The sequence below is a fragment of the Chenopodium quinoa genome, unplaced genomic scaffold, assembly GCF_001683475.1.
Source record: "Chenopodium quinoa cultivar QQ74 unplaced genomic scaffold, ASM168347v1, whole genome shotgun sequence".
Taxonomy (NCBI): domain Eukaryota; kingdom Viridiplantae; phylum Streptophyta; class Magnoliopsida; order Caryophyllales; family Amaranthaceae; genus Chenopodium; species Chenopodium quinoa.
This window is the reverse complement of record NW_018743987.1, coordinates 811,905-883,993: the sequence shown is the minus strand read 5'-3', so window position 1 is coordinate 883,993 and position 72,089 is coordinate 811,905. Positions and strand designations below refer to the sequence as shown.

Genomic DNA, 72,089 nt, shown 5'->3' with positions numbered 1-72,089 from the left:
ATAACCTATTTTCCACTTTTCGTATCCACTGAGAGAAACTGATTTTATGGCTATACAATTTTGATCCAATTACTATTTTGTTGGATAAGCCTTTGAATAAGCTTTCCAACCATATATCATAAGCCCAATTCCGAGCTATAACGAAAAAGATAGGAGCAAAACACTAAACTCGGCCTAAAACCGACACCCTTTTACTAAAACGACCATATCTTAAAATCTACATATCATTTTGACTTGATTCTAATTGGGTTGGAAATTAAACTTGATAAGATTTCTAATTATATATTATATTCCTTATTCTGAGTTACGGATCAAAAGTTATGATGGTTTTAAAAACGGGTAAAAACCTGGAATCACCGCGCACAGTGCAATTCCACCGTGTCACGGGAAATTGCACCGTCTGACGGTGGGAATCCCCGTGACACGGTGCCCTTGCTGTGACGCGGGGCTATTCCGTGTCCTATTTGCGTTCTTCGTACCTAAACAACTCCCGCGTCACGGCATTTTCCACCGTGTCACGGGAATTTACACCGTCTGACGGTGGGATTCCCCGTGACACGGAGCTGTTTTCGTGTAATTTCCGCGTCTCCCATACCGTGACACGGTGTACTGTACCATGTCACGGTGGATACTGCCGTGTCACGGTACCTGTGCCGTGTCACGGGACATTCCGTGTCTTTTCCGCGTAAACCCTTAACGCGTTTTCTTTCCCGTTTTCTGAAAATTTCCTGCGTCACACTAAAAATGTACCGTGTTGCGGGAAATTTTGTCGTCTGACGGTAGGACTTCCCGTTTCACGGTACAATTTTCCGTTTCACGGGATACTTTTTTAGGGTTTTTATCATTTTAGGGTTTCGTGTGCTCCCTCAACACATTTTCTTTATAAATACCTCCTCATTTCTGATGTACGGGGCACCAATAATCATTCTCTCTCACCTTACACATAAATCATTCTCTTCTCCCTCTTTATCTTAATTTCTAGCCTCATTTTTCATCATAATAATTCCCCTAAGCACTCCAAGGAGTCTATACTTAACCCGAGGTTCCGTCCTTAAACCAAGGCGTGAAAGGTACAAATAACTGAGGGTTTGGACCAAATTAACTCTACTTTTTATTTAATTTAATTTAATAACTTTAATTTGATTTATATTTTTATTGAAGTTACTAACAGTTTATTCATGATGTAGCAAATTAAAGGAACGCGCGGAATGTGAGTAATTAATTAATTTAATTACTCTTATTTTATTTTAATATTGCTAGCATCATGATTAGGTTATTTTATATTTGATTTGACTTACAATATTATTGTTAAATTGCTTCCAATATTAATGGTAATTCTATTATTTTTATGATCACCATATTGCATGTTAAAGGGAATATGTAACTGAAAATCACACCTAATAAGATAATTTGGACGACCGGTTTAGGTTCCTTTTTAATCTTGTTATTAATTCAAGTGATCACTAATATTTTAGAATTTATATTGCATTAATATTCAACCAATTTAGCTTAATAATAGTTTGGAACGAATTGAATATTTTGTTTGTATGCCTTTGAGATCGCAGGAATCACTTTTCACTATAAGAATCGAGTAGAGGCCAATACGGGCGAATGTGACTCCATGACTCACTTCGTACCATCATCCCCGATCCTCCTTTTGTGGTTCCGAACCATATGGAGTTAGTAATCTCATGGATTATGAATGGGGTGTAACCTTCACGGGTCAATCGTTGTTGCCTTCGTTGTCCCTTTATCGTGGTTGCCTTTTATGATCCGTGAACGGTTTACAAGTTCCTTAGAAACTTGTTGGCGGCTCCCTACTTTCCTTGTCCCTAATCGTATTATGTCAATTCCCACTTCCTATGAGTGTCAAGCATATTCACAACATGCTTTTACGTAGGCGCACTTCGAGCGACGCCTACAATTTGGCGACTCCACTGGGGCGGATTCTTGATTATTTATCGATTTGAGTGATCGGTATTTAATTAAGATGAGTGGATGAGACTTGAAAGATTCTTGAAAAAATATTCCTGTTATTAATTTGGCATTTTTGCATCTACATAGACGTTTTAACGTCGCATTTAGGTCTGTCCCGTAGGAAAAATTGGATAACTTGGTTGCGCACGAAGGAAAACAGGGCACCAGTCAGATCTTCTGACTGCCGTGCCACGGAAAAGTCTGCTGTGTCACGGTACAGTGCACCGTCTGACGGTGCACAGTACCGTGGCACGGAAATTTCTGCCGTGTCACGGCAGTCCTAAAATCAGTTCGGTGGCTTATTTTCTCTTCGCACAGTCAACTTCCTTCGATTTTTTTGAAAAAACGTATGTGTTTTACATGCGTCTTAGCCCCGGGGAATTTAAGCTCTATCGACCCAAAAACGCTCATGGCAATAAGGGTTCATCCGAGTTATTAAATTCACCCAAACCATGGAGTCGAGTTCGATTTCATCACGAACTCGCGGAGCCGCCCGTTGGCATAAACCCTCAAGGGAGGCTGCCTTGCTAACGCGTCCAAACTCTTAACCATGGTAAACTTTTGACACCCAAAGCTTGACCAATAGTTGAACATAGATCTTGACTCTAGGTTGCGAACTTTTTTTACATCATCGTGCCTAAATGCTATGTGGTTATTTGGTGCTAACCTTCATGTGTTTACTCTTTTGTTTAACCCATTACCGAGGGTTTTTATTCTCACATAGTAATTAGTACGGACCTAAAATCGGTTAAAATCTGGAAAAACCACAAAACTGACCTGGAACAGCGCACCGTGTCACGGCATGTTCTGCCGCGCCACGGTGAACAGTGTCGTGACACGGGGCTCACTACCGTCTGACGGTAGACTGCACCGTGTCACGACAGTCTGCACCGTGACACGGTGCCCAGGAAAAGTGTCCTGTCAGTCTTTTTTTTTATTCTTGTGCGTACGTATTTGGATGCTGTGTCTGATTTAGTGTCATGTCTAGCTGTACGGTCAAAACACGCGTCCATAACCTCACCTAATCACTCACATATCGTGTTCACACACTTTTTTCTTTAGTCGTGCACTACTTTTTGACCGTATTTTAGGGTAGTCTGGTTTTTTGTGTCGTTTTTTTTTCGGAGTAAGTCGGATGGTATCTTCCCTTTAAAAATAAACAAGTAGAATTTCAAAATTATAAATTTTTTTTTTAAAAAAAAAAGAAAGAAAATAAATAAATAAATAAATAAAAAATTCCCCGTGCCACGTCAGCATCCACCGTGGCACGGTGGAGTTTCCCGTGGCGCGGTAAACAGTCCCGTGCCACGGCACAGTCCACCGTGGCGCGGTGGACCTGCAGCAAAAAAAAAATCCCCGTGCCATGTCAGCATCCACCGTGGCACGGTGGAGTTTCCCGTTGCGCGGTAAACATTCCCGTGCCACGGCACAGTCCACCGTGGCGCGGTGGACCTGCAGCAAAAAAAAAAAAAAAAAACCACCGCGTCACGGCAGCTTGTCACGTGACACGGTACAGTTTTCCGTGTCACGGTGTCCTTGAAATAAGTCCAGTCAGCTTTTTTTAAGTCTTCCGTGTTAATTTGGTCCTCGCGTCAGTCATTTTGGTTATTGTTCACATGTCTAGCCATACGATCATACCACGAGTCTTATAACATCACTTAGTCACTCACGAGTCAAGTATTGTCCATACACTTTATGTTCCGACTCGAGTCGTGCACCAGGTCGTTTATGATCGTATATTAGGTTCATGCGCCTTTTTTTTGTCATAATAAAAAAATGAGTGGAGTTTTCTCACCTATTTTTAAATGTCTATTTTTTTTCCTTCCTTTCCTATCTTGAGAAATGAGTCAAACAATTATGTGAATTATTTTATTTCATAGTACTTGGTCAAGGAACAGGGATAGATCAATACGGTTCGAGTCATTACCGCAACAATCTCTCAGATCTAATAGGCGTTCAAAGAGAACTTTTCCATCTCCGTTACTCATCACCTTTCAATGGCCACTAAAGAAGACATTGAGAACATCAACAAATCCATTGAGGCACTGTCTTCCATGATGCAAACCCTTACCACTAGGGTCGCTACCATGGAACAAAACAAGGTCACTGTTTCCACCCTTGACAAACTGAAGGAACAAATGAGTAAGATCTCTGAGGATTTCACTTATGTGGAACGGCCTCCCACTCCTTTGGATGTGAAGGATAAACTCCCTGAAAAGTTCTCCACTGCTGATATTCCAAAGTTCAAGCCTACTGACAATCCAATATTCCATTTGAAGGCGTTCTCTGCTACCATGGCTCTTAAGGGATTGGACGTAACACTCTTCCCTACGGTGTTCCCTCTCTCCTTAGAACATGCTTGCCAACAATGGTTTTATTCCTTAGATTCCAAGCATACTGTGACTTGGAAAGATGTCACCGAAAGTTTCATGAATCGTTACAAGTGTAACATTCAAACTAAAACTTCTGAACGTGAACTCTCCATTCTCAAACATAAAGAGAATGAAGGCTTCACCGCTTACCTGAACAGGTGGAGGGAAACACCTTCACTCTTGGTAGATCCCCCCAAAGAAAGAGAGATGGTTCACCTCTTTATTCAAAATCTGACTCATAAATATAGGGAACATCTCAAATTTCTTCCACTGAACACTTTCGAAGCTGTATACGACATCGGCATCAATATCGAGGATGAGCTAATAAAGACTGCTGGTAGTAACAATAATAACACTTTGAAAAACAATAAGAACGACCATCCTTCTTCTTCGTCTTCTAAGCACAAAAATACTACCAACAATATAAGCCAAGTTGATCTCAATGAAGTGTTAGCTCTTGATACTCCATTGCCCAAGAAGAAAAGAACTTACACTCCTTTAGGAATGACTTATGATGCGGCCTTTAATTGCCTTTACAGTCAAGGCTTGATCACACCTATTGGGCCATTTCCAGAGCCAAAACCTGAAGAAAGTAGTGCCAAATGGAATCCCAATGCCCATTGCAAGTACCATCAAGGAAGGGGCCACACTACGGAGCAATGTTGGAATTTGAAGGACATCATTCAAGACTTGATTGATGCAAACAAACTTCATGTCCCACTAGGCGGCAAGAAGTAATGAATACAAGGCACACATATCCTTCGTGCAAGATTTCATGATTTCTTTCTTTATCATTCTTCTCCATTCCCCCATTCATGTCTAGCATAGGTTTTCCACTTTGAATTTTTTTTATATGTTTCATGTGTTTCGTTCACCTTTTCCATTAATTAAATGAGCAATTTTCCTTTACATCTCGATCATATAATTTTTCATTCATTCATTCATTCTCAATAAAAAAAAAGAAAAAAGAAAAAATCAATTACTAAACTAAACCCAAGGTACACCAATGACTTGAGGCACCTTTGCAACCATGTCATTCCCTGTTAACCGTTCAATCACATTCCATTTCTTCATCAACCATTTTGAGCCTCGTCTAACGTTTGGCCTTCATTTCTTCAACCCACATTCACTTAACCCTGGGATTGGAAGATGTGTATTGTATAACAATAAAAAAAAAAAAAAAAAAAGAAAGCAGCAAAGCAACAATAAAACAATGTCTAAAGGCAAGTGTTCCAATGTCTTTGATATGAACACGTCTCAAATTGCGTCTCTCATCGAGTGCTTGATACCGTGCCTGAGAAACATGAATTCTAAGTGAGTGATGGACCGCATGATGTGAGATTGTCTACATTGATTCAAAAGAATAAAAAAAAGAGAGAAAAAAAGAAATTCAAAAAAAAAAGTTGAAAATAAACTTGCAAAATTCAAAATTTTCAAATTCAAAATTACACATCTTGGGGATTCTCTCGGGTCTTGAGCCTTTTACCCCTTTCTTCCTTAAACCATCAACTTAACCACATTACAACCCTTGAAAGACCTCTTTAAGGTGTACATACACTTGTGCAAAGTTCGGTTAGATCTACGTTCGGCCTGATTCCTAACGGATACGTAGGCAACCTCACATCGAGGTGCGGCCACATTCATATTCATATCCATGCATGATCAAGTCAAAGAATATCCAATTCTTATCCCTACCCATTTAGAGCTAGACTTGGGGGCTTGAACCCAAATCACATTAGCTTACCCAGCCTGAAAAGTCAACATCTTTAACTCTTCTCACATCTCTTTCCATCGCCATAACCCTTGCAGCCAGCAAAGGTATCACATTCACACACTTCACTCACACATCCATATCCATATCAATCATCCTTCCCTTTAAGAGCCCTTTATCATGAAATCTTGTTTCAACACTGTGCATGTTTCATCATATTTAAAGACAACATTCAGTAGAAGAAACATTGTATACTTGCTTAGCTTCCTGACCTGAGCAATGTTCATTGTTTCGCATAATGTGATAAGAAACATTTATATATCAATGATTTTTAATCATACAAAGCATATCGTGCTTAGCTCCTTGACCTAAGCAACGTTCATTATGCAATAATCACTATACGTGCTTAGCTTCCAGACCTAAGTGACGTTCAAAATCGCTTCTTTACACCATATATGATGCTTAGCTCCATGACTTAAGTTCATTCATCTATCGTGTCACAAGATGTAATTTTCCTTAGCCTCCTGGCCTAAGGACATGCATCATGCATACATTACTTTCAAGAAAAGCAATTCAATCCATGCGATTCATTTTGTCTTGCTCAACGAGGAAGCTCAAAACTTCTTTCCTTTTTTCGCGTCTTTTCTTTTGGAAGGAAGTTCGAAAATAAAAGTTCAGTTTTAACATCTTTCTTTTTCGGGAGAAAGTCGGTACCCTCCACTCATGACAAAAATTGACGGAAATTTTTTGCTTTTGCATCTTTGTTTGCTTGTGTCAGCACACACACATACACACACACACACACACTCTCACCAGTCATATACATGTCATGTCACATCAAGTCAAACTTGGCCAAGTTAGTGGTCAAGTCAATCACAGTATATACGAGTCCATTGGCAAATTTAATTTTGCAGGTCTTATCTACAGTCCACGTCCGGGGACAAACGGACCATTTACAGCCCACGTCCGGGGACAAGCGGACTGTTGGAGTTAATGATTTTGATGATGACACAACCTCACTTACTTACAAATTAATAAGTGCTTGATTGTTTAAGTGTGTACTCAGTTATAAAGACCAGGAGAATGAAGTGTCTTGTAAAAATACCATGAGGAACAAGAACGCCAGAAGCAGAGCTAGCCATATAGAAGAGTTCCCTCACAGGAACTGGCGCTTCAGAAATGAAGACTGGAGAAGAGAAGGTTCCCTTAGGGAACAGAAGCTTCAGAGAAGAAGCCTCATCAGAGAAAACAGAAGCCTCGGAGTAGAAGCTTCATCAGAGAACATGAAGACTAAATATATTTTTATATTTTAGGATTTATGTAAGTATAAGATATTAATTTGCACTCGAAAAATCTGTGTGGAATTGGTCTAAAAGATAAAATATGTGCATGCTAGTTTTTAGGAAAGTGGTTAAGTTTTTAAAGGTTATCTTTTTTAACCAAAAAGATTTTATTTTATTTCTAATTTTCGAAAATATCTTTAGAAAATAAAATCTCCCACGTTTTTCTAAAAACTTGCGGCCTACTCCTCCATGATCTTCTTTAAGTCATGGTCTTGCACATTAAGGAGTTCATGTTTCCTTAATTTTAGGAACATGATCTTCTTAGTGGGTTGGAGTATTGGCGTTGTGGATTTGCTGCACAAAGAATTTTTTCCTAAACGAATTTTGGTCTATAAATAGTTGTTGATTTCCGTTGGAAAAACTCACCCTTGCTCACATAAGTTTTCAAGCTTCAAACCGAGTTAAGAGTCAAATTCCACACAAGTTTATAAGAGTGTTCTTAATGTTCTTATACTAGAGTTTGTTTTCTTTCGAGTTGTAATTTTGGGAATGGGTAAGTTCAAGTGAACGTTTGTGTATGAGAAAGAGAAGTGAGGAAGAGAAGAGAAAGAGAAGAGAGAACAGAGAAGTGAGAAGAGAGAAAGAGAAGAGAAGAGTAACTAGTTGGGTGACTAGTTCCTCAGGGTCTCAAGTTCGTAGAGGAACTTGAGTTTGAGTCGTTAGCTTGTAATAGGTTCATTTTCCCTATTATAGTGAAGATTCATTTCTCAAAATCCCAAGTGGTCGTGGTTTTTCTCCTTGTTAGGGCCAAGGAGTTTTCCACGTAAAATCTCTCTTGCATTCTTTAGTTCCTTTAGTTAATCTTTCAGTTCCTTTAGCTAACTTAATTTTAATTCCGCAAAAAGTTTGGCTAAATTCTCATACTACAATTCAACCCCCCTTCTTGTTGTATTCTTTAAAACAACAATTGGTATCAGAGCCTAATTTCTAGGAAAATCAGGAAACCCTGAAGAAGAAACGTCTTGGAGAAAATGAATACTCATGAGAAGCTCGAGGAAGGATACTCAACACAGAGACCTCCTATGTTCAACGGCAAGTTCTATACTTACTGGAAGAACCACATGGAGATCTTTATCAAGGCAGAGAACTACCAAGTCTGGAGGGTCATCGAGGTTGGTGATTTCGAAGTCACCAAAACTAATGCTCAGAATGAGGTAATCCCTAAGCCTATGTCTGAATATGAAAAAAAGGACTTTGATAAAATGGAAATAAATGCTATAGCTGTGAAATTGCTCCACTGTGGACTTGGACCTCACGAACACAATCGTGTTATGGGGTGCAAGAACGCTAAGGAAATCTGGGATTTGCTGCAGATTACTCATGAAGGAACTAATGAGGTTAAGCGCTCAAAAATCGATCTACTTATGTGTAAGTATGAACGATTTGAAATGCAACCTAAGGAAACCATCCAAGAGATGCTAACCCGTTTTACTAACATCATAAATGAGTTGGTTTCCCTTGGTAGAAAGATTCCTACAGATGAACAGGTTAGGAAGGTTCTTAGAAGTCTTCCACAAGATGAGAGATGGAGAGCTAAGGTGACAGCCCTTCAGGAAACGAAGGACTTTACAAAGTTCAATATTGAATAACTAGCAGGTTCTCTCATGACTCATGAGCTACACCTTGGAGTCAACAATGAACCCATGAGGAACAAGGGATTGGCTCTTAAGGCTGATGAGGAGGAAGACTCAGAAGTGGACGAGGATGAGGCTGCCCTAATTGTGCGAAGATTCAAAAAGATGTTCAAGAAAGGCCGAACCTCAAGGAACTTCGGGAAAAAGACCTCAAATCCAAAGCCTGACTACAGCTGCCACAAGTGTGGATCCCCAGATCACTTTATCAGAATTGTCCCCTTTGGGAAAATGATAAAGGAAAAGGAAAGGCTAAGGAACAGGGAAGAGAAAAATTCAGCAAAGCAAACTATCAGAAGTTAGACATGAGGAAGGCCATGATAGCAGCCTGGGGAGACTCAGAAAGTGAAGAAGAAGATGATGACTAGCCAGAAGAGGAGACTGCCAATCTTTGTTTGATAGCCAAATCAGATGATGAAAAAGCTTACCTTGAGGAACTCCAGAAAGAGGTATTTCTTGATCCTAAACAGCTTAAAACTCTCTCTAAAGTTGTCTTAATAGATATATGTCTTGAAGAAGAAGAATTCTTTAGAGATACATGTGTAAAGTTGAACAAATGTGAAAAAGCTCTTAAGGTTTGCAAAGAACATGGTGCTTGGTTGGAAACAGCCTATGCCAAGTCTCAAAGCAAATTAAGAGAGCTTGATTTTAAATACAAACACATAACTAAGATAGCTGATAGGATTAAGAATGAAATTATTCTTCTGAATGTTGAATTAACTCAGTATAAGCTCATAAATTCTGATATCAGTTCTAGCAGTTCCTCAAGCGATCAGTTGCTTAAATTCAATGTTGAATTTGAAAATTTGAAAAATGAGCTTTCTACCTTAAAAACTTAAAAGGATCAACTTGAATCGGAACTGAATGCTAGAAAGGATAGAAGTATTGACCCAAAAGTCATACCTTAGTGGATAGCTGAAGCTCAAGGAAAAAGAACTGAAGGCCTTGGCTATATGACCAAGAGGAAAGGTAAGCAAAAGAAATATGTTGAGCTTCCTAGCATGAAGGTATGCACTTTTTGTGGTAAGTCTGGACATCTCTATGGACAATGTAGGATAAGAGAAGAAGCTGATAAAAGAAATGTAAAACAAGTTTGGGTCAAGAAAACTGATATTGCATCCACGTCTAAGGAACCCAAGGAAACCTGGGTTCCTGATCCTAATGCTTAGTTTTCTTGCAAGTCCTAGTGAGGGGGAACAACTCGTGGTATCTCGACAGCGGTTGTTCAAAGCATATGACAGGTGATAAATCAAAATTCCTCTCACTAGAAGACTACCCTGGAGGAACAGTAACCTTTGGGGATAATAAGAAGGGCGAGATCATTGGAAAAGGCATTGGTAGATCAAAATCTCATTCCATTGATAATTTGTTCCTGGTCGAGGGGCTTAATGCACAATTTTCTCAGTATATCACAATTCTGTGATAAAGGAAATTCTGTAAGTTTTACTTCTGACTCTTGCAACATCATCAACAACAAATCAGGAAAGGTTGTTCTAGAAGGAACTAGAAGAGGGAACACTTATACAGTTGACCTCAACTTAATCCCAAGGAACAACCTTACATGTCTGAGTGTTGTTGAAGATGATCCCCTGCTATGGCATAAACGTTTTGGACATGCTAGCATTTCATTACTGGACAAGCTAAGGTCAAGGAACTTTGTTGTGGGACTTCCTATTATCAAGTTCCTACAGAACAAAGTTTGTGATGCATGTGTGAAAGGCAAGCATGTTCGCTCATCTTTTAAATTGAAGAAAATGGTGAGCACTACAAAGCCTTTGGAACTAATCCATATGGATTTGTGTGGCCCATGAGAATTCAAAGCAAGAGTGGCAAGAAATATGTTTTGGTTATTGTTGATGATTATTCTAGATTCACTTGGGTTATTTTTCTTGCTAGTAAAGATGAAACTTATAACGAGTTTGTTGCCTTTGCCAAGAAAATACAGAAAATCAGTGGTCACTCCATAGTCCATCTCAGATCAGATCACGGAACTGAATTTGAGAACTCAAGATTCGATGAGTTTTGCAGGGAAAGTGGCATGAATCATAACTTCTCAGCTCCAAGGACTCCCTAATAGAATGGAGTTGTTGAAAGGAAGAATTGAACCCTTGAGGAAATGGCTAGAACGATGCTGATTGCAAGTGGATTGCCAAGGAACTTCTGGGTTGAAGTCGTGAATACAGCATGTTACATCCTTAACCGGGTAACAATCAGAAGTATCATCAACAAGACTCCCTATGAACTATTCAAGGGAAGGAAGCCAAACATCATCTTAGAGCCTTTGGTTGTAAGTGTTTTGTACATAACAATGGTAAGAAAAACCTAGGGAAATTTGATGAAAAAAGTGAAGAGGCCATATTTCTAGGATATGCCTCTGATAGCAAAGCTTATAGAGTTTACAATAAAAGCTCAATGTGTGTTGTGAAAAGCATTCATATAATCTTTGATGAAGTTAACCAGTTTGTGAGTGTGCAGGAACAAGAAGATGATAATGATTTTGAAATTGGATTGATAAGAGACAGGGATGAAGAAGAGACCCAAAAGTAAATCAAGGAAAAGCAGCCTTCTCCAGAAGAGGATCATCAAGAAAATGGAGAGGTTCCTCAACCAGATGAACAGGTGAATGAGGAACAAGCAGAAGAAGCAGAAGGAACAGAACCAGAAGCTCCTCAAATTGGAGTTCCAACAAGGGAATTTCAACCCAGGCCATTCAAGTATCAAGGTTCCCATCCTACTGATCTCATTATTAGTGATATAGGAAAAGGAACTCAAACAAGATCACAAATGAGGAACTACTGCGCATTCCATGCATTTTTGTCCATTCTAGAGCCAAGAAATCATCAAGAAGCCTTGGGAGATGCTAATTGGATAGTGTCCATGCAAGAGGAACTCAATGAGTTCGAAAGGAACAAAGTCTGGCACCTTGAGCCAAAGCCTAAGGGAAAGAAAGTAATTGGTCTCAAATGGGTGTTCAGGAACAAGCTTGATGAACATGGAACCATAGTAAGGAACAAGGCTAGATTGGTTGTAAAGGGCTACAACAAACAGGAAAGGTATTGATTTTGATGAAACCTTTGCTCCTGTAGCTAGATTAGAAGCTATTAGAATCCTAGTGGCTTTTGCTTCTTTTATGGGTTTCAAACTCTATCAAATGGATGTGAAGTGTGCTTTTCTAAATGGTTTCTTAAATGAGGAGGTGTTTATTGAACAACCTCCAGGTTTCGAAAATCCAAAATTTCCAAATCATGTTTTTCAGCTTGATAAAGCTCCCTATAGGCTCAAACAAGCTCCAAGAGCCTGGTATGAAAGGCTTTCAAAGTTCCTACTGAAAAATGATTTCAAAAGAGGAAAAGTAGACAAAACTCTTTTTCTTAAATCTCGAGGAACTGATTTCTTAATTGTACAGATCTATGTAGATGATATTATATTTGGTGCTACTAACAATGGTTTGTGCAAGTACTTTGCTGAGCTAATGGGTGGTGTATTTGAGATGAGCATGTTGGGTGAATTGAATTTCTTCCTTGGACTTCAAATAAAGCAAACAGCTGAAAGAATAATGATTCACCAATAGAATTATGCCAAGGAACTTCTGAAGAAGTACAACATGGAAAATGCCAAGACAAATCATACACCTATGGGAACAGCAACAAGACTTGATGAGGATCCACAAGGAACAAGTGTGGATCAAACCACTTACAGAGGTATGATTGGTTCATTGTTATATCTAACAGCCAGTAGGCCATACATTTCCTTTAGTGTTGGATTGTGTGCTAGATTTCAGTCTAATCCTAAAGAATCACATCTAACGGTTGTTAAGAGAATTTTGAGATACCTCAAAGGAACAGATGACCTATGTCTGTTCTATCCTAGAAGTGATGACTTTATGCTTAGAGGATTCACAGATGCTGACTATGCAGGTGACCTAGTCAATAGGAAAAGCACCTCAGGTATGGTTTAGTTCCTTAGCTCTTGTCTAGTTTCTTGGGGTTCCAAGAAACAAAATACTGTTGCATTATCTACTGCAGAGGCTGAGTATGTAGCAGCAGCTGCTTGTTGCTCTCAAGTCCTCTGGATAAAACAACAGTTACGTGACTTTGGTATTAAATTTAATTACATCACTATCTACTGTGATAATACTAGTGCAATTTGCATATCTAAAGATCCAGTCCATCATTCAAGAGTTAAGCATATTCATATAAGGCATCATTTCCTTAAGGATAATGTTAAAAAGGGTTTGATTAAATTAGATTTCTGCCAAACTGACAATCAAATTGCAGATATATTAACAAAACCCTTAAATAGAGAAAGGCATGAGAAGATGAGAATGGAACTTGGGATGATTAAGTTATACTGAGAAAAATGCATCAAGTTCCCTCAGGTATGAAACTCAAACTGACATGCTTAATCTGTTGTATACTATGCACAAGTTTTATATGTTCAATTACATAGTTAAGACAGGTTGTGAGCAGGAGTAATATTTACTAAAGGCATGTAAATTTGAGAGACATAGAATATGGAAAGTCCAAAATTGGTTGCATGAGCCTTGTTGATTTGTTCCGTGTATCAAGTTGTATTTGCAAGTGTTCTTCATTGATAAAATTCAAGAGATAAAATTGTTGTGTTTATCTATTTTTCAAAATTCCAGATTCTTTTTATCTAAACACAAAAATCGGATGAATGCATCTAAATTCAGCATTATCTTTTGTTCAAAAAGTAACCCACTTACATTACTCTCTTAAAACACGGTTTGCATTTCCCTAAGCAATAAATATGAGTGTCAAATCAACTAAATTCACTTCACCTCCTAAGCGACACCTCACTTCACCAATTTACCTCCACCATAAAAGATGTCAGCCTCACACAAATTTACACCACACAAAAATTACCTTCTCTCTCATCACTCCGATCAAAACTACTCTCCAATGTCTACCTCTCCAAAAATCCAAATTGAAGCCGACCTTAACACAAACCCAATTCCAGAAATTACCATGGAAATCCCACCAAAAATTAACCCCATTGATGACCAAGAGCCTCCAAAAGTGGATTCAACTACCGAATCCCAGTCTTCTCGAAAAAGGAAGTCCGATGACATGCAAGAAGAAGAAGAAAGCGCTCCGGAACTAGGGGTCAATTACCGAGACAAGCCTGCAGCCATGAAACGGCAAGAGAAGATCAGTGATCACTTTGTGACAGGTTTGGCTATTAATCTTCCTTGGTGTAAGTCTGTTAAATTGTATGAACTGCTTCATTTGATTGAAGCTCAAAATTGGGTAAATTTGTTGAGTGAATGCTTTAATCGGAGTATGTATGTTGATGCTATGAGGGATTTTTTGCAAAAGTTTCAAATACTCTAAAGGTGTTATTCGCTGCTGTGTGTATAAAAAAGAAATTGAGTTTGATGTGATGTATTTGGCTGAGTTGTTTGATGTTCCTAATACTGGATATGACTTGTATTTTAAGAGTGATGTGATAAGGAACCCTCTTCCTGATGCAAATATTAATGAGATAGTAGAGTTTCTAGGTGGAGACTCGGAGGAAACCTACATAAATCACAATGACCTAACCCCTCTTGATAAAATTCTGCTAAAATTCGTTTTCAATGATATTATCCCTCGAACCCAAAAGAGAGACAGTGGCAACAAGCTTGACTCTGTTCTCATCTACTGCCTAGCCAAAAAGATCCAAATTAACTTTCCCTCCATCATGATTCAACACCTTTCCCACTGTGTTCCAAAAGGATGGAAGGTGGGATATGGTAACCTTATCACCTATGTCTTTGAAAGCTTTGGCATTTCCTTTGTTGATAAAGAACCCCTGCCCCTCAAAAACACCGAGTACATGCAGCCCATTTTCCTTGAAAACCATAAGATGAAGGTTGTAGATGGATGTTTTGAGGTTGTGCTGGAAGAAAAAGATAAGAGGCCAAAGGAAGTAGGTGCTATAGCTGAGGGGGAAGAAGAGAGAGCTTCTGGGATCATAGAGGGAGTGGTGCAGGACATTCAGGAGGAGGAAGAGGAAAAGGTGGTTGAGGAAGTGATTGAGACAGGGGGAAGGAAGAAAAGGAAGAGCTTGAGGCTGCTGAAGAAAAAGGAGCCCTCTGTACCCATTTGCATTGATATGACTAGGGTGCAAGAGGAATTGCAGAAAGTCACGAGCTCTCATAGTCTGGGCAAGCATGCATCTGCAGGAACAGGTTTCGCAACTTTTAGTTCCCCATCAAAGGTTCCCAGCGAGGATGTCAAGGAGATGAAGGATATGCTCCTGAAGGTGCTGAAGGAACAAGAGGATTCAAAGCAGAACATGGAGGAACTGAAGAAGAGTGTGCTCACTCTAGATGCTGCCGTGAAGGAACTGGTCAAAAGCTCAGAACAGGGGAGACAGTCCACTGTCAAGGACATAGTGTCTCAAATCAGCAAGAAGCTGGAGGATCTTGTTGTTGATGATGACCAGAGCACTGCTTCCTAAACTATCCTACCTTGCAGCCTTTCTTTGTTGATGAAAATTATGTTTATTTGCTTTTGGAAATAATTTTTTTTGGGTCTGTAATATTTTGGGCACTTTTTAATTTCTTTTGGTAATCTTGCAAATTTGGTACAATTGGCCGATATTTTAAATCGGTTTTGGATGATGAATGTCTATGTTTCTTTTGCCTATATGCTTTGTGAATATTTTCTCTCTATGCATGCTTCTTGTCTTAACACTAAACCACTAGTTGGTGCTGTGTTATGGTATACTATACGTGTGTGTGTTAGTTTTTTATAATGCCAAAAGGGGGAAAAGGAAGCAAACTATCAAGGAAACTTAATCATTTTATGGTCTCTGTTCGAAATCTTCACAAGCTGCCTAATATCTACAAGCAGGTATAATGTATATACAAGTTTTTTCAAGTTTTTCAGTTTTTCCTTAAGTTATTCATTTATGCATTGTTTATTTCCTTAAACATTAGTTTCCATTCTGCATTGTATTTTGTTTTTGCATTTCCCTTCTTTAGGAATAAAATGGATTATCTCTGTTTGCTTGTAAGTAAGTTTGGTTTGTTTGTCATCATCAAAAAGGGGGAATATTGTTGGAGTTAATGATTTTGATGATGACACAACCTTACTTACTTACAAACTAATAAGTGCTTGATTGTTTAAGTGTGTACTCAGTTATAAAGACCAGGACAATTAAGTGTCTTGTAAAAATACCATGAGGAACAAGAAGGCCAGAAGCAGAGCTAGCCATATAGAAGAGTTCCCTCACAGGAACTGGCGCTTCAGAAATGAAGACTGGAAAAGAGAAGGTTCCCTCAGGGAACAGAAGCTTCAGAGAAGAAGCCTCATCAGAGAAGAGAAGTTCCTCCCAAGGAACAGAAGCCTCGGAGTAGAAGCTTCATCAGAGAACATGAAGACTAAATATATTTTTATATTTTAGGATTTATGTAAGTATAAGATATTAATTTGCACTCGAAAAATCTATGTGGAATTGGTCTAAAAGATAAAATATGTGCATGCTAGTTTTTAGGAAAGTGGTTAAGTTTTTAAATCTTATCTTTTTTAACCAAAAAGATTTTATTTTATTTCTGATTTTCGAAAATATCTTTAGAAAATAAAATCTCCCACGTTTTTCTAAAAACTTACGGCCTACTCCTCCATGATCTTCTTTAAGTCATGGTCTTGCACATTGAGGAGTTCATGTTTCCTTAATTTTAGGAACATGATCTTCTTAGTGGGTTGGAGTAGTGGCGTTGTGGATTTGCTGCACAAAGAAGTTTTTCCTAAACGAATTTTGGTCTATAAATAGCTGTTGATTTCCGTTGGAAAAACTCACCCTTGCTCACATAAGTTTTCAAGTTTCAAACCGAGTTAAGAGTCAAATTCCACACAAGTTTATAAGAGTGTTCTTAATGTTCTTATACTAGAGTTTGTTTTCTTTCGAGTTGTAATTTGGGGAATGGGTAAGTTCAAGTGAACGTTTGTGTATGAGAAATAGAAGTGAGGAAGATAAGAGAAAGAGAAGAGAAAGAGAAGAGAGAACAGAGAAGTGAGAAGAGAGAAATAGAAGAGAAGAGTAACTAGTTGGGTGACTAGTTCCTCAGGGTCTCAAGTTCGTAGAGGAACTTGAGTTTGAGTCGTTAGCTTGTAATAGGTTCATTTTCCCTATTATAGTGAAGATTCATTTCCCAAAATCCCAAGTGGTCGTGGTTTTTCTCCTTGTTAGGGCCAAGGAGTTTTCCACGTAAAATCTCTCTTGCATTCTTTAGTTCCTTTAGTTAATCTTTCAGTTCCTTTAGCTAACTTAATTTTAATTTCGCAAAAAGTTTGGCTAAATTCTCATACTACAATTCAACCCCCCTTCTTGTAGTATTCTTTAAAACAACACGGACCATCTACAGCCCACGTCCGGGGACAAGCAGACCATCTACAGCCCACGTCCAGGGACAAGCGGACCACCATCATGTCATGACGCAAGGTTCTCGATACACAGAGACTTGCAATCTCATCATCTTTCGACTTTCCTCAAGCATGGAAAGTATTATCCGGTGGATTTTTCTTCAAGTATAGAAAACCGCCAAATCTGCTTTCCTCAAGCATGGAAGGCATTATCAGTGGAATTCTTCAAGCATAGAATGACACCATATTCATCATTCGGCTTTCCTCAGGCTTGGAAAGCGTTATCGGTGGATTTTTCTTCAAGTATAGAAAACCGCCAAGTCGGCTTTCCTCAAGCATGGAAAGCATCATCGGTGGATTTCTTCAAGCATAGAATGACACCAAATTCAAACGTTGACTTTCCTCAAGCATGGAAAGTATTATCCGGTAGGTTTTCTTCAGGCTTAGAAAACTACCAAACTCCTTAGTCGGCTTTCCTCAGGCATGGAAATCATTTCAACAGACGTCATACGGTGGATTCCTTCAAGCATAGGAAGCTACCAAGCTCATTTGCCACCAATACACTGGTGTTAGATAAGCATTCTATCCCTTTACTCTTTTATCTGTAGAACTAACATTTTTCTGCAGGTATCGGCATATACAGAATTATTTAGGATCGCAGAACGTCTTTAATCATTCTCCATCCCTATCGGTTACTTTGACTGTCATTTTCGAAACTGGCGTTTCTACAAACTCAGTCAAAGTGGGGGCTTCTGTAGACACCTAAAAATGTCTCCCCAAAACCAAACTCGATCATGAACACCTTTCATTTCCATTATTGGTTGAGTTGAATATTTAATCTTTGGAGTGCTTAAATCCATGTTCTATCCAATATATTTCATGAACCAATCCAATTTCTAGCTCATTTCCCTAAACCATAACCTATTTTCCACTTTTCGTGTCCACTGAGAGAAAATGATTTTATGGCTATAAAATTTTGATCCAATTATTATTTTTTTGGATAGGCCTTTAAATAATCTTTCCAACCATATATCATAAGCCCAATTCCGAGCTATAACGAAAAAGATATGAGCAAAACACCAAACTCGACCTAAAACCGACACCCTTCTACTAAAACGGCCATATATTAAAATCTACATATCATTTTGACTTGATTCTAATTGGGTTGGAAAGTAGACTTGATAAGATTTCCAATGATATATTATATGCCTTATTCCGAGTTACGGATCAAAAGTTATGATGGTTTTAAAAACGGGTAAAAACCTGGAATCACCGCGCACAGTGCAATTCCACCGCGTCACGGGAAATTGCACCGTCTGACGGTGGAAATCCCCGTGAAACGGTGCCTTTTCTGTGACGCGGGGCTATTCCATGTCCTATTTTCATTATTCGTACCTAAACAACTCCCACGTCACGGCATTTTCCACCGTGTCACGGGAATTTACACCGTCTGACGGTGGGATTCCCCGTGACACGGAGCTGTTTCCGTGTAATTTCCGCGTCTCCCGTACCATGACACGGTGTACTGTACCGTGTCATGGTGGATACTGTCGTGTCACGGTACCTGTGCCGTGTCACGGGACATTCCGTGTCTTTTCCGCGTAAACCCTTAACGCGTTTTCTTTCCCGTTTTCTGAAAATTTCCCACGTCACACTAAAAATGTACCGTGTCGCGGGAAAGTTTGCCGTCTGACGGTGGTACTTCCCGTGTCACGGTACAGTTTTCCGTGTCACGGGATACTTTTTTAGGTTTTTTATCATTTTAGGGTTCTGTGTGCTCCCTCAGCACATTTTCTCTATAAATACCCCCTCAAATCTGATGTACGGGGCACCAATAATCATTCTCTCTCACCTTACACCAAAAATCATTCTCTTCTCCCTCTTTAACCTAATTTCTAGCCTCATCATTCTTCCATAATAATTCCCCTAAGCACTCCAAGGAGTCTATACTTAACCCGAGGTTCCGTCCTTAAACCAAGGCGTGAAAGATACAAATAACTGAGGGTTTGGACCAAATTAACTCTACTTTTTATTTAATTTAATTTAATAATTTTAATTTGATTTATATTTTTAATGAAGTTACTAACAGTTTATTCATGATGTAGCAAATTAAAGGAACGCGCGGAATGTGAGTAATTAATTAATTTAATTACACTTATTTTATTTTAATATTGCTAGCATCATGATTAGGTTATTTTATATTTGATTTTACTTACAATATTATTGTTAAATTGCTTCCAATATTAATGGTAATTCTATTATTTTTATGATCACCATATTGCATGTTAAAGGGAATATGTAATTGAAAATCACGCCTAATAAGATAATTTGGACGACCGATTTAGGTTCCTTTTTAATCTTGTTATTAATTCAAGTGATCACTAATATATTAGAATTTATGTTGCATTAATATTCAACCAATTTAGTTTAATAATAGTTTGGAACGAATTGAATATTTTGTTTGTATGCCTTTGAGATCGCAGGAATCACTTTTCACTATAAGAATCGAGTAGAGGCCAATACGGGCGAATGTGACTCCATGACTCACTTCGTACCATCATCCCCGATCCTCCTTTCGTGGTTCCGAACCATATGGAGTTAGTAATCTCATGGATTATGAATGGGGTGTAACCTTCACGGGTCAATCGTTGTTGCCTTCGTTGTCCCTTTATCGTGGTTGCCTTTTATGATCCGTGAACGGTTTACAAGTTCCTTAAAAACTTGTTGGCGGCTCCCTACTTTCCTTGTCCCTAATCGTATTATGTCAATTCCCACTTCATATGAGTGCCAAACATATTCACAACATGCTTTTACGTAGGCGCACTTCGAGCGACGCCTACACTCGTGAACGATTTACAAGTTCCTAAAACTTGTTGGCGACTCTTTTGCTCTATCTTCTTTCTCTTTGGACGCCACCGTACTTTAGTGTATGATCACAGTGGGGTTCAAGCTAGGGATAATGATTGAAATATTCCCTATAGTTTTTGGCGACTCTGCTGGGGAGGATTTCTATTTTAATTACTGAAATTTATTTTGACAATGATTTAGAATGAGTGGATGAGACTCGAAAAGTTCTAAGTATTTCATGTGCATAATTTTGATTAACATTATTGTCATATGCATAAAAAAGATCTCATTAGAAAGACCATCCGTAATAAGTTAAAAACATAGAATTTTTACACGTAGGAAATTTGAGGAATATCTTTCACAACTAGAATCGAAATAATGCTGCGTGAAACTAGAAAATTTATCGAGCACAGAAAGCTGCTGAGGCATGTAGGAACTAGCGTCAGGGAACAAAGTCTATCGCCAATTATTTGACGTTAGCGCCAGGCGACAACTTCTTTTGCAAGGCGCTAAAGCCAAATTGTGGCGCTGGCCTCTGTTTGCTGGCGCCAAGTTCTTCCAATACTGAGCCAGAAATATGCGTTCTAATTTTGACCAGTTTTTAGCACTGTTTGCTCGATCCTACTTCCTGATTGAGTTTTTCTCATTTTTCTAAAATCCATATGTGTTCTACATATGGACATAACCCTCTGGGAATTCATGTTCCATCTACTGATTGAACGCTCTGTGTAACAAAGGGTACATTCGATAATGTTGAATTCACCAAACCATTGAAGTGATTTTTCTTAACTCGCAGTGTCCCATCCACTCGCGCCAACCCTTCATGGTTAGGCTTCCGCGCGGTGCATCCGGATAATTAACCATGGACCCTCTTTGGCTAAACCATATCCCGAACTTTAGAGAACTAGAGCCATGGTTAGGTTGCAAACTCATTGCATCATGTTGAGACTATTTGACTACTTGTGCATTATTTGCTTGTGCATATTTACATGTGATTAAACTAATCGTTTGATTTGACTTGTAATTATGAATATGCTTAAATAAACTAACCAAAGACTAAAGGACTTTGTTTAATTAATTGATTAATTAATTTGAGCTAATAAATATGCCTTAAGTCGAGTCATAGTTCCTTTAAGTCAACCCGGATTTTTATTCCCGTATACTGCACAAGCGTCAACTTGTTTTGGTCATAGCTGGAGTTCTAGGAAGAACTACGAGTCGTATAATCTGTGGATCTGTAGCCCCGAGTTTTATCTTTAATTTGGCGTTGGTTTCATCCCAATCAGAGTCACAGATCAAAAGTTATGACTAAAATACCACAGCCTGTCCAGTTTAATACATATACGTGAAGTCTTAACTTAGTCTTTGCTTGAGTCTAGTCACATAGTCTAGCCACATGGTCATGACAAGAGTCTTAACATGTCACCTACACTCACTAGTCTTAGCACAAACTTTGTATATGTCACCATGACCATGTCTTAGGTTCATGCATGAGTCGGTTTTTTTTCCGTCATTTGAGTTGGGGGTACATTCTATTCCTAATTTTTTCATATCTCTCCATCTATATCATCTTTTCATTCTCTACATGCTTTCTCCATATCACAAACTTCATTCTTCCTACCTTCTTCCATTCATTGCATGTTGAATCGAGTTTGAGTCATGTGATTGACAAAAAAAAAAAAAAAAAAAAAAAAAAAAAAAAAAAAAGAGAGGGTAATGATGAAACAAATGCACAAGGCAAGCTTCTCACCAAGATTTCATGATTTCTTCTTCTTTTTTTCAAACCCTTTCCCCAATAAGTCTAGCATAGGCACCCATCATCTTTCTTGAATTTATTTCTTAGAGTTTGATTTTTACCCTTCACTTATTAAATAAAATGAGCATTTATTTCCTTGCATATGATCATTGTATTGCAAAAAAAAAAAAAAAAAAAAAAAAAAAAAAAAAAAAAAAATCCATATCAAACTAAGAACAAGGTATACCAATTATTTGAGGCACCCCTTGTAGCCACATCATATCATTTTCACCCTTCAAATATACAATCCTTTATTCATAAACCACTTTGAGCCTCGTCTAACGATAGACCTTTCAGTTTTCAACCTACATCTACCTAACCTTGGGATGGGATGGTGTGTAACTTATGCAATTTTCAACGAACAAAAGCTTGAGTGATTCAAAAGATTAAAATAGCAAAAAATAAAAATAAATAAAAGTGTACAAAAGGGCAAGTGTTCCAATGTCTTTGACATGAACATGTATTTGATATGAATACGTCTCAGATTGCGTCTCTTATCGAGTGCTCGGTACCGTGACTGAGAAACATGAATGCCAAGTGAGTGATAGACCGCTTGATTGGGATTGCCCACACTTATCAAAAAGGTTCAAAATTAAAAAAATGCAAAAGTAAAAAAAAAAGAGCTGAAAAAGAGTAGAAAGCCTCAAGTATAAAAATACAAATATTCAATAGCAAAGTTACTCACCTTGGGGGCTTATCTAGGGTCTTGAGCCTTTATCCCTTTCTTCTATAACCTTTAGCCTAATCACGTTACAACCCTTAAAAAGACCTTTTTGAGGTATACACACACTTGTGCGAGGTTCGGCTAGAGCTACGTTCGGCCTGATTCCTAACGGATACGTAGGCAACCTCACATCAAGGTGCGACCGTAATAAAAATTCATTCATATTCACATTCACACACTCACACCATGATCATATCAAGGGATCTCCTATGCTCATCCCTATCTACTTAGAGCTAGACTTGGGGTTTGATCCTTACATCATTAGCTTACCCACCCTAGGAGTCACCATTATTTGACTCTTCTAAAAATAATATCTTTCCACACACTTAGCTCTTGCGGCCTAACCTTAGTGTCACTTTCACACACCGTACAGATACATGACCAAATATACTTCCCTTAGGAACCCTTTGTCATGAAATCTTAACACAACGCTGAAGCATGCCTTGTCATATCACTCATCACTCATCATTGCATCACAAAGTATGAAATGATTAGCCTCCGTGCCTAAGTTACCCAAATACTTTCATCACTGAGTCAACAATTGAGATAGCCTAGGATGAATTAATCCTTGCACCTTGAGAGATAGTATCAAACAACATTTGACTAAGCTCATTCAGCATGCACCTTCAAAAACTTCGCTTTGATTATTTTTCGTGTGTTTCTTTTTCGGGAAAAAGTCGATACCCTCCACAAAAATGACGGAAATTTTTTTATTTTTTGCATTTTTGAGTCCCACGATCACAATACAATGCACACACGATTCATGTGCACATGTGTCATGTCGTAAGTCACATCGAGTCGAGTCGACCTCGAGTCAATCACATCGAGTCAAGTTTATACCCTAAGTCGTGTCAAGTCAATGATTCAAGCGACATTAAACCTTAGGAAAACCCTAAAATAAATAAAGAGATTAGAAAAGTCCTATAGTCAAAGATAAATACAGGTGCATCCCAGCGGCAGCAAGAGCAGAATCGGGAAGACCCGACTCCAGCACCAGACGACGGCTGTCGTCTGGCAACAACATCTGGCGTCTGGCAACAGAGTTCAGCGCCTGACTCTAGATCCCAGCGTCTGGCGATAGAGCCAATTCTTGACGCTAGAGATATTTCAGCAGCGACAGAGCTCGAAGCCTCTCAGAATGGTTATTTCGACCTCATACAGCAATTTCGGGTTCCTTGGTACGCTAGTTAGCCCCTATAAGCAATTTGACATGATTAGTAGTCGGCTCAATTACAATCGTAGTAAGTGATTGATCTGACAAAAAATTATCTCACTTAGCTTAAGCGCCTAAGCATTGGCTCATTACAAGCACTAACGTATCGGTTTAAAAGCAAGCACTTAAACGACAATATTTCCAAATATGGATTGTCGCGCATTCTTCTTAAACGAAAATATTTCCAAATACGGATTGTCGTGCATTCTTCTTAAAAGACAATATTTCCAAATATGGATTGTCGCGCATTCTTCTTAAACGACAATATTTCCAAATATGGATTGTCGCGCATTCTTCTTAAATGAAAATTTTTCCAAAAATTGGATTGTCATCCCCAACTGACAATATTTCCAAATATGGATTGTCGTGCATCTTCTTTAACGACAATTTTTCCAAGATTGGATTGTCATCTCTGGCAAAGTTTCCAAGCATGGATTGTCGTGCTCCTTCTTCGTTTGGCAATTTCGGATTGTCATCTCTGGCAAGTTTTCCGAGATTGGATTGTCATATACCCAATTCCCTATAGCAAAATTTCACAAAGGATTGTCGTAGGTCTCTATTCATCATAAGTTTCGGCAAAGGTTCCTCAACGTGGATTGTCATTCATTTCAGTAAGTGGCAAATTTTCCCGAAGGGGATTGTCGGTCGACTCTTTTTTGCAAATGTTCCAAGACGCGGATTGTCATTTGTGGCAATATTTTCCTAAAAGGATTGTCGCATAGCGTTGGCAAATTTTCAAGGTGGATTGCTTTCAAGAGTTATATTCCAAGATGTGGATTGTCGATCGTAGCAAAATTCTTATGACGGATTGTTACGAAACATTGACAACTTTTCCCAAAAATGGATTTTGGCAAATTTTCCAAAATACGGATTGTAGCTTCATCGTGGCAACATTTCCAAGGATGGATTGTTATGAAGCATTGCCAACTTTCCCTAAATCGGATTGTCATACATCGTACAAGAGTTGTGCTGGCAACTATTCCCAAAGAAAAGAGGATTGTCATCACAGTAAAAGCACCGACATACTGGTTCACAAGCAGCAAAGCGACGACATACTAGCATAGCAGCATTAAGGATCAACAAGCAGTGATCTTTTCGAAGACTATCACAGCGTAAATTGGAGGCAGCTACAGGTGTAGAAGTCTTCAGGCGGTATTCTCTAGCTTGCGGAAGATCTTCACAACAAATCGGTAACCTCTAGAGACGTGTGCTCGACGGTGCAAGATACGCGTTTCTTAACTCTCTTATCTGTTTTAACTAACGCTAGTTTGCAGGTATCGGCGTTACAAGAATGATTTAAGATCGCAGAACGTTCTGAATCATTCTCCGTCCCTATCGATACTTTGACTTTTGTTTTCGAAACTTGCGTTTCTCCAAACTCAGTCAAAGTGGGGGCTTATGTAGATACCTATTTGTGTCTCCCCAAAACCAAATCCAGTGATGAATACATTTCATGTCATTTGATTATCGAACAAAGAGAAAGTGTGAAAAGTCTAGTGATGAGGATGTTTTTATTAAAATATCTCTTATTTCTGTTTTTGAAAATATTTCTTTTCTTACCTTATTTATGAAAAACGTGCATTCCAGTTTAGTTTGGTCCATGATATGGGTCTAATAATGGTGTAGTTGGATGGGGCCTGAAAAGACCTTTCCAACGATATATTATAAGCCCAATTCTGATGAATAATGAGGAAGTTATGGCCAAAATATATACTAAACTAGGCCCAAACAGGATTTTACCTACGACCCAATGATCATGGGGAGGGTCCAAAGGTTTAATCCTATTCCTAAACTAATTAGGATTAATTATAAGCTTCTATAAGTTTCTATAAGATCTTAATTAGCCTTTTTGAAAAGATAAGATTAAACAATTTTAATTAAATAAAAACTTTCATTTTTTAAAACATTCCTTTTTCTTAAATCCTAATTCTATTCGAATTTAAAGATGTTCAAAGACAGTCAGATTTTATTTTCGTGCCTCATAATCTTTATCCAAATTTTATATGGTTGGATAGATCTTGAAATTATCTTTCCAATGATATATTATAATATTAAATCCAAGCTATAACGAAAAAGATATGAATGACATATGAAACTTTATCTAAAACTGACACCGTCCTACTATTTCAGCCATATCTTTTTTCCTACAAAATATTTTAATCTGATTATAATTGGTTTCGAAATTAGATTTCAAGAGCTTTCCAACGACATATTATATGTCTTATTTAGACTTCTAGATCAAAAGATATGATAAAAACAAAATCCGCAAAAAAACTGTTGTCTATCGAGTTCTATTTTGATTCGAATTCAGATTCTTTTCTTTATTTTTTGACTTTCTTTTTTCTCTATAAATAGAGGTCATATCTCCCCTTTTTCAATCACCAACTCTCATCAAGAAATTCTTGATTCTCTCTCTTATTAAGCCTAGCTTTTTACAAACACAATTCCTCATACATTAGCACGAGACACACCTAGATGTGAAAAGTTTGATATTTTTGAGGGTTTGGTCCCAAATCTCTCTTTCAATTATTTAATTTAATTCTTTGATTTTATTATTTTCCTTGAAGTTACTAACGTGTGTATTTTGTTATTAGAAAGAGATATGAGGCATCCAAGTAAGTGCTTTAATGATTTTTATTGATATTATGATATAGAAATCATGTCTAGGTTGTTATTATGATTCCTAGTATCATGCTAGGGTGTTTTGATCTTCCTAGTATCATGTTTAGGGTAACTTTAATATCAAATATGACAATTGTGATGCTTCTTATTTTCTTTTCCTAATATATATTCATGTTAGTATCATGTTAGGGTTAAAGCTTTGATTTTTATATGTTTAGTGACATGCTAGGGTTTGTTATTAATCTTGTTAGTATCATGCCTAGGATCTTGCTATTATGCTTTAACATGATTATTTTAATTATTATTTTAATTATAACTTATTATGATGATTATTATGTTGCTTGATGTTTATTTATTGTTATTGCTTGATCACGCCTTTTATGCATGTTTAAAGGGAATTGGTACTTGTAATCACGCTTAATAAGATAATTAATAATCTTGTTTAGGGTTAATGAGATTATAATTCAAGTGATCGCCAATAATAGATTTATTTGTGCATTAATGTTAACCAACATAGATTAAACAGGTTTAGGGTTACTCCTATTGATTGCATGTTAGTCAGAAAGCGCACATGAATACGATCAGAATAAAGTAGAGACCTATTATTAAGGTAGGTTCAAATCTCTTTTAGGTTGGATTTGTACCTTCATCCCCGAACTACCACTCATGGTTCCACACCTATTTGAGTTAAGGGGTGTAACCTTCACCTCGTGAACGGTTTACAAGTTCTTAAAATTTGTTGGCGACTCTTTTGCTCTATCTTCTTTCCCTTTGGATGCAACCGTACTTTAGTGGGGTTCAAGGTAGAGATAATGCTTGAAATATTCCCAACAGATGGTATTTGGTGAATTTTCAAAGTGATGAGTGACATTCGTTGAAATAGCTGAAAAATATATAATGAAACTTTCACATCCCAAGTGTACAATAGGGTGGAAATATGTTTTTTAACCGATGCAAATAGGAAATTAATTTGGAAAATTTATTAAAAATAATTTAAATTTATGAAATTTTTACGAAAATCCTTATGTGATTGACAAAATATAAACCTTGCTTGTTCAATTTTTTTTTTTTTTTTGTTTTTGAAGGGGAACCTTGCTTGTTCAATTGTGCTGTTGATTTGATTAACAAACTAAACGGCGCTGAACTAGAGTTAGGCGCTCATCACGAATTCACATCCCTTGTTCAAAAAATCCAATTTCCATAAACTCTTCTTCAGATTCAACGCTAAAATTCGACGCAAAACATGTTCAACACCAATAACATCATCAACAACAACAGCATCTCAATCCCAGTTTCCGACGAAGATTCCGATTAATACACCGCAAGAATGAGAGCCCGAGTCCGCCGGAAACGGAAGAAATCGGCAAACTTCCGATCCAACGCCGAATTAACTCGTCGAATCGTTAGGAAGCTCGCTAAATGGTGGCCTCTCTTGGTTTTCCTTCCTGCTATGGCGTTGCTTCTTTTCGAAGCTTCTCGACTCGGCCGGAGACACAGTCATGATGAATTAAGCCATGAAAGTAAATTCAATTTTACTCGGACGATGCTGGATTCACATGTGGATGTGAAATTGAATCGTCTTGACCCTATTTATCATAATGTCGGTGGTGTCAAAGAGCGTAAGTTGATTTTGATTGCTTATTAAATGATATTGTAGGATTTTATTTGTGATTTTGAATCAATGTTTTATTAGTTTGTTGCTTTTGTGTTATTGCTTGCTAATTAAATTCGGGTTATCGTTTTATGTTAATGATTTTGCATGAACGAAAACAAACTGATTAGGTCGATTTTAAGATCACAATGAGAAAGTAAGAACTTCTGATGATAAGTATGCAGCCGTGAAATTAGTCTTATAAGTTATAATTAAGTTTCTAGAGCAATCTATTACTGAAATTTGATCCTTTGAATTTTTTGTTTTCAATTTATCTGCATTCTTTGTTGCTCCAATTTGGCCTGGTTGGCTACAGAACCCAATTCATGTTTCAGGTAAAATTTCTGGAGTTATTTTGTTACGAAATTTAAGTAATGCCGTTCCTTTCAAAACTCAATTAATGGGTTTTACTAGTTAGGGGTAAGGTTTTGTTTATTTAGATCTTTATAGCCTTGATAAATGCAGGATCAATTGTGAAATTCAGAGCAGAACTTGTTCATTGAGGTAAATTGGTAATATTAAGATTTTTATTTTTTGTTATGTTAGGTCGTTTATGTAATTTAGTGGATAGTATGTTTGTTCTACCTGTACAAGAATATAACTAATTTTCTTTCCAACATAGGTAAAATTAGCTAATAGTGATCAGGCTCTGATTAACATGTGGGGCTTTTGCTGTTTTAGGAATCAGCACTATGTGCAATTTTTTTGCAATTTTTGAGCAAATCTGCGTACTCTGTGGAGTATAATATAAATGTGATATTTTGAAGTGAAGATTGGTAGATGGTAGCTTATTCTAGTGTTTGTGAAGTGTGGCTTTGCTGTGGGAAGTGCTGCTCAATTATGTAATTGCATTCGCTTTCTGTCTTTAAATGAGTTTAATTCACAATTAACTTAACAAGCGTGGGGTTACTCTCTTCTGAGTGAATTGTCCCCTTTTTTGTTTGTAAAGAGATAAGTTAACTATGTGCTCTTATATCACGTGTTGTTTAGTATCAGACATTTGCAATCATTATGCTGTATTACTTCTTAGTATTATGAATTAATCCCTCAAGCTGCATTGATACGGTTGGACATCTTATGAGTCAGGCTCTTGGGTCTGGACATCACGAATGAAAAGGAAATTAGATAGTTAACCTTGGAGATAAAGATGTTGCTATAAAAGTTTCTGTCTTTTCCATACACCTTTTATATGGACGGCTAGTATATCGGTTTTTAGTGTAAATTTGTTGGTTGTATCAGGTTGCTTGCCAATCCTGTCAGCTGATGATCTTGAGATTCTTGATATCCCTGCAGAATTGAAAAGTTCAAAAGGTCCTGTTAAGAATGTGATATATATTTCAGAAGATAATGACCCTTATGCCGGAGAAAATTCAACATACTCTTTTCAGAAAAGAAAACCTGGAAGATCTAGCTTATTTACAGGGTACCAATCACTAGTTCAAAGGGAGAAGAGTTTCAAGGTTGGTTGTTACAACTAAAAGTTTTTGCTCTTGATGTGATGAGTTGGATGTTACTCTATTCACATGAATATAAAATAGATCATTAGGCTTATGATAATAATAAATCTAAACTTTTTCTGTCAGCATTGTGTAAGCATATGGGAGCTGTTTCGGTTAAGAGTAATAATGAAAGACAAGAGAACCAGTCACCACAATTCACATGAAAATAAAATAGACAATTGGCATTTGACAAATATAAATTTGAATCTTTTGTGTCAGCATTGCATTAGAATCTCGGGTTTGTTTGGTTAGGGTGATGATGAAAATTTGAAAGAGAGAGAGAGAGAGAGGAGATTATTGGAAATCAGAATGCCGATAAGAGATAGTGATGGCAGAACTTATAAAAACAGTTCCTCATATTATATAAACTACAGTTGCTACCTTCTACATATTAAAATTCTCTCTGAAGCAAATCACCCGAGTAATTTCTCTTCCACTATTGTGTATTATTATTTAAAAAAAAAAAAAAAATCTTGATCTCGAATTAGCGTGTTTGCCAAGGTCCTTACACTAATTCCAGTTTACATGTATATTTTCCTTGTGCCTGAATGTTGAATAGCTGTACAGGTGAGTTTCAGCTAATTTTATAACCCGATGTTTCACTGTTGTTTCATGTTCAGGTGACGGAAACTCCTGTGGTGCATTGTGGTTTTTATAGTGAAAATGGAGGATTTAAGATGTCACTTGAGGATGAAAAATATTTGCGAACTTGCAAGGTTGTTGTCTCTACTTGTGCATTTGGCGGTGGAGATGATCTTTATCAACCTATAGGGATGTCGGAGGCATCCCTTCAAAAGGTTTGAATCAGTTCTTTTCATAGATTGAGGGACACATGAATTCTTTTTATATTTTTACCTTGTGCTTATTAGCTTGCACTGCTTTCAGGTCTGTTATGTTGCCTTTTGGGATGAGATCACCCTTGCTACACAGGAAGCACAGGGGAGGAAAATTGGTGATGACCATTATATTGGCAAGTGGCGGATTGTGATTGTCAAGAATCTCCCTTTTCCTGACCAGCGGTTGAATGGTAAAATTCCTAAGGTAGTGTAAATATTTTTCTATGCTATGTTACAACTCTGCAAATATGTGGACAATGTCCTTGCCAGGTTCCCATGGATGCTTAGCATGTAACTGTTTGTCACAACACGTGAGGCTTCATTTTTTTTTTTTTTTTTTTTTTGAAAGAGAAAAAAAAAAAAAACTATTAAATGATAAATGTAGGAAAGAAATTCTTAATGACCTCCTATGTTGCACATAATTTTATTTTTTGGCCTTATTTTCATAAAAGGAACGTTTCCCTTTGAAATGTCCAGAAATATATAATTATTGGCTGGGGTTACTTTTTCTGTGGAGAGGGAGGAATTTCATTTCCTGTTCAACAAAAAGCTCCCTTCCACAAATAAACCCACCCCAGTACAAAATTATATATGCGACAAACTTCCCAACCTACTTTTGTTTTCCTTCCATGATTACTAATTTACGCTACTGATCTCTGATGCAACAACTATCTATGGCATGTAGTTCGCATCACCAGTATTTAGTTTCCCCTCCCATATACTTTTTTCCTCCATGTTATTTTTGGTGGTTTGATCAAGAGGTAGGGAAAAGTGAGACAAACAGAAGGATGGGGCAGGGAAACCAATAAAAAGTATTGGACTGAGCAGATTTTAGTATTTAATCTGCTACTGAAACACATTGAGCAGTTGATACTTTTTTTAAAAAAAAACATGAAACACATTGAGCAGTTCATAATGGTGTTAATATTTTACCTTTTCATGCTTGCCAATGTAAAACTTAGAGCAGTAATATTGTAAATGTGTATTCCTAAAAATTATTACAAGTTGATATTTCGAAAATATATATTGAGATGAATATAACAAGACCACACATAACTATATTTTCAGTATATATAGATCATAAACTATGGTCTAAGTGTGTTTTATGAATTGTGATAAAATTCAAAATATTAATATCAATGTGCAATGGTGGAAGTATTTTCTTTGTATCTCCTTAAAATTGTGTTTATGCTAGAGATCTACGGAAAGTATTTCATTATTTGTTAAGACTTTCATAAAATATGATGAATTATATCATAAGATTTTTTTTTTTGGGTTGAGATTTTAAATTGCTCCTTTTTCTTGCATTTGAGTTTCTGATTTCCATTTCTATTTCTGTGTGTATGATCACATCATATGATATTTTATTTCCTAAATTTTATTTTTCTAGTGTTATCTTTTGGTTTTCCATGTCAACATTATTTCAATACAAATCTTAGGATAACTTAAACCATTTCATCTCTCATACATATACTCCTTTTACTATAAGAGTACTCTCATGAAAGTCACCCATATCTGATAAACAGTCGCGGAGTCACCTTGGTGTTCCATGCTGGTGTCTTACATTAAAACAACTCAAATAGTCTAATGTGGTTGGTTTAATCCTTTTGTACATTCAAACTCATGAATGTTCATGGATGTCATAGTGTGGCATGTTTTTTTTTGTTTTTTTTTTTTTTTTGGGCAATTAATAAAGATTTTATTAAAAACCAAGAAACTTGCTGTTAACAGCAAGACATTACAGCATAAACTCTAAACAAAGAAACTATAACAACCACTTTTTCATCTCTCCATCACACCTACAAGCAACATTGAGCAGAATATGCTTAACAATGATATCCTCCATACATGGTAAACTGTTTCAGCAAAGCACATATAGTAGGCAACAGCTTGAGTAGTAGTTTTCCTGTTCATATTAATAGCATGAAGAAGCTCCTACTTAAAACACAAACTACTTCTCTGAACCCTGATGCAGTGCAGGACCTTCTGCCAGATATAGGCTGCATAGTCACAACTAAAGAACAGCTGGTCAACAGATTCTGGTATACCAGATTGATAAAGAACTCAATGAATGGAGCATTGGATACCCCAACTTTGTCCAATTCGATTCTAAGGTTAAGACTTGCTACTAATCCTATCTGCCGTAGCAAGCCTGTTTTGAGCAGCTGACCAAAGAACAAAGCCGCTCTTTGGGCTAGCTTTGGAGTTACAGATCACCCTTCTCCAAGGCACTTTCTCAAAAGTTCCCTGCATCTGCTTATACAACTTGCCATTTGGGAATCTACCTGTCATGACAGAGTCCCAATTAGCAATTAGCATTACTCTGAATGATATGTACTCTGCAGAATCTTCTTCAAAGCCCAAGAACAAGAACTAGGAATTGGAAGAGTAAACAATACCTCTACTCTGGTGCTAAGGAAAAAAAAAATCAGCTTCATTTTCTGATTAATAGGGGTGTAATTGGAGTTGTATTTGGAAAAGCACATGCTGAACTTGACTGGAGCCTGTTCATAACAAAATAATCAGACTTGACACACTGACCTAGAATAACTAATGGCTACTCAAGTCTTTTAAGGGAATTCAGGGTTTGAGAGGGATTTCAGAATTTAGCTTCTTCAAGTTTCTGAGTATTTTAATACTCCTTTGTGCTGCTTTGATGATTTTTAATCTTCCTTCTATAGGAAGATTAATAGATTTCTTGCCATTGGATAAGCTCTAAATTGGCTGTTGGTACTCTGTTATCTCTCGTCCTTGATCTTTGTTTTACTCTGAGGTTTTGAATCTAGTGGCATGTCATTATGGTTTTGTTCCTGGTCTCTAACTTTACTGACACCAAATAGTCTGATGCCTTTCCTTGCGTTTGTTTGTGTTTAAGATCATGTTTCTTCAGAGAATATTACTTATTTTTTAATTCCTTTTGTTAGATGTTGGGCCATCGGTTGTTTCCAAATGCATTATATTCCATTTGGGTTGACTCAAAGTCTCAGTTTAGGAGGGATCCCTTGGGCGTTCTGGAAGCACTGCTTTGGCGATCGAAGTCTGTTCTTGCAATTTCACAGCATGGCGCTCGCAGTAGTGTGTATGATGAGGCTAAGGCTGTTGTCAAGAAAAATAAGGCAACCCCAGAGGAAGTAGAGGTGCAACTTACTCAATACCGCCTTGATGGGCTTCCCGAAGACAAAAGATTTAATGGAAGGAAAGGTATGATGCTGCCTTACCCCATAGAACTTGTCACAGTGTTTTGCTTGGTGCTATGAATTATTGATATCTGAGGCCTCTGATAAAATTATCCAAGTCAGATAATTTGTTAATTTGTGCTTAGTTAGTGGAATTTCCCAATCTTTGGCTCTTTCAATATGCCAATTCTGCTAATAAAGTTGAGTTTTAAATTGGTTTCTAATTCATGAAATATATTCTTTGTGCAGCTCTAGCTGAAGCTTCCATCATTGTTAGAGAACACTCACCCTTAACCAACCTGTTCATGTGCCTTTGGTTCAATGAAGTGGTTCGCTTTACATCCCGGGATCAGCTCAGCTTTCCTTATGTTCTCTGGCGGCTGAAAGTCCTGAATGATATTAACATGTTCCCTGTATGCACCCGCAAAGATCTTGTTAATAGTATGGGACACATACGCAAGGCAAAACCATTAGTCACTTGAACTGCACTTACAATTCTTTAACATTTCTTTTTTAAGCTCGTTTTGGAGCTTGATAGAAAGCAGGTTGTAGACATTGACTGCTGATATGCTACATCAAACATGATTAACTGGAGCCCGATAATGGAAATGCTATTCTACCTTGCCGTACAGTTCCTAGCCTCCATACCACTGCTAGAGCTCTGAGCTGCAGAATGTGATGATGCAGCGAGCCTCATTCTTTCAAATATAACTGGTTTAGCATCCATGAAAGTCAAAGAGAAAGGAGAGAAACCTAGAGAGAGAACTGTACATTTTATGTTGTAAATTTTATTTTATTTGAATGTTTTTTCACAAGGCATTATTTTTTTTGTATGTGATGTAGGCTATTCATTTGTTTAACTATACAATTGCCTTAGATTAGTTGATTTGAGAGTTTGAGATCTAACTAGCTTATGGTCCATTATTGTTTTGACGAACACTTGTAAAATCAGGAAAGAAAAATAAAAAAAAATTGTATTTTCTCTGTTCCTTTTCTTTTCATTGTTTCCTTGCCTTCGATTTTAAATGTAATCTTGTGTTTGTGCGCGCGCTTGTCATTGTACACTAGAATTCTATCTATTATCTAGGTTAATAAATTCAATTTATCCATGATGTCAAAAAAAAAAAAAAAAAATCACTTTATCTTTTCATAAAGTTGGGTTCGATAAGAATATACTTCTCCCGTTCCTTTTTATTTTATTAAATAACAGATGTTTATGTATCTCCTACATATTGAAGTAGCTCTTTGTTATCATGTTCCCGTTCTTTCAAATGACTAGTTCTGGTATGTGAATGTGCGTATTTTTGCTGTGTGGTCACAGTGAATTATCTCTTTATACGGATGCGTTTTTCACCTTTGGTTAAGTGATCTTTATTTTCTGTTACTGGGTACTCTTTCCTGATACTTGTGTAAGATAGAAGTTTGTTAGATGGTTGAGCACAATACCTTGCTCAACATTTGTTCTCTATTGTGATGAGTGAGGTTGGCGTAAGGGCTGATCATCTGTCGGCGTAGGCAAGTGATGAGTTTCTATGACTCGAATTCTTGTATCTGATCCTTATATACTCCATTCAGGCAGGCTTACTTATGTTTCTGATTTTTTTTTTTTTTTTTTTTTTTTTAAAAAAGCACTGTAATATTTTTATGAACCATTGCCAGGGGAAGATCTTAGCTATTTTCAACGGACTATTATCAATTATTTTCCTTTTCTGTTGTCTGCAGTCTCTGCATCCTTCTTTAGATGGAAGTATGCCGTGTAAATATCGTACTTATTTAAACTTTAGTAATGCTGGAAATGTTTCCAGATCCATTCGAGATATTGAATTGCTTAATATTTAGGCTGTAAAGCTTCTGTACATGTTAAATATATGTAGTAGAATGTTACTCGATGCTCTTGCAATCTAAGATCTAATTAAAGTTTGCTTAGTCTGCTACTCAATGCTCTTGCAATCGATATATGTAAGCTATAGTTTGCTACTCGATGCTCTGGCAATCTATAGCCCGCTTGTGTGGGTCTTATGAGAAATGCTTGGTTGATAGATGGTTTCATTTGGTCATCATGCAGCAAAGTTTTGGAGAATGGACTTCAGGCAATCTTAGTGTTTACTTTTCATTGCGTGCGAAAATCTTGTTACTCTTGATATTTACATGGGCAACTGAATAGAGATACATCACCTTAAAGCCGTTCTATAGTTGGGATCATTTTGTAAAAGACATCTTCATAGCTGAACTTATTTGGGATGGATAACTCATAATCTCAAAGTAAGGATTTATTTCAGAAAACTGGCCAAGATAGGGATTTTAAGACGATTTTTCTTATATATAAACAAATCACGGGTATTTGCTTGATCATACCTGCTTGCTTAACTTGGTTACTTGTACCGCGTGTTGTCTACAAATCTACCTTATCGTTCTTGTTTAAGACAAAAAAAGTTGAGAATTCTGAAGGACCAATAATGGATTAGGTACCCTCAAACATACTACTGATAAAATATTATGCAAAAGAAATGCTTTGTGATATTAACTGTGGATTAGGTGGCCAAATTTGTACTTGAGGAGCAAGTATACTTGAAAGAAAATTCAATCATTGATGGCCCTTAAGAAGTATGCAGAATTAAATCCTGAAGAAGTTTATTTGATGGCATAATGTTAGCTAAGATCATATTCTGCTCTGCTGTTTCTCTGGCCACAATGGCAGTTCTGCTATTAGCGCTGCTTTCACCAGTTCCTTACAAAGACCATGAGAGTGATTTACAGAAGCCATTGGTTGCGTTGTCTTTGTACATCCAGCAACCAACAACTTTGAATCGTAACATGCACCGTGATGTCGAGCCTTCTACAGGGGTGTTGACCTTCCATCGGATGCTCACGGAGGGACCTGAAAGCACGTCGCCAATTGTAGGAAAAGCACAAGGTTTTATCATACCTGTGGAGCATTTCGCTCATTCAGCCTTCAATGTAATATATCTGACATTCAGCACACCTGAATATTCAGGGAGCTTGAGTATTCAAGCTAAACAATTGGAACATAAGAAGAGAGAAGAGCTTAAGGTGGTTGGTGGTACAGGCTCTTTTGCCTTTGCTCGTGGCATTGCTGTTTTCACAGAGGCCGATCAGGATACTTCTGGTGTTGATGCTCCCATTTATCAAGTAGACTTACAGCTAACCTTTCCAAGTCAATCGCAGTCTATACAGGTATGAAGGGTCTATTGATTAGATAGGACAGATTTTTCACTATAATTCTGGGAATATTATATTTATGTCACGCCTATCTTAGCAGAAATTGTATAATATTTGCCTTGTAATTTTGTCACTATCCAATAAAAGGCTTTAAATTTTGCTTTCTTTCCTTTTTAAAAAGCTAATATGCTAAGAGACTCCGCAGTTAAACGTGTTTAGTTGGGAATAATTTTAGGGTGAGTGACCTCCTAAAAGGTTGCTCAAATGCGTATGAGTAAGGACAAAATGCGCTGAAAAAAACTTGCATTAATATGTGACAGTTATTGATACTCGATGGAAGATGGGAGCAGACTGCAGAATCGTCAACAACCTAATACTTCTGATAGGAAAACACAAAATTGGTCATTACAAAAACGTCCAAAGCTGTATTTAATCCAAGACCACGGAGCTAATTAAAATTTGTAGCCATGCTTCTTAGTCATGGTCATACCCAAAGTTATATTTCTTATATCATTCATTGTGACAGTAATAGCTGCTGCTAAGCATGCATTGGCAGCATTGAACGGTGCTCAGACCAATCTCAGAGTGTTAGATTTTCATGAGGTCTTAGTCCAGTAGCTAAACAGGTCTGCTTTAAAAAATCAAAAAAATATGAGTATATTTAAAAATGGAAATTTTGAAGGTTTTTTTTTTTTTGGGACAGCAAGTAGCCAAAGCTTTACTTTTTCACTTTTCAACTAATGTTTCGACTAAACATGTGATGTTAAGTTGTTAACATCCTTAAACTTCAACCTTAAGTCTTAACTCCAAGAGATCTATAGGTGTATCATCTTTTGTATTGCTCCGGCAAGCGGTATCCTGACAGCACAATTTTGTCAGCAAACATCTTTCCAGTCTTGGGCATGACATGCCAGTGCAATGTCAAGTTGAACTCCTTGCCTCGCAAATTGCTCCCCTGGAGTAGACATTTATAGTTACAAAAATTTTCAATTGATTAGTTGCTACAAGTGAAACCCGATGGCCACAAAGCTACTATAATGCTTTTAACATAACAATGGCAGCAACTGCATTAAGTTGCAAGGAAACCCAACTAACAAGATGTTACAGCCTACTGCTAACAGCAGCAAGAAAAGGAGGGAAATAGGCAAAAGCAGATGGGTAAATTCTTACCTGATCAGTAAATCGATACTTGTTTGAGATACTAACTGAAAATTTTGCCTTTTCTTTTGATTCTATGATCGTATCCCAGAGTGAAAGCTGCACAAAAGAAATTTGTAGAACAAATTAGCTATAGCAAAAGGTATAAACCTGAGAGCATGACCTAGCAAGTTTGCAGTACATAACATCAGTACTGGCCAAATATTTTGTCTCTTTTCAAGAACAAGGGTCTTTCAAGTTCTAGCAAATCATTGCTGATGAAGCCCTTTTCAAGAAAGCAGACCAATCAAGAGAGCTAAATCATCAACATAATAAACTTCATTTCCATATCAACACTTTTTTTAATGGTTTCCTCTTTTCTACACTAATTGCTACCTTTCCCTGAATTTGAAAGTTTTCATCAATTACTAAATATCTATTTTTAGTAATGTGTTCTTCCAATGTCTCTCTTCATCACATAGTCCCTCTTCTTATCTCTCCATTGCTCTCCAATTCACATGATCTTTCCTAATATGTGTACCCCTCTCCCATATAGCAATAAAACAAGTACAGAGGAAGTATAAATTAACAAGTTTAGAATAAATATACACGGACTATATGCTGAATTCAGGGTTTCACAATCAACGATGGAACAAATTGAGAGGATAAAATATTTCTACTTAAGCACAATTGACTTTTAATTCTACACACCACTTTCAACTGCACCTGTAACAATGTGATAAGCTTGTGTTGCTATTCTTGAAAAGAAACTTGAACTTGCCCAAACAAAATGATATGCTTACCAAGATCATCGAATCGGTTATAATAAACATCCCTATTCAAAACTATCACAATTGTTTTCCGCCCATCATCATTATATCAAATCTGACTAGCATAAAAGAGTCAGAGGGTTATAAGGGGTTTTGCACATCAGATAGAAATGCCTATGTCGCATCAGAAGCCCCATCTTATTTAAGTTATTTTGTTGGTTTTTAAATTAAATGTTGTAATTGTCGAAAAAATTACCATCAGGCTCCCCAGATCGGAATATATCTTATTATATATGCACCCTTCACAATAGCCATTATGCAAAAGACAGATAGATAGCCAAAAAGTTGTTGGGTTAGAACAAAAACATTCTCAACCATTTCATGATTTGGACGTTGTGGTTTGTATATTGCTAAAATTCCTTTTTTTCAACAAAATATCTACACTCTATACATTAAATTAAGGCATCAAGGACTCAGTATACATTTTTAAAAATAACATGCGTAAGGTAGGATATGTGATTTCATAGGTTAATCATCGGATTCAGTTACAGCAATTTCTATATGCCACAAAGCAAGGTATCTTACTAGTTAGCACCATCATCAGCTGTTCAAATAGTAAATTTATTAAAGCATTTAATTGATGGGAGCACCGGTAAAGTCCCAGTTACTCTATCATCTGATTATTGGCTATGCTTCTACCAATAAGCAAACTCAAAAACTTTTAAACTCTTTAAAGACCATCTACGTCCAACAACCACATTAATGGGAATAAGCTTGAGAAAAAGCCTTGAACATATTACTAGGATTAGGCTCGTATATGGAAAAAGTTACTAACAAATGGCAATGGTAAGGAAAATTAGCATATCACACCAGAATAAATTGATCTAGTACTTGAATTCAGACCTTAGACAAATTCTAAAACATCAAAGAATCCTCATAAGGAAACCTATTAAAACTACGAGATATAAGCCTCTACCATCCAAACCAGAATAGAAAGAACTGCTGGCGGAACTATGTGGAAGAAGACTCACTATGAATAACAGGCCTGTTCCCTTTTTTTTTTTTTTTTTTTTTTTTTTGAAAACTGGATAACCGTCCTCTTCATTAGGTCATATTTGCAGAGAGCAGCTTTGTGGAATGTAGGTAGTGGTAGATAGAATATAAGTAATGATCTAAAAGTTTGGTTGGGTATTTCCCCAGAAAAAACATTTACAAGAAATCTGTTCTATTTAAATCTTGTAAATTGACTTAATTTAGAATTCTTCTATATGAACAATAAGATCCTTTCTTTTGAGATTGATCCCATTTCAATTCTTCTTCCATACAGCACAAGTGAATACTGAAATCATTCTGTCTTCATTCTTTGGACATGGGAAGGGGAATAAGTTGCCTTTGAAGTCTCTATCCACAATAAAAGAAACTGGAAGATATATTCACCATAACCCAGCCTCCAACCCCATTATGAAGAAGTTCACATCAGTTACCAAAACAGTTGTCCTATAATAGCTCTCCTAAGGCAAGCAGGTTATACATCCACTCCCGGTAGAGTATTAGTTAACAAATATGATAAATAAGCAGTTTCAAATTATATAAATAGCATATGCTGTAGTTATTATAAAAGAATTCAACAACAATTTTTTTTTTTTTTTTAGGGCAACAGTTCAGTATTTTTGCATTTAATGAGCCCCAGATAAGGGATATATATGATACAAACACACACGCCAGCACAAACACACATACAAGAGATAACAGTGTCCAATCACCCAATTACCTGATTCAGTACATGTTTTTTGGTTTCATATTCAGCAGCAACAAAAACAAACACCTGCAAAAAAAAAATTACAGAAGAGCTTAGTCAATAACTATAGTTGTGCAGCACTAAACAAGAGGTTATGCTGGGATAATTATCCAAGCAGGATCATACGCAATAAACAAAAACCAAACACCTAGTTCATTATAAACTTAATGCCAAAGAAAAGCAGGAATCACATAGAATAAGTAAATCATACAATTAGATGTCACAGTTTTTTACTGTTAATCTCTTACGATAAAGATTGGAGATGGGTATGAACAACTGAAAAGTTCAACAAAGGCATGACAAGAGAAATAACAAAACTAGGATCTTCTGGAGTACCATGACGAACCTGCTTTGTATTCCAAGTAAACAATGACTGGAGATCGGCTGAAATATTCAGCACCATGGCAATCTGGGAAAATATAAAACATATAAGAACAATTCCTATTTGAAAGGAGCATAAAAAAGATAAAGAACATAAATCTAGATCCTAATTAAAAAGCTTATAATGACACTAAGATACCAATGGATTTAAGAAAAAAAAATAAATATGAAATGGTGGAGTCTTATATATCACGTTCTTATAAACTATTATATGTCTTCAGCTGGAAATTATTACATTCATCCTTTCCTAAGTTTTCAAGTTGATTGCTAGCGTATACATAGTTTCTAAAGTGGCATGCATTAACATAAGATGAGTCAAGATGACAGAAAGATTAATATGTTTTTTCTTATATTCAACAAAGATTCTCTGTAGTAAAAAAAAAAACTTTTTTCCTCGAATTGTAGATTCTAAATGGGTCAAACAAAAAGGAGCGGAGGGAGTACTTCTCTTTTCCAATTCTTTTGCCTTAAAACTAAGAACACATATCTTGAATCATTTATGTTGGCTGGAAAATCCTAAACCTCAATATCCCCAAGAGAGTCATTTCATACTCATCGGCCTTCAGGTTACCAAGAAAAACACCCAACACAACTTTCAATTTACTTAGTCCACACCTAGCCTTGATGATCGTTGAAGACCACCCCGAAATTCCATCAATGATCCTTAACATGGATCAACAAGGTACGAGAGGGTTGTTACAAATATCATAAGAACATAATCAATCTTTGATTATGCAAGCATATCCTTCCTAATACATAACTAGAGGGTAAATTTACTCCGTTACAATACCTCGAGTCCTCAAACATGTAAGGGCAATTGCACTGCAATTGATCAGTAGCAGTAACCCCAAAAGACCCAGAAAATTAGATTGAAAAAATTACCTCGTCATTGCCACTGGAGACTTTCTGAAATTTATGAATGTTGGCCACCTAAATTGAAACCAAAAAACACCCAGATCAACCAAACAGTGAAGATTATAAAAAGTAAAATTATAAACAACCCGAAGATGAAGATTTCAACCTCAATGGTGGCAGTAGGAGAAGGAGAATTGAAAGTGTCGGAAATAGAAGCGGCGGCGCACATAATTGCAAGAATGGTGACTGCTAGAGTTAGCAGCACATTAGCTCTATTTACAAAAGAATGCATATTTGAACTTTGATGTGAATTCTCTCTCCTGAATCCCTGGAGTTAGAAAAGCTGTTAGGGGGTGTTAGATTTCGGTAAAAACTCCTCGAGTTGGAGTGTATACCATTGATCAAAATATATAAAGATTACAATAATAATCCTAATTACATTAGGAAACCCAGTACGATAAGTATACAAAATATACACCAAATCTATCCTAATATGCAACAAATATCATCATAAATATAATATCTATCAAGGGGGTAATGATTAGGAGGGAGATTGTTGAAGGGGATTAATTTAAGTGGGAAACTGTTAGGGGAGACTAAATAGTAGCAAGTTTGGTATTATTATGGAGCACTGACGCCCAGGCACATCTCCCTGGCCAAGGAAGGAGGGGCGGCCGCCTAGGCCCAAGAAGAAAAAGGTCCAATTTCATAGCTCCATCCTAACATTAAAAGGTTCTCCACCAGATTTGATAAAATTATCAAATTAGGCTCCAAAAATCACGTAATTTTAGGAAAAGGTCACATTCATAGTTCCATCCTAACATACAGGCAAATTTGATTCAATAATCAAAATAGGCTCCAAAAAATCACATAATTTAAGTTATAAAAGGTCCCAATTCATAGTTCTATCCTAACATTAGAGGCAATTATGTTTCAATAATCATATTAGGCTCGAAAAATCATATAATTAAAAGAAGAAAAGTCCAATTTTGAGCGTCCATAGTTCCATCCTAACAAAAAGCATACTTGTTTCAATTATCAAATTAGGCTAGGAAAAATAAAGTAATTTTCTTCTTTTGCAAGAGAATCGCTGGTTATGATCTTTCATAACCTTAGTAATTATAACTAATAGTTCAACAATCGATTAACTATTTTGAGAATTAAATTGACGATAAACCCTAGATTGCGAAATTGATATTAATGATACATGGTGATTACAAAAAGAAACATCATATTACCTCCCCGGAAGCTGCTTCAATGGAGATTGTGGAGTGGCCGAGTGGGCTTCGATGAGAGAGAGCGGGAGAGAGGAACGTTCTCAGTAATTCAGTATACGTAGTAATTTATTTATTTTTTATTTTGTTTTGGCAAAGAATCTTATAACTATTAACTAATCTAATCTAATCTAATATATATAAATAAAGTAGGCATTTTTCGAGAGCATTTGGCGTGCCACATAAGCAAAGGTATATTTTCGATCAATTAAAAATTAGATTTCTATTTTATTTTAGAATTAAAAAATCCCCTTGCCACGAATGAGATTTAAGAATTTTGCCACGTAAATAAAAATAACGAATAGTAATTTATCATGATTTAATTTAATTAAAAAATTAAAAATTATCTTTTAAAAATCATCATTAGATACAAGATTTAATCTTGATAGTGTTTATGATAAGAAATAAAAACTATTCCTTTATTATAATTAAATTAAAATTGTGATGCCTATCACTATAAATTGACGCATCCTATAACACCAATAAAATTTCGTGATTGGGGACTATTCTTGCACCTTTTTGGTAAGGGAACCGCAAAGGAATATGTGCATACAAGCAAAAGATGTTGCTACCGACAATGCTTTGCATTGGTTTTATGGCAGCCAGGGTAGGATCAAAGGTATCTTTAGCCTCGATCTCACGGACAACAAGCAGTATGAAACGCCGATTCATGAGGTTTATGGATTACCAATAAAATAAATATATTGATTTATTTTATAAGACTATAAAGATTAATTGTATATAAATTTATTTTTGCTAACAATGCTTTGATTAGATGGAAGAGATATGGGTGTGAACAAAGTTGGTGATTCTATCAAAATAAAAGATAAATAGTATACTTGTTTATAATATTTTTATTTCGTTAATAAATAACGAATAATGATTTAGGATTTAAATTATTTAGAAAATAAGAAAATTATCTTTTCACATTAAAGATTTAATCCATGTAACCAATAAAATATCATAAAGATATCATATTTCAATTTATTCATATTTTTTAAACCTAATTGTCATATAATGAACAACCACAAATAAAATACAAAACAAAAATAAATAAATAAAGTCGCATTATAAATTACATTAGAAAAAATATATACTTTTGTAATAGGCAATAACAATTTAATTAAATTATTATGTTTTTTTTTGTGTGTGAAATTATTAAATAGTAAAATAAATTAAATAATTATTTAAATAAACTTAAAATCTATACGAAAATATCTTTTCTTGAGATGATTTATATATGAAATACCCGTGCATCGCACGGGCTTTCATCTGGTATATATATATAAAGGGAAGTTTTTTCCCGAGTTTTTAGAGAGCAACGTAGGATCTAATTTTCTCAGCGCGCCATGTAGGATTATAAATCTTAATAGTAGCCAATTAAATAAGAGATTATTAATTTCTTTTTAGAATTAAATAATTCAAATGCCATGTAAGAAAAATTGGCGAATGAGATTTTTAAGTTTAAATTAATTAAATATTATATATTATCTTTTAATATTAGGAATTTTATCTAAATATATAACAAATTTTAGGCTCATAAATACAAAAAAAAAACATTATTTACAAAAAAATCAAACAAACCGTGCATCGCACGAGCTTCATTTAGTACTAATATATACCTTAGTCAGGTCACGACGTTGCGACACTTAGCATTTCAACTTTTCGCCAAGTGTCGCGCCACATTGGAGCTATTTAAATAGACTTCATAAGATATTAAAAAAAAAGAATTTTAGGATAAAATTTTAAGTTTAGAATTTTATTTTCGATAAAAAGACCAATATATCAGAGATACAAATTGAATTATAATTTTATTCAAAAATATTATTAGATTATAATTCTAAAAAATTATCATACAAATTTATTTTTTTATGTCATATTTTTTTTTTGGAGTGAAGGAATTAGTTTAAAGTGTAAAACATCTATTTATAATATATACTAATCAGTTAAAATAATATACTTCATAACTAATAGAATTTTATTACTACATAGACCTGTCAATTAGGGTTGAGTCGTGAGTCATCCCAGATTGGGTCATCACTTTAGGTTACGAGTCAAGAAATGTTCAACCCTTGCCCAAAGTTTTGGGTTCGGGTCAACCTAACGAGCTTTGAACATTTATTTTATTTTATTTATTATTTGTTTATTTATTTTAATGTATTAAATTGAACATTTCCACCAATATTAGTATTAGTCATTACATAGAACATGAATAATTGTTAAGTGCTAATTTTGTATCAAAAGCTAATTTATCTTTAAATTCAATAAACTAATTTTGTATCAATGGTATATTTTAAAATTTGACATGTAGATTAAAAATTTATGTTTAAATTCAATAAACAACCCGAGCATCGCACGGGCACAAAACTAGTAACTAATATATAAAGCTAAACTTTTAGTCAGGTCACGAAATAACGACACTTGGCATTCCAACTTTTCGCCAAGTATCACGCCACCTTGGATAGATTTTAATAGACTTCATACATAAAAATCGTCAAGTGTCGCACCACCTTGGATATATTTGGATAGACTTTATAAGATAAAAAGTTAGTTTAGAATAAGATTGTTAATTTAGAGTTTTATTTTCGATAAAATACCAAATAATAAACTTATAATTAGGCCACACGACAACATCATTTAGCGTTTCAATTTGTCGTACCACGTTGGATAAATATAGATAGACTTTGTAGAAAAAAAAGTTAAATTAGAATTCTATTTTCAATTAAATTATTGAATCATAATATAATTTTATTATAAAAGTCCATAAACAACCCGGGCATCGCACGGGGCACAAAACTTAGTAACTAATATAAAGCTAAACTTTTAGTCATGCGACGAGACAGCGACACTTGGCGTTCCAACTTTTCGCCAAGTGTCGTGCCACGTAGGATAGAGTTATATAGAATTCAATTTGTAGGATAAAAAATGTAGTTTAGAATTTTATTTTCAATCAAATTTGGATAGAATTTTAGGATAAAATTGTTAATTTATAGTTTTATTTTTAATAAAGTATCAATATTTCATATGTACAATTTGAATTATAATTTTATTCAAAAAATAATTAGAATATAACTCTCATAAATTATCATATAATTTATATTTTGTATCATAATATTTTTTTGGAGCGAAGGAATTAGTTCAAAATGTACCACATCCATGGTTTATAATATATTCTAATCAATTAAAATAAAATAATTCACAATATAATATAATTTTATTACTGGGTGTAGACCTGTCAATCAGGTCGGGTTACGAGTCATTTCAGACAGGGTCAAAAAAATGTTTTTCACCAATATTATTATTATTAGTCATTACATGTCTACAAGTTTAAATCGTCACAAAAATACGTCAATTCCTAACTAATTTTGTATCAATGATATGTTTTAAAATTTGACATATAGATTAAAATATATCTTTAAATTTAATAAACAACCCGAGCATCGCACGGGCACAAAACTAGTACTAGTATATAAAACTAAACTTTTAGCCATGCGACGACGCAACGACAATTGACGTTCCAACTTTTCGCCAAGTGTCGTGCCACGTACGATAGAGATATAGAATTTAATTTGTAGGATAAAAAAGTTAGTTTAGAATTTTATTTTTAATCAAATTTGGATAGAAGTTTAAGATAAAATTGTTAATTTAGAGTTTTATTTTTGATAACGTATCAATATTTCATATTTAGAAATTGAATTATAATTTTATTCAAAAAGTTATTAGATTATATCTCTCATAAATTATCATATAAATTTATTTTTTGTATCATAAAATATATATTTTTTGGAGCAAAGGAATTAGTTCAAAATGTACCACATCTATTGTTTATAATACATTCTAATCAATTAAAATAATATATACTTCACAATCTAATATAATTTTAGTACTGTGTGTGGACCTGTCAATCAGGTCGGACCACGAGTCATTTTAGACAGGGTCATTATTTCAGGTTACGGGTTAAGAAATATTTTTCACCAATATTATTATTATTATTCATTATATGTCAACAAGTTTAAATCGTCACAAATACACATCGATTCCTAACTAATTTTGTATCAATGATATGTTTTAAAATTTGACATATAGATTAAAAATATATCTTAAAATTCAATAAACAACCCGGACATCGCACAGGCACAAAACTAGTAACTAATATATAAACTTTTACCCAGGTCATGAGGCAACGACACTTGGCGTACTAACTTTTCGCCAAGTTTTGCGCCATGTTGGATAGATTTAAATAAAATTCATAAGATAAAAATCATCAAAGTGTCATGCCACCTTGATAGACTTTATAAGATAAAAACGTTAGTTAAAAATTCCATTTTTAATCAAATTAGGATAGAATTTTAGAATAAGATTGTTATTTAGAGTTTTATTTTCGATAAAATACCAAATAATAAACTTATAATTAGGCCACAAGACAACATAATTTAGGGTTTTAACTTTTTCGCCAAGTATCGTACCATGTTGGATAAATATAGATAAACTTTGTAGCAAAATAAGTTAATTTAGAATTCTATTTTCAATCAAGTTGAATTATAAAATAATTTTATCTTAAAAGTCCATAAACAACCCGGGCATCGCACGGGGCACAAAACTAGTTCAGTATATTAGTATACTAGGTTAGAACCCGTACGATGCACATTTTATATAAAACCTATTTTTAATTTGTACATTTTAAAATAAATCGCTATTATACATGAATATAAATGCAAAATTACGTATATTTTTGTAATTTTAAAATTTTTATTTTAATCAAAATTATGATATTGTATCTGTTCAACGTTGTCTAATTCATAGTTCAATGTAGGAGGTCATTTATTAGTGTGCTATTTAAAATTGTTTCAATTTCCTACGATAAATTGATAGGTTTTAGTTGTAATGTAGAAGCTTCCAATATTTAAATTTCAAAAATGTTAAATATGATAGCTCTACCAAAAAAATAAAAATAATGACATCACCATTGCATTTAGGCGGAAAATTTTTATTGAGAAAGCGACACGTGGGCAATAGTGACGTTAGCAACTTCTGTTTTAATAATAGTTAATAGATATTTGCCTCTATTTTATCAGTATATTAGTATATACTTGCCTTTATTTTTTTAGCTGACACTTGCGGAGTATTCCTTTTGAGGAAGTTTTTTTTAGTTGACACGTTTCATTTTTGAGTAAGTTTTATACTTTGGTTTTTAAGTGTCCCCCACTTGCTTTGTCATTCCCTCACATTCTCTCTCTTCTCCTTAATATGTGTGCCTAAATTGAATGTGTCAACTAAATAGAAATGGAGGAAGTATATAGGGCGTGTTCGGCAAAATGTAGCTGTAGAGCTACCTGTTAGCTGTGATGGTGGCTGTTAGCTGTGTGTGTAGCCGTTAGCTGTCAACTAGCTGTGAAAATAAATAATTCAGTATGATTATTTGGTAAACTAGCTTTTAGCTGTAAAATTATAAAAAACAGAAGAAAATTCAACAGCTACCTAGCTTTTCACAAAATTTAATAATGTTAACTTTTCACAAAAGCTACTTCAACCACTAAACTCTACCCCCACCACTACATTCCCAAACACTCATAAATTTTTCTATGTAGTGGTTTAAATAAGTCACACCACTAAAAGCTACCTAAAATCTACTCAAAAGTTAGTGTCGAACATGCCTATAATATGGGTATGCACATAAGTATTTAGTATACTTCCTTTTTTAGTATTAAGTTGGGAATTTATCAACAATTCACGAGTAAGGCCCTGTTCTCTTCACCTTAAAAAAATAATATTAAGTAAAAATAATTTTAGTTCAGTAAAAATAAGTTCAGTTTAGTACAATTAAGTTCAATTCAGTAAAAATAATTTCAGTTTAGTAAAAATAAGTTTAGTTTAGTAAAATTCAGTTTTCTCAAAGAAGAATTATAATAGAAAATTAGTAAAAATAATTTCTGTTCAGCAAAAATAATTTAAGTTCAATAAAATTAATTTAAGTTTAGTAAAAATAATTTAAGTTCGGCAAATATAATTTTGTTTCATTAAAAATAATTTCAATTCAGTAAAAATAAGGTGAAGAGAACGGGGACCTTATTTTTGCAGAACTAAAATTATTTTAACTGAACTGAAATTATATTTGCTGAACTTAAATTATTTTTACTCAACTGAAATTAAATTTACTGAACTAAAATTATTTTTTCCGAACTGAAAATATTTTTACTGATTTTCATTTATATTTCTTCTTTAAGTTTACTGATTTTTACTGAACTAAAATTATTTTTACTGAAATGAAATTATTTTTGCTGAACTGAACTTATTTTTGCTGGACTAAAATTAATTTTACTGAACTGAAATCATTTTTACTGGATATTATTTTTTAAGGTGACGTGAACAGGGCCTAAATCAGTATAATAAATGTTTATTTGTTGTCAATTCTTTCCATTTTTAGCTTCTTATATGCAACCCTTATCTTTTTCCATATAATATATCCCTGGGACTGTAAACGAGTAAATCCAAGTTTCTCTCGATGAGAAACTTTAGAAGTTTATCACAGGGATATATCCGTCATTTGGCAGTAAAAAATAGGGGTGTATTTGGAAATTCATCAATTTGCTTTCAAATTATGTAAACACTAGAGTGCATTCGTGTGCTAACACACGGAATATATATACGTAGACACGGAGTATGTATAATTAGAAAGAAGAAAATAGTAGAAGTGAAAGTTGTACTCCCTCCGCCCACAATTATCTGCAACATTTGCCATAAATGAGTGCTTTCTATTATGTGCAACATATTTTTTTTCTTTCCTCTTTTAGTAAATTTCAATGAGTAAAAATACCACTTTACCCTTACTTTTTTTTTAAAGTTTGATTAACTTCTTTTAATTACACTCACTTAAATCCTAATAATCTAACTCACTCTAATGATTCCCACCAAAATTTAACCCCCTCCATCCCTCTCTTGTCAACATTCACTCATTTCCCAACTAACTCATTCAATGAACTACATTGAATGTCCCTCGAAGATGAAGCCCAGATTCAATAAAATCCGGAGAAATCTCCAGAACTTCAAAAACAAAACCAAGGTTTTATTCATTTTTCCTCATCTCTCTCTTGTTCGCAGTTTCTTCTCCTTTCCTTTTTTTTGTGTGAAACCCTAACTTTAATTTCTGCATCTCACCAACAAAAAATGAGTACCAACCCAGATTAATGTGAGTCCTTTGAACGCAAGAACACTGAGAAGAAGACTGAGGAGGCATTTACTCGGTATAGGGCACAGCAAGGAACTAACATAATGAAGCCAGTTCGTCGGTGCTCTACTTCCTTTTCCAGATTCAACCACGGAAAAATTGGTGCTAAGCTGTCTGAGTACATTCCAGTAAGGAAGAAGAGGAGAATGCTTCGAGCGCCAATCTATCGAAGAAGGAGGGTTTGCAGGCTACGGTGGGTCCCAATCTAGTGGTTGACGATGGTGAGAAGGAGGTTACTGATCTTGTTGTCAAATAGGGGCCATCTGATGTTGTTGCTATGGTGGACACTTATGGGGTGTCAGATGTGGTGGAGGTTGCTGTCCAAGAGGGATCTACAGTAGTGGTTAAGGTTCCGGACTCCCCGGAGGTGTTGGATGTGGTATTCCTAGAGTCCTTAAAGGCTCTGGCCACTTTTGGCTCCTCTAGTGGGAGGAAAAGGGTAAGATATATTATCACAGATGACTACAGTGACTGTGACTTTTCTTACATGGCCTACCTAAGGGATAAACACCCTAATGTCTTCCCTCCCACTAACTGATCTTGCAGTGTAACTATTACTAAACCTTAATTTGTTTTGACTTGTTTTGATTTAGGTTTCACTTGGTTTCTTTGTACGTGATTTGTAGCGTTATTCATTGTTCAAAAGTATGCGCACTTTGTGTATGTGAGTCCCTACAATGCTATATGTTGCTTGATTATGCTGCTTTAATGTGTATGTGAGTCCCCTACCAAAGTACCTTGTTGGATTATCTTTGGTGATATTTGGAGTTCTCTGCTGGATGTATCTTTTTATGCATGTGTATATATTACTAGATTATGTTGGGAAGTTGTTGGAGTACAACTTTGTATTTTGTTCATGTATACTTGTGTATATCTTGCTGGATTATGTTGGTTGGAATTTGTTAGATTGTGTATGTTGACTTGTGTGTGATCTTGTAGTGTTGGAATGGCCAAGGGAATGCATGATTGGTGAATGATGAGAAATACCAAGGACTCTTCAGACCCATTTGAATGTTACCTAGTAGTTCTTGCAAGTCAGTGCTTGTAGCTTTGTGTTTGAGTCCCCTTTAAAGTGTTATGCGTTTGTACTTTTCCCAAATGATGAAGGGACTCACTTTGAGTTGGATGTGTATGTTAGCTTTGCTCCAACAAGTGCATTTTAAACTTGTTGTTGAGGTAACAACCTACAACATCTCACTGAAACAAAAGTAACCTCTTTGATGGGAATAATTTTGAAACGGCAAATTCATATTCATTCATTCCGAATCAAAAACTTACATGTTAAGAATCCCCTAGTCTAATCATTCATTACATGACTGCCTAAAAATAAGGAAGTTTATCTACAAAAATACACATAACCAAAGCATTATAAGTATGAACAAAAAACAATTGCTTACTATAGATAAAAACCAGCTGTGAGTCCTTCTTTGGTTATGTGTGGAAGTTATGTAGTCATTGAATGATGGTCATCTATTGCACCTAGTCTGCATCCACCTCCATCTGCATGTACTTTGCATTCTCTTGATTTTTTGGAATAAAAAAGTGTTGAGGTGGTCAACTTCTTGTTAAATGAGTCCTCTTTCAACCTCTAACAACTCAGGAAGTAGACCTAGGTGGTCCAACCTTTTCTTTCCCATATGAGGTGGATTGGATTTGTTGCCCCCTTCTTTTTATAAATCTTTTTCATTACTCCTTGCAAAGTGATCCATGAGTACTTATTCAGTATAGGATCAAACCACTCATATGCCATATACACTTTCTCTATGAGTTCATCAATTGTTGTGGGAAAGGAATGGTACTGCAAAGACTAAATGACCTTGAACAAACCTAGATTAAGAATATTTAGATCTGGAGATTGAGCTGATTGAAACACCATTTGTATGTTGAAACCATTATTTGTACATGCTATAATGAATTCCTCATTCCTTGGAATTTGTTGTGGCTTTGCATTGTCCCATTGAATAAATATATCTTTAGACAGACTTGAATGCCATTGCATGTGTATTGCTAGAATGATGTTGTTCATGACCATTTTTTTATTTCTTCTTTGCTAACACACTATAATGCCTTTGTCTCCATATATAACCCCAACATCTCTATTCTTGCTTTTCTTCTTAGCCCTTTGTTGGCAAGTAATAGAAAAAATTTCAAACTTCCCATGATGCATCATGTTTCCATTGATGTCATAAAGGGGCTTACAAATCATCCCCATGAACATGGATTTAATTTTGTATATCTTGGACTATTGGCATCTGTAAGGGTTTTCTTCCTTTAGTAAGAGGTAGAACCTCCTTGTTTCAAGGTTCATGTAGAACCATTTCTCATCTATGTGTATAACCTGTTGCATATTCATGAAAGTTGGATCCCCAAGTGTTGGAATAGGATGAATATGCCATAATGCCCACATCAATCTAGCCACTTTGTGATTTGATGTGAGTGATAGATGGTTGGTGCTTATATGTGTTCTTAATCTACCCTTTTTCTTCAAGTTAAACCATGTGACACTTTTAGTTCAGCAGCATAACTTTTTTTTTGTTCTTCTTTAGTACAAAGGCACTGACTGCAAGAACTCATTAGAAATTTCTCTAGGTTTAAGACCAGTTTTCCATAGTTTTTTGCTCCTAACATCTATGACATTCCCTTGTGCTATAATTTTCTTAACAAACTGACACACCCTCAGTGATGTGCTTCTGTGAATGCCATATTTCCTTGCCATTTGTGACAAAACCCCCTAGGTAGTTCCCTACCATGCATATTTAAAAGAAAATCAACCACCATTTGTCTTTTTTGCTGCACAGTCAATTGCTTCCTACTTATCATATGTGCTTCTACCTGTTCTTTCTCTTCACTACTACCCCCCCTGCATTCTCCTCCATGCTCTCATTAGCACTGTTATACTAAACTGGTACCTCATTTAGTAGTTGTTCTATATCAAAAACTCCTGATCGAAGTATTCTTCCATGTGTTTCTGTCCTTGTTTGTTGTGTTTGTAGATTTGAAGGATGGTGATGAAGTTTTTTGGTTGTTGTTGTTTTTTGAAGTGGTGAGAGAAATTGAGAAAGAATGAATTGGTGAATTTATATTCCATATGACGTGGGTATATATAAATACAATATAGATAGGGTTTTCTTAGATAAGAATATAAACCCTAGACCTATCTAGAATATTCTAGAATTATACAAGTAATATAATGGACATCCACATTATATTTCATAACACTCCCCCTTGGATGTCCATTATAGAAGATTATGCCTCGTTAAAACCTTAATAGGAAAAACCCTGTGGGATAAAAACCTAATTAAAGAAAAAGAGTACAACATTCTTCGTAATACGCTCCGGATGCTGCCTCATTAAAAACCTTACTAGGAAAACCCAATGTGGGACAAAACCATGGTCAAGGAAAAAAGAGTGCAACGTGTATTGTCTCCCCCTGATGAATACATAACGTGAAATCTTCTAGTACAATAAATCCGACGTGATATGGTTCGTTGGATAACTTCTCCGATGTAGAAGAATACCATTTCTTGATAATTGATCCTTTCAAATTGAACTTGAATCTTTAAAATCTTCACATGGATTTATGGAGGCGTCTTCATTTCTTCCTACTTGTGGAAATAATATAAGTGTTTACCACTATTTCATTTGTTTAGAATTTTCTTAACAAGTATGCCTTCTTCTAGAGGTCATATATACTATAAAATGATGCATGATCAATTATCGATCACATCATCCAAACATAATTTCATGGAAAAACTTCATATCATTTTATATATATATATATCATTTTCCAATATCATATAAATTAAGAAATTGAACTAATTACATATTTTGCTCATGTCTCTTCTGAACCATGAGAATATTATTCTCACTCAATGGTATCTCAACTCTATTCTTTAATTAGACATTTCATGTTTTATATGAGAGTTCGCCAATGAATACATAGACTTGTTGAATCTCACATAATCAAACTTCAGCTTGAGGTATCAATGATGTAGTCATATTGACTTTTTATGAGTTTGATAATAATTGCAATATTCAAGACATAAAGGATGTAGGGTTGGGTATTTAAATACGTCGTATATAAGTTTTTCAGGAACCCTTCTTACATGAATCATAACAAGCTATTATTAAAACGATCATTAATAATTTCATCACTAGTGTAAGCCCATTAGAATATAAATATTTCTTCGTAAGTTCTCATCAATGTTGTATATACGCTTACTATACATTGGACTTACATTCACACAAACCACAATTTTTATATAGAAACTAGCTAGTGCATGCAATATGAGATAGAATCATGATAAGATACTAAACAAAATATACAATGAGTAATACATCTAACAACTCCCTAAACATACAATAAATAATCTATTAACCTATGACTCATGAATTCACATGAACATAATATTCAAAATAATGCAAGACACTGTACAGTGTAGATTTAAAAATCCAAATTTCATTGGACTTCTGGTCCATGATAAACTTTTGATCATTATCATTGCGTCGACATCAAAATGGACCTATATTTCGAATCCCTTATTCACTAGTCCATTCTATCATGCATATGCATATTATTTGTCGGTTCCATTGTGTACCGGTATCATAAAATTTATTTAATGTATATTTTGCATGCTATTTTGCAATGATATCTGAATACATTTTCAATTGGTACCATTATGACTTTCTCATATCATAAGCCATCTATTTTAGTTCAGATATCTATAAATACCACTTCTATCTAGGATATTTCTCACACTATGGTATTAATATACTATCATTATTACATTTAAAAGCATCAACTGCACTATCTTGCCATATATCACATATTTATATTGAAACCGATCATACAATCTACACTTCAGGTGTAGTGATTTAAAGAAAAATTGGCAAGTTTTGACTTAATATATGCACATAATATCATTATCACTATGACAAAAAAAATGTATCTCTCTATGCCTCTAGATGGGTCATAACATTATAGAAATTAAATTATAGATTTGCAACATATCGATCTCAATACAAAAGTTGGCATGTAACTTTACAAAGTATCATTATAGGGATCAATTAATAATAATTATATAAATTTGCCAACTTACTCTTCTTCTACCCCTAAGTTGGTAAAATATTTCGAATATTGGGGCAATTGTTCACCAACTTAGAATATAATTTCATGTGCAAAATTTCATCTCGTAGGACAATCATATTCAACAAATTTATCTCTTCCGGAGAGTAATGAATTTTCATTCTCTTCTGGAAATCAATATTAATAGGGGGTCATGAATTGTGCAGTTGTTTATTTTCTTATGTGCTGACCTAAACTAGCCCCAATCAAGAGATTAATCACTTGTATTTAAAGTCACTAATTCTCCAAATACTTTAATAATGAGTTCCCAGTTAGTCAAGATCTCTACACACAAAAGTTATTTTAGTGAGCTTCTGGTCACTTATCACTTGTTCACATTCAAAATTGTTTAAAACTAGTGTATAATCTCTTGAAATATCTTCAAAATAAACTACTAAAATCACAATCCAAATATAGCTCTATCTCAATGTTCAGTCTTGCCATTCAATTCATTTCATATCTTTAACATGAGAGAGTGTCAGCACTTTATATTTCATGTCAAATGAAACTTCGAGTTTTTAAAATGGGTAATTATAAAACCCGGATGGCCTAATTTAATTATCACATCCAATCACTTTTCTTAATTCAAATTATGATCGGTTTTCCAACACTAGTGATTGCTTTATTAAACATATTTTATGCATGGCCATGAAAGTGATGTGATATTAAAACACAACCATGTGTTTCTTTATACAATTGGCAAGACTATCAATTGATACTTGATCCAATAATAGTAACTCATGCTTTATTGAAACACTTTGAATATAGTCTTGATACATGCTAATCTTGTTGGACATTTTATACTCTTCTGGAGTAATTTATATAATCATGAAACATATGAAATTTACTAAAAGTGATTTCTTATAGAAATATAATGGGATCGATCACTTCCTCAAATTTGTCATTTTCAATAGTGTCTTCTTTCCTTTTCGAAGATACTTAATTATCATTAAAACTTATTGATATATCACACTTCAAGCATGCTATAGGTTTATCAGTAATTGATGTTGTCCTTCTGGGATATCAATTTTTCTTGAAGCATTTACAACTAGTATATGATCGATGACATTTCTTCATATCCATCTGTAGGATGGTATCATTTCAAAATATTTAATTAACCTGTGGCCACTTCTATTAAATAAATCGTTGATATTTAAGTTAATGTATGTACTAAACTGACCATCAATATATTTTATTAAGGATTACATAAAATAATGGAATTAATAAAATCTCCCCCTAATCCTTGCATATGGGGTATGAAATGAATCCAACAACCTTTAGATCTCTTTCACCTTTTAAGGCATAAATTCTTTTAGCAATGCATGTATCAAGCATAATATTAAATTATTCTAATAAACTCTTACTCATAATTCTTGCCCAATTATATTAATTTCTTATAAGTATAGGCATAATAAATATATTTTTGCAAGTAAGTTTCCCACAATGTCATCTATCTCTTGCTCAAATAGATACTGTGCAATCAAGTTTAACTTGCAAATCATATAACTTTTGCATGAATTGAATTCATCACGAAAACATGCATTTGTGTATTATCTCGGTCATATAATTATTTCTCACATATTTTTGGGAATAAAAAAATCTAGTAATTTATGAATCATTAATACTCACCCAAAGAGTAATATCTATAATAACCACCAAATTAAATTTAATATACACATCAGTCAATACTTATATATATCATCGAGTTAGTATGTTTCATAATAGTACCCTCTTATAAGGTTATTAACAATATGACCATGGTATAAAATTAATATCAATTATAATTTAATGTATGTACATGAGATAATATAAAGTACAAAGTATATATTAAAAGAAAAAAAAATTGGAACTTCAAGTCCAAGATTAAAAAAGGAGTATACGATTAATAGAGTACTAATTAGCTTGCAACTTATTATCGTTGATTTTATAGTTTAAATACAGTTGTACAAACATGTACCCGAGTTAATAAAAATACCATTGAAGGGATATGTACAAATATGAAGCTTTAATATTATTTTCGATTAACGTGATAGTATGGTTTGCTCAATCATGCATCACATATAATTATAGTTTGCCCTAAACATATACTGACATAATCAATTGTAATATGAATGATTGAATGTCACAAAATTATGTTCACAACTTATTCATTTATCATATGATCATAGATACAAATCACATATGTTTGAACCAATCAAATAATCCAAAAAGGTTAAACATAATCATGCTCATATACGAAATATAAAGAATGTTTGATTCACAATCAACCTGAAGGGGCAGTAATTTTATATTAGGATAATGATCAAAGGATAACAATAAAACACTATAACTAGATGGATTAGTTCTATGATTATGAATTAAAGGGATATCAACAAACAACTCAATATGAATTCAAATAGATAAATGAATTATTATTGAATGAAAGGCTTATAGTGCAACAAGTGTAGTTGAGCCCTTTATTACTCAATTCATAAGCTGTTAGTAGTCTAATTTTGTGTGAAAGTCAAACATTTGTAAGAAATTGATAAAATACACAATAGTAATAATCAGATTTTGTTGGCAATGCTATAGATATATTTTTGAATTAGTATAACATAGTAAAAAAAAAAATCAACAACAAAGATTTGATTTCCCCATACATATTATAAAATAATCACATAAATATAAATTAATATGTAATATTGTATTCGAATAATAGTTCATCAAATAAAGCCACAAAATTCTAGAAAACTAGAAACCAAAATAGTCCATTCAACTTAGTAATTTACCACACAACAAAATAATATAGGAACTAAACACATACTAGCTACTTATGTATGATTTTGCTGCCAAGCTACTTATGTATGTAGATAGAGCACTAAATTAGATCTCCTACGACATTTGATCCCAACTAATCTAATACAATTGGGCCTCATGATATAAAATTAAAATGTCATTTATAAGATAATTGCATATTATAATACTAACCTTAATGATTATGGTATCCCTTGTTTCCTCATATACGCAATGTTTTAGGATAAAAGAAAGGGATATCATAAATTAAGACATAGTAAAAGGTAGTAGTAAACACATATCAAGTTGTAATTTAGTATTGGAGTGCAAATAATTTATACGTATTATATGTGGTAGCAAATTAGAAAATAGGCATGTCAATATGTCATTAAAGTATTTGCATATGTGTATATCACTGCCACCACACTATTATTATGATTATTATCTTTACTATCATTAATAAATAGTATTAATTATAAAGTAATTTTTCATCATCTAGAGTAGTGAAAAATTGTCGGAAAAGGCAAAATAAACCAATCATAGATTATTATTCCTATGCTTAATGAAAAGGATAAGAACAATCATATGACACATATATCTAATATTCACCAAACCAACTTAAAATAATAGAACTAATATATAATAAGATAGAGTGTGAAAATTAATTGGTAAATTGCAGGTTCATTGATGAGTGTCATAAATGGCACCCTTTTGATGAGAATTTAGGTTGTTTTCTTCCTCTTTTCATAGCTTTCATGCTGAATAAATTCCTAGTTTTATGCATTTGGTCTTGGTTTTACCTTTCCTCTCTTATTTTGTAGCTTTTGTGCATTTTGTTGGTTTTTCTTCTCTTTTCTCCTTTCTTTGCTCTATTTTCGTGGTTATATGTATTGTACGAGGTCCGGGTCTTGATATTGGTGATTTACTAAGGTGAAATATGCTTTTGGAGCAAGCTCATGGCAATTGGAAAGCTCAAGATTGCAAGGAAGTGAATTCTCCAAAATTTAGCTTTTGCGCTCTAAAGTCGTGCTCTCATGAAGATGGGGTGTTGAACCCACTGTCAAGTGCTTTTTGGGACTGCCACTCTTATTGTTCATCATCATCATATTGCGCGTTCACTCGAAGACCTTAGCGAACGCACGAAGCCGCGAGAAGATCCGAAGAAACCAAAAGAGCGCGGGCTCGCACCGTTGCTGCGCGGGAGCTCCTCTGTGGTTTTCGGCTTCGCTCTTTTGTGTTTCACACCTCTTATAAATACCCTTTTGAACCAATTTTTGCTGAAAGTTTCATTTTAGATTTTGATTATAATTCTAGCTTAGTTGAGAGTTTCTCTCTCTAGTTTTAGGGTTAGTTTAGGAGTAGATTTTAGAGAGAAAAAGTGATGAATTTCAATGGTTATTGAGAGATTGAAGATTAAATGGTGACAATTGTATTGAGATCTTCTCTATTATCAATGAGCATTTCTAAACTCTATCTCATTTATTGCTTTGATTAGTTGGTATAGGCGTCGTTTGAAGTGCGCCTACATTAAAACATGTAGTGAATATGCTTGGCACTCATAGGAAGTGGGAATTGACATAATACGATTAGGGACAACGAAAGTAGGGAGCCGCCAACAAATTTTTAAGGAACTTGTAAACCGTTCACGGATCACAAAAGGCAACCACGATAAAGGGACAACGATAGGCAACAACGATTGACCCGTGAAGGTTACACCCCATTCATAATCCATGAGATTACTAACTCCATATGGTTAGGAACTACGAAAGGAGGATCGGGGATGATGGTACGAAGTGAGTCACGGAGTCACATTTGCCCGTATTAGCCTCTAATCGATTCTTATAGTGAAAAGTGATTCATGCGATCTCAAAGGCATACAAACAAAGATTCGATTTGTTCCAAACTGTTATTAAGCTAAATTGGTTGAATATTAATGCAACACATAATTTTAAAATATTTGTAATCACTTGAATTAAATAACAAGATTAAAAAGGAACCTAAACCGGTTGTCCAAATTATCTTATTAGGCGTGATTTTGTATTACATATTCCCTTTAAACATGCAATATGGTGATCAATAAATATAATATAATAACATCAATATTGGAAGCAATTTAACAAAAATTGTTAGTCAAATCAAATAATAAATAAATCCTAATCAAGATACTAGAAATAAGAGTAATTAAGTGATTAATTACTCACTTTCCTCGTTTCCTTGAATTGCTACATCATGAATAAACTGTTAGTAACTTCAATAAAAATATAAATCAAATTGAAACAATTAAATTAAATCAAAAGTAGAGTTTATTTTGTCCAAACCCTTAGTTAATTCTACCTTTCACGCCTTGGTTAAAGTATAAAACTTTGGGTATTGTATGAACTCCTTGGAGTGTTTAAGGAAGAAATGAAAGAATAGGGAGGCCAGTGTTTAGGCTAAAGAGGGAGAAGAGAATTATTTTGTGATCAAGCTTCTTCATGATTGAAAAAGGGGAGATATGACCTCTATTTATAAGGAAGAAAGAGGGGTCGATTCAAGAAAAGATAAGAATTCGAATCGGATAAAACTCTTGCGATAGACAGCAGTTTTTGCGGTTTTTGTTTTTATCATATCTTTTGATCCAGAAATCGGAATAAGATAAATAAGATATCGTTGGAAAGCTCTTGAAGTAAAATTTCTAACCCAGTTAGAATTGGATTAAAATATTTTTTATAACAAAAGATATAGCCGAAATAGGTATACGGTGTCAGTTTTGGATAGAGTTTGACATTTTATTCATATCTTTTCCGTTATAGCTCGGAATTGATAGTATAATATATCATTGGAAAGATAATTTCAAGGGATATCCAAAAATATAAGATTTGAATAAAAAATATGAGGAAAGAATATCATATCTGTCTATCTTTGACATCTTTCAATTCAAATAGAATTAGGACTTTAAAAAAAAGGAGTTTTATTCAATTTCAAACTCTTTAATCTTATCTTTTCAAAAAGGATAATTGGGATCTTTTTGAAACTTATAGAAGCTTGCAATTAATCATAATTGGTATAGTTATGGGATTAAAGCTTTTGGACCCTCTACATGATCATTGGGTCGTAGGTAAGGTGGGCTTAGGTTCGGTTTGGGCTCAGTTTAATATTTTGGCCATAACTTATTCGTTATAACTAGGATTTGGGATTATAATATATCGTTGGAAATCTCTTTTAATCCCCATCCAAATATTCAATCATTGGACCCAGATTATGGACCAAAATAAACTGGATTAAACGTTTTTATAAAAAGGACACGAAATGAATGATGTTAAAGGACACGAAATGAATTATTTTGGGTTTAAAGGCACGAAAAGAGGAAAATAAGTTATGGTTTGGGGAAATGGGCTAGGAATTGGGTTGTTTTATGAAATGGACATATGGATTTAAGCACTCCAAAGATTAAATACTCAACCCGACCAATAATGGCGGTGAAAGGTTGTTCATCATCGGGTTTGGTTTTGGGGAGGCATTTTTTGGTGTCTACAGTTGGTTCATGTTTGTTTGATTTGATTTTGATTTATGATCTTTGATTAGTGTAATTGTTCTCCATATTTTGTTTATTCTTGATTCCTTTAGTTGATTATTGATAGATGATAATGTTAGAGTAGTTGTTTGGCTAGGGATTGGGTGAAACTTATATGATTGTTTGATTGTGCTTAATTTGGGGATTGTGTTGATTAATTGTTGAGATTAAATTGATTAATGGAAGTTTGCATGTGTGTAATTCGATTAGGCCTTGAGAATTATGCTATATTGCATTGTAGTTTCTAATGATACAGACCATTGATTTAGGAATTGCAATTGTCGATTGAGTTTGATTAGTGATGCTCCTAGTTAGAGTCTCTCATAGTTGGCGCTAGTTTGACCTCTAGGAGATAGCTTGTTGACTCTTTTGATTGAGCTTGCCATTAGTCTTCACAACCATTAACTTACATGTATTTTCGAGTTGCTACAATTGTCATGATTACTTGTTGATCCCCGTTCCTAGTGCTTTATTTGTTTGGTTTCTTTGTTTGGTAGTTGGTTAGTGTTCTCTCTTTATCTTTGTCTTCAACCTAGCTTAGGTGCATAATTGAGAGTGCTTGAACATTACCGTTCCTTTGGGTTCGACCCTTCACTTGCCTTTATGCTAGTATTTAGGTTGGTTAAGTGTTTATAAATTTAGTTTGACCGAGGGAGGATTAGTTTCAATGACCTAGTTTTAACCATCGTCATTCACGATTAGAAAATAACCATTATATTTATAAAAACTAATATCATATTAAATCTTAAATTTATCGTCAAATTTACTACCCTATGAATTTGATATTAAACTAAATTAATAAATTAAAGCTGATTTATTAAAATAGAAATTGCGTGAAATAATAATTCTTACTTGATGAACAATTAATTCAATCACTCAAGGTAGAAAGTTTACAGGAAATTATAATTCCAATAATGCATAGATGAAACTGTTATACAATATTGCAAACTTCGTAACAATACAATTTCGGATCCTAAAACCTATAGTAAGAAAAAATAAAAATTTAAACAATACAAGTACCAATCATGTAACATAAACTAAATTATTTACTATCAAAGAAAACTTAGATAATTAAACAAATCATATTATGGCTACGTGATTTCGCTAGATGATTATGCTATGTTATAGGCAGATTAATTAGGAATAGAAAGCAAAAGAATAATACAAGTTAGAACAAAACTAATTCTTTTGTGCAAAGAATAAAATTGCACTCACGTTACCTTAGACATACACAATACAAAAGATAGAGATGACGACATACCTGATGAATGTACCATATTTTATCCAATTTAATTGTATTGAGCTTTGGTGCTGATAACGTGTTATAAAATAAAGAGAAATGTGAGAGAAGTTGAGAGAGAATCAATCGGTGTATTTCTATATATTCCATATGATGAGGGTATATATAAATAAAATATAGATAGGGTTTGCTTAGATAAAATATAAACCCTAGACCTATCTAGAATATTCTAGAATAATACAAGTAATAAAATGGGCATCCACATTATATTTCATAAAAGGTGCCACTTCTTTTCCTCCTTTTTCCCACTTAATTAAACACCCCTAAACTTAATTAAACTACACTAAAAGTTTTGTCTAGGTGTAGGGAATATTTCAAGCATTATCCCTAGCTTGAACCTCACTGTGATCATACACTAAAGTACGGTGGCGTCCAAAGGGAAAGAAGATAGAGCAAAAGAGTCGCCAACAAGTTTTAGGAACTTGTAAACCGTTCACGAGGTGAAGGTTACACCCCTTAACGATCCAGGAGACCGTCAACTCCAATAGGTCTTGAACCATAACTGGTAGTTCGGGGATGAAGGTACAAATCCAACCTAAAAGAGATTTAACCTGCCCTAATAATAGACCTCTACTTTATTCTGCTCGTATTCATGTGCGCTTTCTGACTAACATGCAATCATTAGGTTTAACCCTAAACCTGTTTATCTATGTTGGTTGAATATTAATGCAAAAATAAATCTATTATTGGCGATCACTTGAATTATAATCAAATTAACCCTAAACAAGATTATTAATTATCTTTTAAGCGTGATTACAAGTACAAATTCCCTTTAAACATGCATCAAAAGGCGTGATCAAGCAATAACAATAAAATAAATATCAAGCAACATGATAATAATCACAATAATTGTAACAAAAATTATAATGATCATAATTATCATAATCATGTTAAAGCATAATCATAGCAAGATCCTCGGCATGATACTAACAAGATTAATAACAAACCCTAGCATGTCACTAAACAATAAAAATCAAAGCTTTAACCCTAACATTATATTAGGAAAAGAATAGGAAGCGTCGCAAGAATCATAATAAGCATATTTGTTCTTATAACCTTTTCCACAAACATAATACTAGGAAGATCAAAACTCCCTAACATGACACTAGGAATCATAATAACAATCTAAGCATGATTTCTATATAATAATAGCAATTAAACAATTAAAGCACTTACTTGGATGCCTGGTATCTCATTCTAATAACAAAATAAACGCGTTAGTAAATTCAAGGAAAATAATAAATAAAAAAATTAAATTAAATAATTGAAAGAGAGATTTGGGACCAAACCCTCAGAAATTAAAACCTTTCACGTCTAGGGTGAATGCAACTTCGAACTTGGCTAGGTGTGTCTAGTGCTAATGTATGAGGAATTGTGTTTGTAAAAGGCTAGGCTTAGAAAGAGAAAGAGAATAAAGAAATTCTTGATGACAGTTGGTGATTGAAAAAGGGGAAGTATGACCTCTATTTATAGAGAAAAAAAAGGGTCGAAGAATAAGAAAAGAATCCGAATTTGAATCGACATAAAACTCGATCGACAACAGTTTTTGCGGATATTGTTTTTATCATATCTTTTGATCCAGAAGTCTAAATAAGGCATATAATATGTTGTTGGAAATATCTTGAAGTCTACTTTTTAACCCAATTAGAATCAGATTATAATATTTTGTAGATAAAAAGATATGGCCAAAATAGTAGGACGATGTCAGTTTTGGATAGAGTTTCATATCCCATTCATATCTTTTTCGTTATAGCTCGGAATTAATATTATAATTGTAGAGAATAATTTCAAGATTTAATCCCACTAGCTTAAACCCCACTGTGATAATACACTAAAGTACGGTGGCGTCCAAAAGGGAAGAAGATAGAGCAAAAGAGTCGCAAACAAGTTTTTTAGGAACTTGTAAACCGTTCACGAGGTGAAGGTTACACCCCTTAACGATCCAAGAGATCGTCAACTCCATAAGGTCATGAACCAAATAAGGGTTCGGGGATGAAGGTACAAATCCAACCTAAAAGAGATTGAACCTGCCCTAATAATAGGCCTCTACTTTATTCTGATCGTATTCATGTGCGCTTTTCAATTAACATGCAATCAATAGGATTAACCCTAAACCTGTTTATCTATGTTGGTTGAATTTAATGCACAAAAAAATCTATAATTTGTGATCACTTGAATTATAATCATAATTAACCCTAACATGATTATTAATTATCTTATTAATCGTGATTACAAGTACCAAATTCCCTTTAAACATGCAATAAAAGGTGTGATCAAGCAATAACAATAAATATCAACCAACATATAATAATCATCATGAATAATAATTATAATCATAATCATTATAATAATCATAAAAATAATAATAATCATCATTATAAAATTATAGTCATAAACAAAACAATAATAATCATAAATAAAATAATCATCATCAAAATAACAATAATAATATTCATAATCATCATAAATTATAACAATTATAATCATAATCATGTTCATGTTAATATTAAAGCATAATAATAGCAAGATCCTAGGCATGATACTAACAAGATTAATAACAAACCCTAGCATGTCACTAAGCAATAAAAATCAAATCTTTAACCCTAACATGATACTAACAATCATAAATATTAGGAAGAACATAGGAAGCATCGTAACAATCATATTTAATATTAAAATTACCCTAGACATGATACTAGGAATATCATAATAACAATATAAACATGATGTCTACATCATAATATCATTAAAAACCATTAAATCACTTACTTTGATGTCTCGTACCTCTTTCTAATAACAAATACACACGTTAGTAACTTTAAGGAAAATAATCAACACAATTAAATTAAATAATTGAAATAGAGATTTGGGACCAAACCCTCAGAAATTAAAACCTTTCACGTCTAGGGCGAAGGCAACTTCGAATATGGCTAGGTGTTTCTAGATCTTGTGAATGCGAAATTTTGTATGAAAAAGCAAAGGTTTAGAAGAACGAATTGAATGTTTGTTTTAAGAGAGATAAATGAAATCAATTGGTGAATGAATGTAGATGATTAATGGTTGGTGAATGTGGATGATGATAATTGGTGAATGTAGATGATGATAATTGGTCCTCCTTTTAAAATAGAGTTTTTAATACGATATTTATATAGAAAATCAACCAAAAAAGATAAATTAACAAAACAGAGTCTGACGCTCAGGAAACAGGGCTGGCGCCAACCCTGGCTAGCTGGCGCCAAGTACCAGCCTTAGCGCCAGGCGCTAGGCCTGGTTCCAGGCGCCAAGGCCTAGGGTTAGGCGCCAAGCCTGATACCAACGCGTTTTCGAAAATCCGATAAGTTTACCGTACTGGAGGATAAAATAATATAATTTCCTCGAAAACGCTATTTGATTTTGATTAAAACTCTGAAAAGTCAACAAAAGTCAATTTATCAATGCTAATTGAATTAGGTATGAAAAGAACCTTCTAGAAGAATCTAGAAGACTAAAACCATTCCTAATTTCATTAGGAATGATAAATCATATTAGGCCCTCCCCAAGATCATTGGGCCGTACATAAAGCTCAAACCGGGCCCAGTTTGGTAAATTGGCCATAACTTCCTCAATATTCATCGGAATTGGGCTTATAATATATCGTTGGAAAGGTCTTTGCAAGCCCCATCCAACTATACTGCTATTGGACCCATATCATGGACCAACCAAACTGGATTGACTTTTTTCTTAAAATAAGTTTTCAAAAACAGAGAGAAGAGAAAAGAAATTAAAACTTTCCGCAACACTAGACCTTTCCACACTTTCGTTTCATTTGATTATGATTCGACGTGAAAGGTACTCATCGCTGGGTTTGGTTTTGGGGAGACACAAATGGGTGTCTACAGAAGCCCCCACTTTGACTGAGTTTGGAAAAACGTAAGTTTCGAAAACAAAAGTCAAAGTATCGATAGGGACGGAGAATGATTCAGAACGTTCTGCGATCCTAAATCACTCTTGCAATGCCGATACCTGCAAAACTAGCATTAGTTAAACAGATAAAAGAGTTAAGAAACGCGTATCTTGCACCGTCGAGCACACGTCTCTGAAAGTAACCGATTGTTGTGATGACCTCCTGCAAGCTAGAGAATGCCATCCCGCTTGAAAACCGCTACGCTTGTAACTGTTTCCAAATTTGGAAGACTGCTTCGCCTGAAACGATCCTCCTCCGCAATGATAATATTCCACATCCTAGGGAATACCATCGAAGATTATTTCTCTTGAAACAATCCTCATCCGTATTGATAATATTCCACATCCTAGGGAACACTATCGAAGATTATTTCTCTTGAAACAATCTCCATCCGCATTGATAATATTCCACATCCTAGGGAACACTATCGAAGATTATTTCTCTTGAAATAATCCTCATCCGCATTAATAATATTCCACATCCTAGGGAACACTATCGAAGATTATTTGTCTTGAAATAATCTCCATCCGCATTGATAATATTCCACATCCTAGGGAATACTATCGAAGATTGCTTCTCTTGAAACAATCCTCAGTTGCTTTTTGACAACCTTCCACAATCTATGGAACGCCATCTTGTTGCTTGTTTTGACGATCTTCCGCAATCTAAAGAACGACGTCGATCAATGTTGCTACATCTTGAGCCTTTTCTTGAGTCATAGTGACAACCTTTCCAATCATAGCAAAAGTCATCAAAGACCACCTCATCATGAACCACTCTTCTCATATCTTGGTGACAACCTCCACAATCTTAGCGAACGCCGTCGAAGACCGCCCATCTCGTGCTATCTTCTCAAATCTCGGGTGACAACCTCCACAATCTTAGAGAATGCCGTCGAAGACCGCCCATCTCGTGCTATCTTCTCAAATCTTTGGTGACAACTTACACAATCATAGCGAACGCTGTCGAAGACCGCCCATCTTGTGCTATCTTCTCAAATCTTTAGTGACAACTTCCACAATCATAGCGAACGCTGTTGAAGACCGCCCATCTCGTGCTATCTTCTCAAATATTTAGTGACAACTTCCACAATCATAGCGAACGTTGTCGAAGACCGCCCATCTCGTGCTATTTTCTCAAATCTTTAGTGACAACTTCCACAATCTTAGCGAACGCTGTCGAAAATAACTTTACTTGAAGTCATCCTCAGTTGTTGCGATAATTTTCCAAAGGAAATTACCGAAGATCCACGCCAGTCGATCTTTAAAAGTTCGCCTGAACTTTGCTCCCGCTATGCCTGTACGTCGGCGTTTCCGTTGTTTTGAACCTGTATGTCGGTGCTCTTTTGCTCTTGAACCTACATGTCAGTGCCTTTTTTTCTAATGAGCTAATGCTTAGGCGCTTTAAGCTAAGTGAGACGATCTCTTATCAGGTCGATCACTTTATGTAATCAAGCCGATTACTAAATCATGTCAAATTGCTTAGAGGGACTAACTGGCGTACCAAGGAACCCGAACTTGCTGTATGAGGTCGAAATCACCTTTTTGAGAGGCTTCAAGCTCTGTCACTGTTGAGATATCTCTGGCGCCAAGAATTGACTCTATCGCCGAACGCTGTGATAGGGTCTTCCCCGTTCTGTTGCACCTGTATTTATTTTGACTATAGAACTTTGCCAATCTCTTTAATCATCTTAGGGTTGACCTAAGGTTTAATGTTGCTTGACTCATCGACTTGACACGACTCAAGGTATAAACTTGACTCGATGTGATTGACTGACTCAAGGTTGACTCGATTGAAATTAAAATGACACATGTGTTAGACGCATGACCCGTGTGTGCATAGTGTTAACTCAACGTGACTCAAAAATGCAAAAAGCAAAAGTTTTCCGTCATTTTTGTGGAGGGTACCGACTTTCTCCCGCAAAAGGAAGACGCGAAAAAGAATCGAAGTTTTGAAGGTGCATGTTGAATGAGCTTAGTCAAATGTCATTTGATACTATCTCTCAAGGTGCAAGGATTAATCCATCCTAGGTTATCTCAATGGTTGACTCAATGATGAAAGTATTTGGGTAACTTAGGCACGGAGGCTAAGCACTTCATACTTCGTGATGCAATGATGATTATGATTGATGAGTGATGTGACAAGGCATGCTTCAGCGTTATGTTAAGATTTCATGACAAAGTGTTCCTAAGGGAAGTATATTTGGTCATGTGTCTATGCAGTGTGTGATAGTGACACTAAAGCTAGGCCACAAGAGCTAAGTGTGTGGGAAGATGTTATTTTTAGAAGAGTCAAATGATGGTGACTCTTAGGTTAGGTAAGCTTATGATGTTGGGATCAAGCCCCCAAGTCTAGCTCTACATGAAAAGGGATGAGCATAGGAGATCCCTTGATATGATCATGGTGTAAGTGTGTGAATGTGAATATGAATGCATGTTTATTACGGCCGCACCTCGATGTGAGGTTGCCTACGTATCCGTTAGGAATCAGGCCGAACGTAGCTCTAGCCGAACCTCGCACAAGTGTGTATACCTCAAAAAGGTCTTTTGAAGGGTTGTAACGTGGTTAGGCTAAAGGTTGAAGAAGAAGGGGATAAAGGCTCAAGACCCTAGATAAGCCCCCAAGTGTGCAACCTTGTTTTTGAATCTTTGTATTTTTATGCTTGAGTTTCTTAGCTCTCTTTTTTTGCTTTATTTATTTTATTTTTATAAGTGTGGGCAATCCCGATCATGCGGTCTATCACTCACTTGGCATTCACATTTCTCAGGAATGATACCGAGCACTCGATAAGAGACGCAATCTAAGATATGTTCTTATCGAAGATATTTTTATATCAAAGACATTGGAATACTTGCTCTTTTGTACACTTTTATTTATTTATTTTTGCTATTTTTGCTATTTTAATCTTTTGAATTTGCTCAAGCTTTCTTTAGAATTGCATAAGTTACACACCATCCCATCCCAAGGTTAGGTAGATGTAGGTTGAAGAAAGAAAGGGTCTATAGTTAGACGAGGCTCAAAGTGGTTTATGAAGAAAGGATTGTAAATCGAAGGGTGAAAGGAGATATGATGTGGCTACAAGGGGTGCCTTAAATCATTGGTATACCTTGTTCTTAATTCGACATTTTTTTTTTTTTTTTTTTTTTTTTGCAATGTAATGAAATGATCATATATAAGGAAATAAATGCTCATTTTATTAAAATAAAATAAAGAATCTACAAAATTAATCTAAGGAAAGGAAAAGGCGCCTATGCTAGACTTATTGGGGAAAGGAAAAAAATGAAAAAAAAATAGAAAAAGAGGTCACGAAATCTTGTCGTTGAAGCTCGCCTCTTGTCTTGTGTTGTTTCCTTCATCATCACTCGCTCTTCTTGTTAACTGGAGGCATGGGAAGCTTGTTATTATCAATCAAATGTTGGATAGCCTCCTTTAGCTTCCAACAACTCTCATTAGGATGACCCCTACCTTGATGGTACTTGCAGTGTTCGTCTGGATTCCAACTAGGCAATCTCTTTTCAGGTGCGGGATCTTGAATAGGTCCAATGGGAGTAATGAGTCCTTTGGCATGGAGTCGATCGAAGGCAGTATCGTAGCTCATCCCAATGGGGGTGAAGTCTTTCCTTAGTTGCTTCTTAGATCCTTGGTTATCCATGGCTTAAACTTCACTGAGATCAAAGGTAATAACATTGTTACTAGTGTGGGCGTTTTCGAAAGAAGAAGGATTGTCGTTCTTCTTTCCTTTCCAGCCACCGTGGTTACTATTGTTAGTAGCTTTTTGCTTTGCGAGGTCATCTTCGATTTCAATTCCGATGTCATAAATGGCCTTGAAAGTATTCAAATTGTGTTGATATTTTAAATGCTTCGAATACTTCTCTTGAAGATTCTTGATAAACATCCTCACAGACCCCTTTTCGGTGGGGACCTTAATCATCTTAGTGGAAGTTTCCCTCCACTTATTAAAGAAAGAAGTAAAACCTTCATTCTCTTTTTGTCTTAGCATCTCAAGTTGTCTATGGTCGGTTTTAACTTGGATATTACACTTGTACCAATCAACGAAAGCGTTTACTATCGTTTCCTAGGTAGAGGTTTTCTCCTTGTCAAGGGAGAAGTACCATTGTTGGCAAACGGTTTCAAGAGATAGTGAGAAAAGAGAGGGGAAAACCTTCTTATCGATACCCTTAATGCTCATTATAGTTTCGAAAGCTCTTAGATGAAAATAAGGATTATCTGTTGCCTTGAATTTAGGGATGTCAGTGGCGTTGAACTTATGTGGAAGAAGTTCCTTGTCCAGCGAGACCCCTTGTGAACTCATGCCCTGAAATTTATAGTCACTAGATAGCTTGCCCAAACTTTCTTGCATGAGGTTCATTTGTTGTTTCTTCACGAGATCATCAACCTTGAGTGCGAGAAGCTTTAGTGTTTCAGTCACGGTAGCCAGTTGATTCTCAACATCATTGACTTCTTCTTGAGTTGCCATTATCTTCTTAGCCTTCCTATTTTGACAAATCGGTTTATTAAAAAGCGAGACTTGAATAAAGAGTTTGTCCTTGATTAATCGCCCTTCTCTCCTTGACCAAGTACTGTGGAAAAGGAATTTGGGGATACTTATTGTTAATTATTTTACTCAAACTTTTTTCAACATGCAATGGATGGAGGAAGTGAAGAAAGATGGTATAGAATGTGAAAGAAGAATGATGGAGGTGGAGGGATATGAAGAATTAGGAATAGAAGGTACCCCCCAACTCAAATGACGGAAAAGACCGACTCATGCATGAACCTAAGACATGGTCATGGTGACATATACTCAAAGTGTGTTCTAAGACTAGTGAGTGTAGATGGTGCGTTAAGACTCGTGTCATGACCATGTGGCTAGACTATGTGACTAAGACTCGATTAATGACTCAACAAGGTGTTATTGACAACGAAAATTAACCGAATTAATTAGCAAACTGGTTAATTAGACACTAGGTGATGACTCGACTAATAATCCGAACTGTCGGCCAAGCG

At 35.1% G+C, this 72,089-nt stretch overlaps 3 protein-coding genes across 5 annotated transcripts; 2 read left to right on the top strand and 1 right to left on the bottom strand.

The window, feature by feature from the left end:
- Positions 1–27,474: 27,474 nt before the first annotated feature.
- LOC110690117 lies at positions 27,475–35,381 on the top strand. Of its 2 annotated transcripts, none has more exons than XM_021866941.1 (6): positions 27,475–28,226; positions 29,498–29,718; positions 30,378–30,554; positions 30,643–30,798; positions 33,518–33,794; positions 34,019–35,381. In XM_021866941.1, the coding sequence occupies exons 1-6, from the start codon at positions 27,935–27,937 to the stop codon at positions 34,249–34,251; spliced, it is 1,356 nt and encodes a 451-aa protein (XP_021722633.1). In that variant the 5' UTR covers positions 27,475–27,934; the 3' UTR covers positions 34,252–35,381. The 2 variants fall into 2 exon arrangements, with proteins under 2 accessions (XP_021722633.1, XP_021722634.1); XM_021866942.1 differs by having other exon boundaries at positions 27,476–28,226; positions 29,552–29,718.
- A 478-nt stretch (positions 35,382–35,859) lies between these two features.
- Positions 35,860–37,264, top strand: LOC110690118 (dirigent protein 8-like). Its single transcript, XM_021866943.1, has one exon. The coding sequence runs from the start codon at positions 36,416–36,418 to the stop codon at positions 36,968–36,970; it is 555 nt and encodes a 184-aa protein (XP_021722635.1). The 5' UTR covers positions 35,860–36,415; the 3' UTR covers positions 36,971–37,264.
- A 138-nt stretch (positions 37,265–37,402) lies between these two features.
- On the bottom strand, positions 37,403–43,298 carry LOC110690119 (signal peptidase complex subunit 3B-like). 2 transcript variants are annotated; one of them, XM_021866945.1, is made up of 7 exons: positions 43,129–43,298; positions 42,057–42,233; positions 41,918–41,965; positions 41,001–41,063; positions 40,628–40,681; positions 38,120–38,206; positions 37,403–37,904 (listed from the first exon to the last, which is right to left on the bottom strand). In XM_021866945.1, exons 2-7 carry the CDS (start codon positions 42,180–42,182, stop codon positions 37,776–37,778), a joined length of 507 nt encoding a protein of 168 aa, XP_021722637.1. In that variant the 5' UTR covers positions 42,183–42,233; positions 43,129–43,298; the 3' UTR covers positions 37,403–37,775. The 2 variants fall into 2 exon arrangements, with proteins under 2 accessions (XP_021722637.1, XP_021722636.1); XM_021866944.1 differs by having other exon boundaries at positions 42,057–42,218.
- Between the last annotated feature and the right edge of the window lie 28,791 nt (positions 43,299–72,089).

Excerpts from the sequence above, each read along its gene's own strand:
- LOC110690117 (XM_021866941.1), top strand. The coding sequence starts at position 27,935 with ATGAGAGCCCGAGTCCGCCGGAAACGGAAGAAATCGGCAAACTTCCGA. Across the intron at positions 30,555-30,642 it reads CGGAGGCATCCCTTCAAAAG|GTCTGTTATGTTGCCTTTTG; the intron begins GTTTGAATCAGT and ends CACTGCTTTCAG. Across the intron at positions 33,795-34,018 it reads AAGATTTAATGGAAGGAAAG|CTCTAGCTGAAGCTTCCATC; the intron begins GTATGATGCTGC and ends TTCTTTGTGCAG.
- LOC110690118 (XM_021866943.1), top strand. The coding sequence starts at position 36,416 with ATGTTAGCTAAGATCATATTCTGCTCTGCTGTTTCTCTGGCCACAATG.
- LOC110690119 (XM_021866945.1), bottom strand. The coding sequence starts at position 42,182 with ATGCATTCTTTTGTAAATAGAGCTAATGTGCTGCTAACTCTAGCAGTC. Across the intron at positions 41,966-42,056 it reads CTCCTACTGCCACCATTGAG|GTGGCCAACATTCATAAATT; the intron begins GTTGAAATCTTC and ends GTTTCAATTTAG. Across the intron at positions 41,064-41,917 it reads TCTCCAGTGGCAATGACGAG|ATTGCCATGGTGCTGAATAT; the intron begins GTAATTTTTTCA and ends ATATTTTCCCAG.